At 39.4% G+C, this 69219-nt stretch overlaps 3 protein-coding genes across 3 annotated transcripts; 1 reads left to right on the plus strand and 2 right to left on the minus strand.

Annotated features, from left to right (window-relative positions):
- Nucleotides 1-1079: 1079 nt before the first annotated feature.
- Nucleotides 1080-19769, minus strand: SLCO1A2 (solute carrier organic anion transporter family, member 1A2). Its single transcript, XM_009864580.1, has 14 exons — nucleotides 19710-19769; nucleotides 18458-18599; nucleotides 16498-16630; nucleotides 15476-15582; nucleotides 12144-12290; nucleotides 11087-11185; nucleotides 10388-10621; nucleotides 8110-8274; nucleotides 7074-7269; nucleotides 6068-6233; nucleotides 4822-5006; nucleotides 2775-2839; nucleotides 2105-2222; nucleotides 1080-1239 (listed from the first exon to the last, which is right to left on the minus strand). Exons 1-14 carry the CDS (start codon nucleotides 19767-19769, stop codon nucleotides 1080-1082), a joined length of 1977 nt encoding a protein of 658 aa, XP_009862882.1.
- An 18148-nt stretch (nucleotides 19770-37917) lies between these two features.
- On the plus strand, nucleotides 37918-42002 carry IAPP (islet amyloid polypeptide). Its single transcript, XM_009864579.1, has 4 exons — nucleotides 37918-38231; nucleotides 38608-38699; nucleotides 38846-38983; nucleotides 41690-42002. Exons 2-4 carry the CDS (start codon nucleotides 38620-38622, stop codon nucleotides 41880-41882), a joined length of 411 nt encoding a protein of 136 aa, XP_009862881.1. The 5' UTR covers nucleotides 37918-38231; nucleotides 38608-38619; the 3' UTR covers nucleotides 41883-42002.
- Nucleotides 42003-56467: 14465 nt separating this feature from the next.
- LOC104270271 (kelch-like protein 10) lies at nucleotides 56468-58435 on the minus strand (the record flags this gene model as incomplete). The annotated part of the gene is given in 4 exon segments (XM_009864582.1): nucleotides 56468-56656; nucleotides 57139-57288; nucleotides 57865-58299; nucleotides 58337-58435. Coding segments are annotated over 4 exon segments (873 nt in total), but the record flags the coding sequence as incomplete, so codon positions are not given.
- Nucleotides 58436-69219: the final 10784 nt, after the last annotated feature.

A 69219-nucleotide genomic window follows, 5' to 3' on the forward strand; every position in this document is an offset into this window, starting at 1 on the left:
CCCCGGCCAGCCACAGGCCCTGGCCCTCCCTGCAGCCTGTGACCTGGGCAGCTGCACGTTTCTGTGGGAGCTCTGTCTGGGTTCCCACATCCATTCTGGTAAGTTTCTGGATCACAACCTTCTGCTTAGTTGAGACCATAGCTGAGTTAAGATAAGACCCTCTCCCTCATTCACGCTTCCCTCTGCGAAAGCTGGCCACTTTTAAATTTGCCGCAGCTTCTGGGCTGCCTCCCCGCCGCGTCAGCCTCCTGCTTCCCTCGCAAGAGTTCCTGCCTGGATTCGAGTCTCCCCACTCTCCCTCGGCTTCTCCGTTACTGTGAAGCCTGCAGCCACCTCAGTATCTCTTGGGAAATTCAAAAGGAACAGCTCTTACCGCTGTCGCTGGCCGCGTGGTCTGGGAGAAGCTGCCACTATGACCGCTTTTAAATTTAAAATTTTTATTTTTTAAAAAAAAATTTCCTGAGAACTTTTCCTTGTCCATGCTCTGTGAAAATTTTAAAACATTGTCATAACACTGCTGTATTTTCCTTTCTTTTTAATTTATTATTACCACAGCACCCAGACCAGGTTCCCAATATATTGATCACCTACACTATGCAGAATAACAGTCCCTGCCTGAAAGGACTAACAGCATAATTAAACAAATTTATGCAAGACTCAGGCTCAAAGAAGCTACAAATCCTGTCTACGGTCAATGAGAGAAGCTATAGCACAAGGCACTGGAGATTCCAGAATGAAATCTGGCATCACTGGAGTCAGAAGCAAACCTTCTACTAATTTCAGTGAAAATAGGATGAAAACCATGATGCTTCTGCTTCACAGTCCTTTGCTCAGACAACTCAAACCTGGCATTTCCCAAGTTTTCTTATTTCTAATCCTTATTCTTTTGCATCAAACACATTCTTCCTTTAATTTCAGTTTATGAACTGATACTATTATAATATATTTAGGATACAACTATGTGTAATTCTATTAATCTCTGTCCAGGTGTTCACTAGTTAAAGTATGAAATCTTTCACAAGGATATATCCAAAATTTACATTGCAAGTTGTTTTCATAATATGTCCTGCTTTGAAATGCTATTGCAATAGCTCGCCTTCTTTATTTTGCAATTCTACTGCTGCATTTAATATGACTTGGCTTTCGGATTTAAGTTTCTTCTTTAAAATAAGGAGAATTAGTGCACTTGGGATATAGGACACTCCACGTAATACTGCTGGCAGGCCAAGATAGAGCCACCTGAAATAAAGGATGAGTTTCATTAAATATATGTATTCATGAAAAAAATAGCAAACTATTCAGCAGATATTGTTTTGCTACAATTCCCCGGCTATTCTAAGGCTTGTGCCATGATCATTTTGGACCTCACAGGAGATGAATCAATATAAGAACAGAGAGTGTGTCAGTGTCAGTGAAGTAGTTATTTACATCACCTAACTTCAGGCAACTGATTTAGCCAGCAATGTTAGCCATCTGGTACCCTTATGGCTTTCTCTGTATGGAAAAGAGAGAACTCTGAAAAGGGCATTTACTCAGACCACCTGAGTAAAACTTCTGGCTATTCATAAGCTAGCATTCTTTTTCAGATCAACCTCAACACAATATTAAAAGGAATCATCCTGAGGCCATTAATTCAAGAAGACCTTTCTTCAGAAGTCCCACAGAACTACTTGAAGGACTACAAAAGCATGAATTGTAGTTCCTGGGCCAGTTTCCAACCTGGGTTACCATAACCGCTCTATAAATTTATTTTTATTCAACTACTATTTCAGCCATTTTCTGTTCAAAGATATTGCATAGTCAGCCATTAAATATTTTCCCCACAAGGGCTTACTGCTTTTTTGTCAGAACTTAGTATTTTAAGGTCTGTCCTCATGAAAGGCCATTAGTGAATATAATTATGGTACCCTGTTCAAAGGGTGTTCCAATATCTGTTGCAAAGATTGCACTTGGATAATAAAGACAATTCCAAAGAAAAGTGTTGTGTCAAATGTTTAAGACAAGAGCATTTTGTCTACTACGGAAATATTAAGAATGTAAAATATTATCTCTGTGTGTAATGAAACAGTAAGAAAGTGAAATGAAAATAAAGTGGAAAATACACCTGTATGAGACAACATCGTACATCCTACATGCTCCTTCTCCACCACAAGTCATAGAGCCCCACTTCAAGCAAGTGGTATCTATCAATGCTCCAAAATAAATGGGAGATGGAATTCCAGCTAAAAAGAATATTAACAACAATTTTGTGAATAGCATATTTCTTCTGATTAGCATACATCCTATAGAACCTATGCTGTTTCTCACCTACTACATCTGCTCTATCCTGCAGCATGAATGTTCTCTGCATTTCTTACGTTCTTTGTTCTTCCTTACCCACCCACCCTCAATCCAAATTTTGTTTCCTGTTGCTCATTTAACAATATATAGATGTTACAATACGGACTGTGATTCCTGTTAAAAATTCAACATTTCCTCTCATCATCTGGAGTGAATGTTGTGTTCAATAAACATATAACATGAGCAAAGTAATGTAAAATGGCTTTCAGTTAAGCAACACTTGTAGTCAGCCTATTTAAATAAATGTAAACTGAAAGCTGTTCTAATTTGCCATGCTGTCTAGATCTGTTAAAAAAAAAAATCCAAATTCTTCCTGATCAAAGACATTCCATAGACATAGACTCCTCTGACATGCCCATAGACCTGATGTGATTCTTACCTAACTCTAGATCAGACCTAAACATGCTTCTGAAGTATGTTAGAGCTGTTCTTACCAAATGCTCTTGAAGCGAGTCCATGGATACCCATTCCAAATGACTTTTCTTCAGGCTTTAGAGACCTGTATGGTAGTTACATTGTAGACCAATCAGTAGAGGTGACATTAATGAGAAGTATTTACCTCTGTTTGTTTTTTTTTTAAACAAACTCTTCATTACACTAAGTGCAAACCATTCTAATCAGAGCATTGAAAGAGTTCATTATCCTCATTACGTGACATTTACTGAAGTTGCTTAACTAGGACTGCCAAATCACAAAAGGAAAAGTTACTGTCCTGGTATCACCCACTTGAGCGGAGGCCAGCACAAAGTTCAAGATAGTTGTGCCTTAACTGACATCATGTTGATGTGATCATTAAAAGCATGGGTATCACACACCTCTCAATATCTTAGTGCACTTACTTGGCGGTCCTGCAGGAATTCAGGATACAGATGATAGCCAGAAGCAACAGATTATAAAGCTCACATGACACTAAACCCTAACATAGCACAGAAATCACAGAATCATAAAATCCTTATGCTTGGAAAAGACTTGTAAGATCATCAAGGACAACTACTATCTAATTCTACCAAGCCCACTTCTAAATCATGTCCTTGAGCACCATATCTAGAGAGTTTTTAAATACATCCAAGGATGGCGATTCAACTACTTCCTGGACAGCCTGTTCTAGTCTTTGATAACCCGTTCAGTGTACAAATTTCTCCTAATGTCTAACGTAAACCTGCCCTGGCATAACCTTGACGCCATTTCCTCTTGTCTTATCAGTTGTAACTTGTGAGAAAAGATCAACCTCACTACAACCTCCTTTCAGGTAGCTGTGGAGAGCTGCCTTTTTTCAGACTAAACAAACCCAAGTCCCTCAGCCACTCCTCATAAAACTTATTCTTGAGACCCTTCACCAGCTTCATTGCCCTTCTCTGGACCCACTGCAGCACCTCAATGTTTTTCTTATACTGTGGCACCCAGAACTGTACTCAAGATGTGGCCTCATCACTGCTGAGTACAGTCAGTTAATCACTTCTCTAGGCCTGGTGGCTGCACCATTGCTGATGCAGGCCAGGATGTCACTGGGCTTCTTGGCCACCTGGGCACACTGCTGGCTCATGTTCAGCCGGCTGTCCACCAGCACCTCCAGATCCTTTTCTGCCAGGCAGCTCTCCAGCCACTCTACTCCAAGCCTGTAGTGTTGCCTGGGGTTGATGTGGCCCAAGTGCAAGACTTGGCACCTTGTTGAAGCTCATACAATTAGCCTCTGCCCATCAATCCAGTCTGTGCAGGTCCCGCTGAAAAGCCTCACTACCCTCAAGCAGATGAACTCTGCCACTTAACTTGGTGCTGTCTGAAACTGAGAGTGCTCTCAATCTCCTCATCAAGGTCACTGATAAAGATATTAAACAGCAGTAGCCTCAAGACTAAGCCTTGAGGAACACCACTTGAGACCAGCCACCACCTGGATTTAACTCCATTCACCACCACTCTCTGGGCTCAGCCATCCAGTCAGTGCTTGATCCAGCAGAGTGTATGCCTGTCCAAGCCTTGGGTAGCCAGATTTTTCATGAGAATGCTGTGGAGACCAGTATCGAAGGCTTTACTGAAGTCCAGATAAACAACATCTACACTCGTTCCCTTATTCACCAAGTGGGTCTCTTTGTCATAGAAGGAGATCAGGTGTTTTAAGCAGGACCTGCTCTTCATGAACCCGTGTTGACTGGGCCTGATCACCTGGTTGTCCTGTAAATGGTATGTAATGGCACTCATGGGCATGATTTGCTCCATGACCTTCCCCAGGATCGAGGTCAGACTGACAGGCCAGTAGTTCTCTGGATTCTACTTTCAACCCTTCATGCATATGGGTTTCACATTTCCTAATCTCCAGTGCATTGGGACCTCTCCAGTTAGCCAGGACTGCTGATAAATTATGAAGAGCAGCTTGACATAATATCTTTCTTTTCTTCCACCCTTGTACATAAGCTAACACACTTTTAATTCCTGGGGATATTTGACTGGGCTGTCTATCTGACTAATTAAGAAAGGACATTTTACCTTATTAAGACCATGTATCCAGGCATGGCTGCTAAGGAATAAATGAAGCTGCTGACTAATGTTATTATTAAAAAATAATTAAGCATCTTTTGACAGTGTTCTTCTCTATCACACTGGCCCAGAATTGCAGAGACATTTTGAGATGAAAATCCAGGGGCTGCAGCACAGGTGCAGTTTTCAAATACCTGTCAAAAGAGTATTTTAATCACACAGACTTGTCAAAATTCAAAAACCAAGTAGGAAACATGCACAGTTGGCATCTAGTTCACTCTCTCCTGCACTTGTTTGTGTTACACACGTGCAGCACCACACTGCAGTTCTCTCCCAGCCTGCCAGGCACAGGTCTGACCATCATTTCTACATGGCATAGAGGGTTAGAGAGTGGGAGGGAGCTATGGTCCTCTCATGCAGCTGCGACTACGCTTCCTCAAGGAGTCCATTACCAAGAGTGTCCTCGTATTTCCCAGCACAGCCTGGTTATAGGGTCCTTCCAGTGACAAGAGATATGAACTGCTTTTTCATAACCTAGGGTGTGATCTTTTATATGTCAGAAGAGAAGAAATCAGAGATGTTTGACTGAGGCAGGGTTGCAATACTCTCACTCAAACACTTGCTTCTAGAAATCATTAAGACTATTGACAGAATAAAGGCTCTCAAATATTAGTTAAGGTGAGCAAAACCAACAGTGTCTGGCCCTTACTATCCTCTAATACTTCTCTAAAATATTTGTAAAATACGAAGGCTTTTAAAATCTGTATGATTTAGCTTTTTATTGAACTCAGTATTTTTTATTGTTTTCAGCCTATTTACGATTTCTAATTTTTTATAGCAAACGTATTATTAATTAGGATAACAAGAGTTTTGTAATACCTTGTTACTTGTTTAAATCTACAGAGTATTAAGTCCCTGCTATAGGATTTAATTTTGACTGAAATTTTAATTTTGACTGAGGCAGGTTTCCAATTGGCAACAATCTGAGAATAATTTCTCACTCCATTTTAAGCATTTCAGAATCCTAAAATTACCAGAAGAAAATGGGGATTCTTCACCATATTCTTCAATTTAAACTTAAACTAATTTTCACATTCACTTTCTGTTACCACCCAATGAATTTGCCCAACTGTATTTATTACCTTGATATAACCAATTAAATGTACATGTATGGATATTTCCCACCCTATATTTATACAGATATTTCTCACCTACTATGTTCCATAGTTACAGTACAATAAAATGTATGCTTTACCACACTTTTTCCAGTTCCTCTTGAGATTTTACACCCAGCAAGACAAGGTGACACATAAGAGATTCCATTGTTTGCACAAATAGGGTCCCATGTTTTAAGTGGGCAATCACAATCCCTGTTGCAGTCAGCAAGCAGAGTATCTTCGGCATATGAAACTTGCTTTATTCTGAAATACATTTAGAAGATGAATTAATGTTTCAGTAATGAAATACCTACAGTAACCTTTTGCAATGCTGAAGATCCTATTTTAGCTCAAGTGTTGATCCAGGATACAATCCTACACACTCCTATGTTTCAGTCATGTCTTTCTATCTCTTTTAGAATGGTATAATACAGTATAGTATGGTATGGTATGGTATGGTGTGCTGTGGTATGGTATGGTAAAATATAGCATAGTATAGTATAGTATAGTACAGTGTATTAGTATTATCAGTTCATAGATAGGTATGCATACCCTACAGCATTTTTTTACCTATGGCATGTATGATCCTGATTGTCTATAAATGTTACATATATACATACATGTGCATTTCACAGACATATAACCGTTCCCAACAATTAATGGCAGGCTTCAAATCAAGAAACTGCAGATAAAAATAATCGTCTGATAAATTGATGGTAATCAAATTCCAATAAATTAGGGTAAGATAAAGGGTTTTGTTTCTCTGTAGTTCTGAAAATGCACTCCTGTATGCTTGATTTGATCAACAACTTTTTATTTTTACCTGCAATTATGTGACCTGAATGTATAATTATATTAGGAAAAGAATTAACAGGGACATGCAAATGCATGAGTCTTGATGTGGATATCTTTTTAAATACACTTTATTGTTTAAAACAGGGATAACAGAAGATAACCCTACTGTCTCTTGAAAGCAAAAAGCTTTGATAATTAGATCATGAAACTAAAATGTTTTAAAGCTAGGGACTCCCTGGTCGATTCTTGACAAGAAAATTCATTTTGCTGTCTTAAGATCTAAGTCTTCTTGTGTCTTGAAGAACATACCCTTCATAGGAAACTGTCAGGCCAGCAACTGATGAATTATCACAGACAGTCCAAAAGCAAGAAAAGTAGATAAGGTATTCCAGTAAAGATATCCAAAATGCTATTTTCGCAGCCTGATATGTATTTATCTTCAACTTCTTCATGAATAAGCCTCCAAAAAGATACCCAACGCATATAATTGGTAAGTTGTAAACACCTATTTAAACAAGTGAAATGTCCATGTTAAAATAAAGGAGACCATCAAAGCTACTCATAAGGGTAGAATCTGTTTGGCAAAGACTCATACAGTGCCTGTTACTGAATGATTTAACTACAGTCAGAAATGGGTCTCTGTTAGCTCTCTTGCACTCCCAAAATATTTGCCAAAGTCAACAGCTGTTGGGAACTGCTTGAAGAGTGTATACAGGATATTTGTTTTGTGCTATAATTACTTGCCATTAACCTTTCCCAACACATGAACTCCTTGTCCTCACTCATAAAAAAGACAAGCTAATAAAGAAGAGATAATAAAAGTACAGCTATTTGTTCAATGCTTTCTTTCCATGGAGTTCTGCAAATGAAAGAAGACCTGAGACTTTCAGAAGGCCCAAGATCAACACCTGAGTAGTGGAGATGATGGAAAGTAGTAACTGACAATTTTAGCTCTACATAGGTTCCACACATCTATGTCTTAAGATTGCCAGTGATGTCATTTTCAAGAACATGAAATCTACCCTCTACTTTATAGTATACTGTTAAGTCAAAATTATATAAACATTTGGCACATGCTCTCTTGAAGTCAATTGACCTCTTTGAGATCAATGGTACATGTTTCATATCAACTTATCTTTCAGGGCTATTTCGAAAGACAGAAAGTAGATTATAAAATTCTATGCAGAAAATGCTTTGTAGTGTGGAATCTCTCACAGAATATCTCTTTGCAGAAGCATTTGACCTTAGTATGTATATGTGTACACATGAATATATACATATATAAATAGAATTTGCATAGACATCAATACTTGATAGAAAAAAGCAAAGCAAAATGCAAACCTACCAATTAAAAAGATGGCATCTGATGCAGATTTTCCAAACTGTTGTTCTAGATATTTTGGCAGGAAGGTTATCATGCCAATGAAGGCATTAAACTGTAACACAGTTACGCATATAAACAACATATAAACTGGGTTGCGAAACAGAGCCTTGAGGAATGGGATGAAATCTGGAATGAAATAATGTAGTAAGTTAGTGTGATGCTTTATGAAATGAATCTCCCATTGCTCAGTGTAGCTGAAGGAGGAAGAGGGGAGCAGAAATGGTCCGTAACTGGATCAGGCTAACTCTTGCACTTTGCCAGGTGCCAGAGGCCAAAGATTACTTGCTTAGCCCAGGCTATCCCAACATGTCTTTACATAAAGATAATCTCACCCACACACATGCACACCAAGCATGCTGCTGCTTATAAAAAAGTAACAGTAATGACTTTTAAAAGTTTCCTGAAAGTTTGTAGCTGTACATTGTCAGAACTTTACAACTACAGATTTGCAGCAACTGCCTTCCCACCACTCCTACTCCTTTTTCTGCCATCCCATGCCCTCAGACAATGCACCAAAACACCTTTCCTGTACGTAGCATGCAAAAGGAATACAAAGTGGAAGGGATGCAAGTGCACTAGGTAGCTGTGACAACCTGCCCCCACAGACCTGATCACTCATTTTGGTTATTGCTACTGTCAGTGATAGAGCAGAAGACACCTGAAAAGACACATGACTGGAATTACTCCCACTGTACTCTCAAAGTCTGGATCCACCAGTCCTCAGTCAAGCAAGCATCCCATTTACACAGCTCTTTTCCCTGTGTAACAGCTATTAAGTCAGGATCTGAACTATAGAAAACTCACAATTGCCCTTTATCTAACATTCTCTATTAATTAATATGTTGAGCTATTGTCAAGATATTCTACAAAAAAAACCCATAAGTATCCATAAAACAATGATTACGCATCATTGAAAGCAGGCAGCACTAAGGAGAGATATATATGTTTCAGAGGTGGGCAATCATCTCACTCAAAGAGAATCTCTATGGAAATCTTGCAAAAATGAGAGAGAGAACCAAGACGTTATAAATAGGCTGCATTATTTATATATGCCATCCAGTTTATAACCAGAGCTTTCTGAGGAAGTGATTAATTTTAACTATAAATGCTTCAATTTTTCAACTTGAAATCCTTGGTGATTAAAAAGCTGTCCTGGTCAACTGGCTGTAAGTGGCCCTGTCTGAGTAGGGGATTGGATCAGGTGACATCCAGAGCTCTCTTCCAACCTCAACAATTTTGTGAAACTAAAAGATTCTTAATTCAGGATATTCAGGGACAGTGAACATTCAAACCAATGCAGGGATGAAAGCATAGCTCTGCATGGACTCTGGAGTACTAGGACCCACAAGTCTGAGCTGGAAACCTTTCCTTACCAGAGCAGTACTTTATTCGTGGATTCATTCAAGGCTGCATGATGGCAGAGAAAGATGCCATGTATATAAAAATGAAGTTGTAATATCAGCCAAGAGTACTCACTCTGAGTATGGTGAATTTGCAGGACTCAGCTTGAAATACCATGAAGAGGTAGCTGGCACTTAGCACTTACTTTCTGAAAATGAAAAGCCTGTCAAGGGGCCCTGAGCTGAGTACAGTATTATGAGACTACTCTGAAGATCACAGCCTTTGACATATTTAATTCACTTACATTTCCAACTGGCATCAAAAAGAAGGAAGGACAAAAAATAGCTTCTAATAGATACATAGATCTGAAAGACCATGGATGTGAATGTTGCCAGCAGTAACATGAATAAATTAAGTCAAATGGAACCTTGTTCAACAGCCTTTGAGTGTTTGAGACTCTTAAGCACCTGTCAATCACTTTTTATGTCTTTAAGTTTGACTCAATAAATGCACAAGATTTATGCGAGTTTTCTGCTTTTCTGCACAGTGAAAACAAGCAATTAATATCTGTCACTTGTCCACAATCCACAGAGTTGTAATATTCTTAAACAGATTTCAGTGCATTAATCCTCTACCTGGAAAAAAAGATCCAGATCTACATACACCTGAAATGCAGGATGGGGAAAGGAGTGAATTCAGATCCTGGATCTATGAAATTAGGTTATATTCTCTGCAAGGAGAAATTCTAAATCACTGCACAAATCTCTTGTACCACAGAGAGATGAAAGTAGAGTATACATTTCATATCTTGGACCCATCCTTACTTATAAAAACACCTAGATATCATTCACATCTTAAGGACTAAATAAAGAGTGAAATAAAATACAATATAACTTGCCTTTAGCAGTTTCACGCATGGTCTTTTTGGCTTCGTTTTTGACATTTTCTTGCAATGGTATTACACTTTTTTTATTTGTCTCCTCGGATTCAATGGTTTCTCCTTCCTTCACAAGTGACTTGGGCAAAAACCAAAAAGGTACTCCCACAAGAAAATTAAATGCCGCACAAATCAAAATTCCCAGCCACCATGCTCCAACCCAACGGGCATCATTAGCTGTTATAGTTATGTCCTCTATATAAATAAAACCAAACACACACATCTTATATCAGTTCAGAAACATTCTTTGCTGTGTGTTTTCCTAGTCATCTCTGACATGTGATATATTAAAAGCATTTTAAAGATTCTTAAATTGAGGCTGATGAAAGACAAATGTCTCCAGTCTTATTTCTTTATGTTGCTATTTTTCTAGCAAATTTCAGCTTTTGTATTAGATTAATTCTAGTCTTTTCCTATGTTAAACCAGATGATGCAATTATTTGTCAGATAATTTATACGAAGAATAATTTGTGTATGCATGCATTCAGGCCTTTTATTGAATTGAATATTATACACAGATTATCCATTCTAAAAGAAACATCAGCAAACTCAGATAAAATTAAGACATGTCATATTAGCAAAGAAACATCTTTTAGTGCTGATAAACACACCATCATGCCTACCAATTAATATTTAAGATTTAATGTATTCATGCATTACCTGCATCTACTGATCCCAGATCCACAAACAGTTGTGCACAGAATGATGCCAACAAGAAACCAAGGAAGGGGCCAATTACAGTTGCTGTCTGTAGACATCCTGAAGTATGAAAAGGACAAAACATTCTTAATTAAAACCTGGACATAATTATTTTCTTGGAACTTAGATATGTTTAGGACAGTTCTACCAAATAGATGCTTGTGCCTGAAAATGGCCTCATTTCAACAAGTTAATATCTAGTTAAATTACAAATTCTACAGTATTATAGACCTTGGAGTCCTAGTGGACAGTAAGTTGTCCATGGGACAGCAATGTGTCCTTGCGGCAAAAGAGGGCCAATGGGATCCTGGGGTGCATTAAGAAAAGTGTGTCCAGCAGGTCTAGGGAGGTTCTCCTCTTCCTCTACTCTGCCCTGGTGAGACCACACCTGGAATACTGTGTTCAGTTTTGGGCTCCCCAATTCAAGAGAGACAGGGACCTACTGGAGAGAGTCCAACAGAAAGCTACGAGGATGATTAAGGGACTTGAACATCTCTCCTATGAAGAGAGACTGAGAGAACTGGAGCTGTTTAGCCTTGAAGGGAGACAGCTGAGAGGGGATCTTATTAACATACATACATATCTCCAGGGTGGGTGTCAAGAGGAAGTGGACAATTGCTTCTCAGTGGTGCCCAGCAATAGAACAAGAAATAATGGGTTTAAGTTAGAACATAGGAATTTCCACCTCAACATGAGGAGAAACTTCTTTACTGTGCAGGTAGCACTGGAACAGGCTGCCCAGAGAAGATGTGAAGTCTCCTCTGAAGACTTTCAAAACCTGCCCGGATGTGTTCCTGTGTAGCTGCCCTAGGTGATCCTGCTCTGGCAGGGCAGTTGGACTAGATGATCTCTAGAGGTCCCTTCCAACCCCTAACATCCTAGGATTCTATGATTATTTTGGTAAGGCAATAACGTCTGTCTTCTCCCTCTATTTAACTGAAGGGAGTCATAATTATCCTCTCTTTTGCTTGTATTTTTGTGTCTGTCTGAGGGAGGGCAGTTATCATGATAGGTTTACCTTGGTAGAAAGGTGAATTCTCTGTTTTGGAAAAATCCTCCAAATATGAAATGCCTAAAGGCATGATGGGAGTTTCACCCATTCCTCGTACTATGTTTCCAATCATCACAAATATCCACAGCAAGGACCCTCGCTCTTTTTCACATTCTGTAAATAAAACAAAAAGCTTGAATTAATGTTTTCATTCTAACTATTAAGCTCTGGAGACAAAGAATTGACTAACAACTTGAAATTTGGCAGGTAAGTCTGTCCTGTAAAACAGAGAAATAAATAGTCACAATACTTGAAATGTTCCAGAACTGGAAAAAGCTATTGCACTTGCTGGAGTAGAGCTTATAACTCTTCCCTCTCCTCTCCATATCATACCTTGTCCAACCACCTGGCAGACAAACCACTGTGTAATCCAAGCCCTTCTGTTTACGCATTTCTCTCATCAAACCTACCATATTCATGTCAGTGAAGACAGCACGTGATCATCAGTGATGAAAATCATGCTTGTCTATCACAATCAAGTTCTACAATAAATACTTTCTGCCAAAATGGGGAGGGCTGCGGGTGTTTTTCACTGGGATTTCAGCAAAGCATTTGCCACTGTTTCCCATAGCTTCCTCCTGGACAAACTGGCAAGATATAGGTTGGATGGACAGTCTGCAAGGTGGGTGGGAAAGTGGCTCACAGGCCACTCTGAGAGCATCATGATCAACGGCTTTTACTGAGGCTGGCAGCCTGTCATAAGCAGGGTGCCCCAAGCATCAATATTGGTCGCCACACTATTCAACATCTTCCCAAATGAGCTGGATGATAGGATTAAAAGCACTCTCACCAAGTTTGTTGATGACACTAAACTGAGTGGTGAGGTGGACACACCAGGAGGGAAAGCCATCTTACAGAAAGAGCTGGACAGGCTGGAAGAGTGGGCTAGCAAGAACAGTATGACCACCTCTCTGAAATTCAGGAGTCTTTTCCAAGGATTCAGGTAATAGTTGCATAAAGCCCATACATTGTCATTTGGTTATAAAATCGTCTGAAATAAACTAGAAGACTTTCTGATTTCATAGTGAGGTGCTACCATTTGCTTACAACAAAGCTATGCCACTACAGAAGATGTGATCTTATTCTGCTTTTGCATGGAATGAGGCTTCTGAGCTTTTCAGCTTCTTTATCTTGATTCAGGCTGCTAGATTCTGGTTTACTGCTGTTCATAATCCCCCCAAAAAGCACATTGAGTTAAAACCTGTCTGTGTCTAAATTATCAGCTCTTTGCCGGTAACTTCACCCAGCACTATGTACAACAGTCTTCACCACCTGGAAACCCCAGCTCAGATCTTTATCTCAGAGCTTTGTTCTAGCACTACAGACTTTTCCCTTGCATATCAATGATCCACTTATCCAGAAATTTCATTCTTATTCAATTTCAGATTAGGGACATCTTGAGGACACTGAAAATTCTGATTTGGAAAATAATATATAAATTCTACGACAACTGGCACATGTCACCAAACATTACGGAAAAGTTTTCTACCTTTATCACACCTCTGCAACTCAGAAGGTCAGTGTTTTCCTGAGCAGGCATCCACTGGAATACAGCCCACATTCTGCCTGTGTGGGCATCAATCTGAAGAAGTCTCTGACCCACTGTGACCTTTATACAACTCTCAATCAAAATCAAGATCCATAACAATATATCAGGCCAGGTTGCTGAACCTATCTGGGGATCCAGTTCTCATGTATTTACACCTGTCCTCCTACATAACTGAGCAGTAGAATACTGTGCTGCAGCACAATCCTGTTTGTCCCACATCAGGACAGTTATATCAGCAATTGTATGACCCTCAGTACTATCTTTCTCTCCCTGAACTTGAACTTCTTCATCCCATACAGTCTGCTCCAGATTCCACTGTTCTTTATGGTCCACTTTGTCATACTGAGACTTCTCAGTGTCAATTTGCTAACAAATAAAACCCAGCTCTGTTAGCAGTAACTGATGACTTTCTAAATGAAAGTGCCACTGTCAAGGGATTAAGCCTGGATCTCCTGTATTGATGTCAGATTGCAGTCAGGAAACATGGGTGAAGCAATCTATATGCAGGACTCATGTATGAACATCACAGTTTTGCTTGCCCTTAAACTAACAGGGAAACCATCAACCCACTCAAGTATAGTCATAGGCTTGAGGGCCTATGGTTTGTAATGTGTATATTAAATGGCTGAAGAACTTAGAAGATACTGCTTTACCTATACCTTAATTTGTGCCTGAAGAAAAACAGTATATGAAATCTTCAAATGGAAGGTTAATACCAAGTGCTAGTGTATATCCTTTTCTCAATACTTCCTTGTGAAAATGGGAAAATTAATGCCTTAAGTGGCATGCAGTCTTGGCAAGCATAGAAAACTACAGCACAACACCCCTATGGTTTGATGTCACTGTGTTCATACAACATTACAGCAGTGTGACTCAGCTTTAGCACACATCGGTGGAACACCATCACAAAATACAACAATTACCTGTGGGGCTCATCTCACCTAACTTTTGCCATCCACCAACTATCTGAGGTTTCAACAGTCAGTAGGTGCATCCAGGAGGCAATCTGACTCACCCTAAAGTAAAGAGCATGAATGTCCTTACAGCAAGGGACACACACTATGAGTTCTGTAGTCTCTTTTGACCAACTATCAAAAGAGATGGTTCAGACTAAATACTTTCCTCTGATAAAGGGAAGAGAAAAACTCAGGAGATTAAGCGCATCCTCATGGTGAGGATTTTGTGTGATAGGTGACCCTGAGCCTCTTGACTTCATAGTAGTTACTTTTTATGCATATTGCTAGTGCACATATATGTTTCAGTCTCCCAGGTAAGTTTTACCCTAGTTTAAACTATTTTCTCTTTTCTCTAAAAGGAAGCGGGATCTACATTTTTGCTCTACTCTCTATTTCTCATTCTTGTGTGGTACAATGAAAAAGCATCCTGATGCCTTTTATCCATTGTCCAAATATGTTTCCCACATCCTCACAGTATCATAGTATTTCAAGTCAAAAAGAGGAACATCTTTGAGAACAACTTGGTATTATATTTCCCCAAAATGGACTGACAGGGATGTTAATTGAGCTATTTGGATACTGTGAAAACTGCTTAAAAAGAGCTGCAGCTCTGGAGTCACAGACTAAAGAAACAAGAAGCCTAGGAAATCTCCTGATTCCTAGTTTTTATGCCTGCAAAAAGTACTGATCTAAAGCAGGACCCTGAAATAATTGTTAATAAAAATTAAATCCTATTTACTTCAACACTACAAAAACTGAGGAAAAAGTACTAGTAGCCATAGGAAGAGTCATACCTGCTGGTAGTTCCACTGTAGGTAAAGAGAACGAGCTTTGATTAACAAGGCACAGAGGCATGACTGAAAAATTCTCCTGTTGTGAAATACTGCTTTCAATATGATACCTGTTCAAATCAAAGGAAAATATGTAGGTTAAGAAGAAATACATCAGAACTACCTCATAAATCAGATTCAGTAACGAAGCTACCTGTAAGAAGAGTGCGTAGTTATAGGAAGAAGGAAACCCATATTGAAAGTTAACTGAGCCTCAGTAACAAATCAGACTAGGAACAAAGGAACTATAGCAGGGAATCAACCCAGTGTTTAATCCAGACTTTATCTAGCCTCTAACATAATTCTGTAACAGATGTTTCAGGAAGAGTGGATGGAATACCCTAATGAAATCCCTTGTGTCTTCTCTGCTATTCTTCTTACATTCTAAGCCAATTTACACCCTAGGTAGAGGGTGCCACCAAAGCTATCAGAGCCATACCACATTGATCACAACACGATTATAGCATCTTCTTTTCTCAAAGGATATCTCAGTGACTAAAATATAGGCAACCCTAAATGGTTATTTTGTTAAGCCAAGTGAAAACAGTGCAAAAGCGGTTAAGGAATCATTACGATCTGCAAAGGCTTTGCCAACACAGAGATCAGGCATGACCTGTCATCCAGACTCCAGATGAAAGACATCTTTAAGAATCATCTTGTATTACTCATCCAAGCAGGTAAGAGCTAGTAGTGTAATGTGACAGCATCATAGGCCACTGTTTCCTCAGATAATCCACACAAGAGGTAGCATAAAGATGAAGGCAAGGGCAAGAAAGGCACCCAGTATAGAGGTGACCCTCCTCAGGAAGTGACGATTGACTTTTGAAGCCATTTCAGAAGCAAAACAAAACAAGCTGCTCAACAATTATCACACTGTACCTATGCTCAGCAATGTCTCAATAAGCAATACTATTTCAGTGTGAGAAGTTATGGATTAAGGCAAATAAGGATCACAGAAGCTGCTGCGAGCTAAGCCAAATACTCACCTTCCAAACAGGAAATGAGGAATCGATATCAAAAGACATCCAAATGACATAACTGTGCAGCCCAAAGCAATTACTCTGGGTCTGTGAAGCTTTGCTCCAAAGTAACTCACAAATGCCATCAGCAGCAAGTTGCCTGCAAAAAGAACCTGATTCATATTTACAAACCAAGGCATCCTTATATCTTTTAAAGTGCAACACAAATTTGTGTATAAATTGTTAGCTCAACATGTTACTTCTCTTGTCTTGTAAAAACTGTAACTAGACAGGAAACTGTCTAAATGACACAGTAATTCCTTGCTATCTGTGATCATTTTCTGGAGGAGTTGCACCACATGGCAAGAACATGAGAATAGAAGGCAGAATGGAAAAGAGATCACGGTGAGAGAGATTTTTGACTGCACCTACGTAAAGAAGAAATTTCCCACTACTTAACACAGAGACCAGGCCCTGGGGCTGCAGAATATTAGCTGTTTCAGGAAGTTATTCTCCTAGAATAGTCTAGTTTGCAATGCATAGGAAAACACAGAAGTACGCAGTCAAGTTGTTTGGTACTGAAAATAATAAATACAAAATGGCATACAGAGAAAAAAGGAATAATAAAATAATATTAATTCCAGTAATGGTTTAGAGGACTTATAAAATACATATTTTGTACCTAGTACCATTTAAAAACACAAACGTGCTAAAAATCTTTATTGTCTTCTCCTCCACTTTCACTTTAGAATCAATTGATTTTCTCTACTTTTCATTTATTGCTATGCAACTAAGAAAAGAAATAAGCTTCATGTTATGAATCAGGCCCCATGAAAATAGCAATTTAGTAATTGTACACCTACTAATTTTGCTATCTTTTTGTCAAAAGAACAAAACCATGTCTCTGAGTGATAAGTGTCATGCTTTGAAAGAACATAACATCTTTTTTATGTATGATTGCTAGACAGACTGTATCAAACCCAGAGCTTGAATGACACTTGAAGATGTACATTTCCACAGTCCAAATAAGTAAGCTAGGTCTGCCACAAACACTTACTCTTAATCATTTTAAATATTATTCTGATTATTCACAATTACATTTTACATCCTTAGAAATAAGAATGCCTGAACTTGTTAAAGAAAAGTGCATAAGAGAGGATAATTTATTTTAAATAATTAGCTTTTTAGATATCACTTCATTAATCTTGGCCATTTCATATTTCTTGAAGTCTCCTCCATATCAAAAGCAAGACTGTGTCCTGGGTATTCCTTCTCTATGGTAACTTTGAGCTGCCCCATCAGACTGCTTTGCAGGCAGCAGCACAGTGTTGCCAAGTTTCTTCTTCTTGCACATGCAGTTATAGGAGACCAGGAAAACGGAGAGAAGGAGCCTTGTCTCCCCACCCCATCAGTGTATATGAGTATGTGCAGATCATTCCCTGTCATAATAAAGATCTATATTGTGACTTTAAGTGTACTTAAAACTCATTGAGAGGCAAGGTAAGGGTCACTAAAAGTAAGACTGGAAACCTACTTTACAGTTGTACAGGTACCAAATCTTGAAATACTACTGAGCTTGAGTGAGGAGATAATCCATTTCAATCAGCTTTGAGGTCGCTGATTATAAGAACTGTAAAATGCTAAATATGACCTTAAATTCAAACAATGTTTATTAAAAATCTTTCTCTTTTGTTCAGAAAGACTCAATGCAAGCTCATAAACTAGTTCTATTCTGTTAGTTGCTCTGTCATATCTTATGATAGGGCAGAAATCAGCTGAACCAGCTTTTAGTCCTAAATTCCCTCATTTAAGTAATCCTGCTAGTTGTCAAGACACTAGCTGTATAAGTACCAGCTGAAAATGTAGGATAGAGTTGGTCACTAGAGTCACATACAGTAACTGACAGATTGCTATGGACATGAGAGACATTAATACATGCGCACCCAACACGTTTTCAAAGAATAGGAAATATTAAAATGGTGATTACCAATTTCAAAGCTTCCATTAATGATCCCCACTAAAGAAGATGGAATATTAAACTGTTTCTCTATCTGTGTGGACATGCTGTTCAAGTAAGCACCAGACATTGTTTTACCAAGGAATGCAAGTGATAGTACCAGCAGAAATACCTAGGAAATAAAGAGGAGAATGCATAAAGAATTCAAAATTATCCATTTACGAATATTCCACGGTTATTTTCCCCTCAAAGATGTCCGGCCAGGTAAAACAAGGGAACAATTCTGTTCCACCGATATGCATGCAAATCCCATCGTCTGTCCTCACACACAGAGTTACGGCTTCACTAAACCACAGAATAAATTTCCTCACCAGCTCCCACTGACCAAACCTGTCTTCAGAAACCTTAAGCCCCATTTCCCCAGCCAAGACAGGCGCTGCGCAGCCTCTCCCACCTTGTGCCTGCTGCAAGATTGCCACCTGCAGGACTGAGTCACGTCTGCAGCCAGACCAGCGTGAAAACACCTTCACACCCTTTGCTCATCTGAATGAAAATTACTTCCAGAACTAAGATCGTTTCCTTTGATCGAATTATTTGTTCGAGTATCTGCTCTCCCAGCTCAGTACAGATCACGAGCCCAGAACTAGTAGTTTCAAACAGAAGTACAAGCGTGTCCTTTATTAAAAGAATCAAATAGCATTTGACAGTAAAAAAAATAAATATGAATATATGCAGTAGCATTCAAATCCTTTTAACTATAGGGTTCTTTCTTTATAAACAGTATTTATGAAATGAATTTGATAGTATTTTTAAATACATCTGCTGCAAATGCTAAAAGTGTAAGTAGTGTATTGGGGCTTTAAATTACTATTAAAACCAAGCTATTTTACAACTTTTTACAGTGCTTCTTGATAATTTGAGCCATCTAGGGAACATCAACAGCCTATTTTTACTGCCATGTCACAATTGGTAAAGCTCATTTCACAGGTTTCAGAAGGAATGGTAAGTATGTCAGACTAGGTGGATTGCACAAGTTCAGAGGTGGAGCTTCAAAGGAGCAGTCAAGTACACCTTCAACACATCACAGAGTGTAAAGTTCAGGGATGTAAAAAGCAACATGATTGTTTACAAACTTACTTGGCCTCTGTTAAGGCAGTAACGATAAGGAAAGAAGCAGAGCTTATTCATTAATTTAGCCTAGATTGCAACTTCCACCGAACCACTAAAAGCACAAGCAGTTCACATTTGTGTGTACACACAAAATTGCTAAGTATTTCTGTACCTTCAGCTTGGAAATGCAACAGAATTTCTCTCCTGCACGTGGCTTCTCAGCTTCCTTCATGTTGTTTTTTTTAATTGATCCTGATGTCTCTTTCTGAGTCTGTCCAAGGATCCCACTACAGTGTAGAAAAAGACAGAAGAAAAGAAACATTTTTGTCCCATGTTTTCCTTCTAAGATAGTTGATATTTGAGGGTCTTCCTTAAAAACCTGCAAACTGGATTCCAACAAAACTAGATTCCAACAAAAGCTGCAAGGCTATACACTTTATTCTAGTCAAGAAAATTCAGTATGTGAATGTCAACGATGCAACAGCTATTTCTCGTCAGATACTGAATGCTGTCAGCAGTGTACAACATAACCAGTAAGCAAAGAAAAGAGATGTTCTGACGGCAAGCTAGTTTTCCTGTAATACAGATTTTCAGTCCTCTTCACATGATTTTGGTACTGAACACTGTGGGAGACACATGCGTTTGACTGAGATACCTGTCTCCACGTGTTATTTTGCTATGCCTGTCCTTGGTAGACATAAAATGAACATTTAATTTTGCTTTGCATCTTCTGTTGAGCCATCCCCTCTTCAACTGGCATCAATGTAAATGTGTTAGTTTTAATAGAAACTGTATTGGAGACTCATCTCTCAGCATTAAAACTAGAAGGAGAAAAATAAAACCACAACCACCAGACCAACTTAAGTTCTAAATGGAAACAAACCAGATTCCGTTCTGCTTCCTCTCTCAAGATTTGCAAAAATATTCTTTTTTATTTGCTTATTTACTTTCAGTCTTCTCCATCTCGACTTGATGGTTAGAGCTTCTGGTAGTGCTAAGCCACCTGCTTTCTTGCACATCTTACATATTCCCCAAATATGTGTTCAAAGAAGGAGCAATATATTCCAGGGACTTGTAATATACTTACCTGTAAAAGCTCCTACACATCTGAGGGTTAGCACAATGAGTTAAACAAGGAGAACACCAGTTCAAAGAAGATTAAGGTCTGAAGACTGCCACAAAGGTTTCATTAAATCAAGTTTTTCAATACAGATTCCTCTTGCTTATGAGCTAAGCTGAAGAAAACCAGGGAAGTCAAGGCCCTACCTTATGGTCAGTATGGATATAAGTTAATTTCCTCTTTTTCTTCTCAAATACACTTCCCAAGTGCACTTGATCTTCTCTATGTTTTCCACTTCATGGAGCCACAGGTGGGAAGCAAGATGTGCTTGACAAGCCCAGCAATAGGACTGAGTTGCCTTTCACATTCTTCATCCCAACACCCTCTCAGGCAATCTCTTCAAACACTAATCTACAACAATGTTAATCCTCTCAAATGTGTTTCTTAACTTGATTCCTAGCAAATGCATGGGTATTAACTCCTTCTACCGCTGCCTCCTCATTTTCAGTTTCTAGAAGTTCAATGCATTATTATAGCATTTCTGGAAATACTTTACAGGTAAGTGTAAGTGGTCAGCAACTCGCACAATTAAGTATGATAAGGCATAAATACTTCAAATCCAGGCTGGAACTCTGATCACCATTTCTGTGCCTAAAGATGAAGCAATAGTGTTCCCTCTCTCATATCGCTGCTCTTCATTGTACATTTCTGTTGCTTACTTTGCTTCCACTCTTGGTCTTTCCAGACTATTCTGAAAACCTCTTTAATTTATTAAACAGACTAACATTTAATGCAGGAAAAAGACTGCTTTCCATGTAGTGAGCTGATTTATCCCACAGAATGGTCAGGCTATGCCCTCTCGTCCTGTCACTGGTTGCCCAGGAGAAGAGCCAGACCCCCACCTGACTGCATCCTCCCTTCAGGCAGTTGAAGAGAGTGATGAGGTCCCCCCTGAGTCTCCTCTTTTCCAGGCTAAACACCCCCAGCTCCCTCAGCCTCTCCTCACAGGACTTTCCCTCTGGTCCCTTCCCCAGCCTCGTTGCTCTCCTCTGGACCCGCTCCAGCCCCTCAAGGCCTTTCTTGCAGTGAGGGGCCCAGCCCTGCACCCAGCACTTGAGGGGAGGCCTCGCCAGGGCTGAGTCATGCCCTTTCCCAGGCAGGGTTTCAACGGGAGGAGCAGATGTGCAAGCAGCATTGAATATTAGTACTTAACTGCTTTCTGTGGGCACAGGATAGTGCTTTCATACTACTAATTAATATTCTATGTTGTTGATGTCATCACACAGCTTTGAACATGAGCTACAGTTTGATGAAAATGGAATAAAGAATTGCTTTTCAGCATTTGCTCAGAAAGTGAGGGGAAGGTTTATGACAACACGATTGTCTCAGCAGCAGTGCTCTAGCCAAGCAGAGAATAAAAATGATTTTTATCTTGACCTTATTTCCATTCTATGATTCTATGTTCATCCGGTTGTCAACCAGTACTCCCAGTTCCCTCTCTGCCGGGCCGCTCTCCAGCCACTCCTCCTCCAGTCTGTAGCGCTGCAGGGGGTTATTGTGGCCAAAGTGTAGGACCCTGCACTTGGTGTTACCGAACTTCATCCCGCTGGCCTCAGCCCATCGACCCAGCCTGTCCAGGTCCCTCTGTAAGGCCTTCCTACCCTCTGGCACATCGACACTCCCCCCTCAGCTTGTTGTCATCTGCAAACTTACTAAGGGTGGGCTCAATCCCCTCACCCAGGTCATCAATAAAGATGTTGAATAGGACTGGGCCCAGTACTGATCCTTGGGGGACACCAATGGTAACCAGATGCTAACTGGATGCAGCACCATTCACCACCACTCTCCGGGTCTGGTCATCCAACCAGTTTTTTGCCCAGCAAAGGGTGCATCCATCCAAGACATGGGCTGCCAGTTTTTCTAGGAGGATACTGTGGGAGACTGTGTCAAATGCTTTGCTGAAGTCAAGGTAGACCACATCCACAGCCTTCCCCTCATCCACTAGGTGGGTCACCCATTCATAGAAGGAGAGATTGGTCAGACAAAAGAGTGGGCAAGTGGACTCAAGAACATGAGAAGAAACTGAGGGTGAAAGCAGAGTAGGAAAGGAGTCAAACCTGACCATCTGAGCACCAGTGACATGTTTGTGGTACTGTGGCCTCAAGCCCTAACCTACAGTAGCCTCCCAGGATCTGCACAGCTGTAAGGGAATTATCTCCTTCAATGGACATCAATCAATTTCTCTTTAGGCAACAGCAAGAGGAGAAGCACCTTATGCTACTAGGATAACCACACTGTGACCAAGTTTTGTAACAAATCACCTGAGGAATTGGCACTGGCCAGATGAGACTACTATTTATGAAAAAGTTTTCCCTCAGGTTCTTATTAACCTACCGGCTATCATGTAAACACCTACATTTAAATCCTGTTCCTAAGCCTGCAATGTCCACGGAAATCTCAGTGAAGAGATCAGTAAAATTCCTCCTTACAGGATCTTATTCCTTCCACTTCTGCACTGAGTTGTGAACATATTTACAGCAGGATAAGTTATCAGTAACACACAACTGTCTCCTCCATCCATCTCTCTTACTAGACTAAATTTCCACAGGTAACTATAAAGACAGATAAGTAATGAGAAGACTTGTCTCTACTTACATAATGAGCAAAAAAGTGCACAATGTGGACAGTCTTAGTACAAGCTGCAGCTATAAAGCATGAAGTATGGCATCTGGCGTAACTTGGACTGAGCACGGTTGGCATAATACCAAAGCAGATACATCCCGTGTGGATCAGAGTGGGATTATTCAGCATAGCTGAAAACAGCAGGCAGCTAGCATTGAGAGACATGAGTTTGGACCCATTTGTCCCACACAAATTTGTAAACACATTTTATAGTTTTAAACCACATTTCACCTTAGCTAAACAACAAAAAGGAGAACAGAAGTACACAAAAATTTAAATGGATTAAAATGTCTACAAAGCAATATGCTGCAGTTGCCTTGCCCAAGTCCCAAGGGGACATCCTATTTTCAATGTCAAATGCATCTTCCATTTGTCTCAGCTTACTCAGATGGATAAACTGATAAATACTTGTTTGGTTTAAAAACAATATTAAAAATCACATGAGGTAACCAAGCAGAGGGCAATTACAGTGTCAGAATTTTTAACTCATCTATTCTGGTTGCAAGAAGAATTTTGAAATCTTATTCCACTAGGCACAGTTCAAACTGTTACTCAAATACAGTTACACTAATGTTAGACTAAGGGAAATATTCTAATGGCAAAGCAATTAGGTACTTACAGTTTTGAAAGGGTTTAAAGAAGAAATGACCAATGCTGTATGCTTGAACTTTGACTTTTATTCAAAATTGTTGAACATTAACCCAATTGTGTATATTTGCAGGTTAGAGGGTGTCCTAAAAAATAGTGGCACAAGGTCAGATTGGAAGAGAGGAATGAGTTTGTGTTTTGCACACCCTGAGGGAGGAGCTTTTAAGCCCAGAGTTAGTATATGGAAAGCAGTACAGGCATAATCATTGGTCTTTTCTTGCTGTCTTGGAATGACTTGTAAGAAAGTGTAGCCCTTCTCAGTTGGTGCAAAGCATTTGGAGGCTCGGCTGCAGGGCAGAACTGAGTCTGAACAAAAAGTGGAGAAAACTACTTCAGCCCCTGCAGCACAGAGGCCTAATATCACTCTTCTCACCATTCCCAGCTGCTGGTCTTCAGTGTTTCTTCTCAGTGTAATGCTCTTTCTGGATCTATTTTCAACGTATCCAAGATTAACTACCTACTGTATAACCAGGGTTTTGTTAATTCTAGAAGCAGGAAAAGTTCTTAATAAGTAGGCACTGCAGCATTCACTAGTAACACCCTTTCCTTTGGGTCTTTTGTTGAATGATGATGGTTCACCACATGAAAATGAAAGATAAAAAAGCGACCCATAGTCATATAAGCCACTATGTTTATCCTACAAGCTGGATGATGCTGGTTACTGATTACTGGATGTTACAAAAAGAGAGAGTTTGACCAAGCATAAACAGTTCTATTTAATGTGACCAGAGGTTATGTGACTTCGATCCAATAAGGTAGATGTCACAGCTCAGAATCAGTAAACACAGTTTCAAGTACTGGTGCTGAAGCAGGTTTCACCTTAAGTCTCTTGTTGACACTTGTGTTTCTCCCTCAGAGAAATAACTTCTACTGCACATGAAAAGTCTAAATGTAAGGTCTAAAAAGTGAGGTGAGAGTGGGATTAGCATTACTGAAAGCCTCGCTTTGAGAACAGCCTCTAAGACAGTGTCCCTCATCTTTCTGAGGAAGCACACAGCCTCTCTGAAAAACCTCCCTGGTCTATCATATATCCTGTGTGGTTATGCCACTGGGAGGTGGAAATAACACACCCAAAAAATACTTTGCATTTTTGTTATATAGATTGTTTGTGTCGCACAATCTTACAGCTCTATTGCTTCTACTGAAAGGCATTTTGTAGACTCTGTCAGACCACTGGTGGCTGAGCAGTGCATTGGCCTGACCAGTGCTGCATCAGAGCATAAGGTAGGGCATTTCCCCCTGTTATTTCTTTTAATAAATGTTCATAATTGTGAATTTCTGACAGCCTATATTCTCAGTTCTCTCATACTAGAAAACTTCTCAAGTAAAAAATCTACTAACATATTTCCAATATGTGCAAAGCCTCATTCTCCATCAGAAAATATACATTTTGTAAGAACTGTAGTGCTGCTTTCTCTTCTCTCTTCATGATGGTCTCCAAACCACACCTGATATCTGTCTGTACTGGGATTTTGCTTATATAGTTTAACCAGAAATAGAAATTCTGTTTTCACCTTTGATTTCCTTTAACTAAAATCTGAGGTAAAGTACTATTTCCCACTAAGGTGTTTTGAAGGTTTTCTTGCATTTCATATTTTCTCCACTCACTCATTGCCACTCTTGGAAAATTAAAAAAATCCTACTTATTTAAGAAGGAAATATAAGAAGAGTTCTCTAATTTCCACCATATACCGCTTTTTGTCCACAGAAGACTCTATAATGAAAAAGCAATAGCGAAAAGAGGTAGAAAATGGATGAGGATAGAGCTGCCTTAACTCCACATGTCCATCCTTGCTTCTTTTAAAAAAACAGCTAAAAGTGGTGAGGGAAGAAGATACTGCCCATCAAAATGGCAGTTGTTCAACAGTGTATATCAACAGCAAAGTAGTGTTCATTCAGGTGGAAAGTGACTTCTCTCCTGTATCTACATCACACGCAACAGCTCTCTGTATATGACTAAGCCTTGTTCTATGTAGGAGAGAAGCTTCTGTGTAATTAAAGCATTACCCTTGCTTTTGCATTAAAAATATCTTAACTTCGGTACTCTAAATGTAATAGCTGTCGAAAACAGACTGCAAGCACCTAATCAAGAGATTTATTTAGGGCGATGAACAGGGAATTTGATACATTATATTTATCTTGATTTATTAGAAATTAGAGCATAGATCTCAGTTTGGTTTTTTACTGTATGTTTAGCTATTACAAGAAGTCCTTTCTTCTTTGTCTCTCATCTGATCCATTTTTTAAATACTTCATCTCATAAGTATTTGCAGAATATGCTCTGCATATATTTTATATTTTAATCCATGCTTATCTGGGGGGAGGAGACACCATGATTTTTGCCTACAGAGATCCCTATTTTCAAATCTCCTTATCCATCATAATTAATTAAAAGTAAGATTCTGAGATGCATGCAAGTACCTTCCTTATCTACAGAAAATTAGCAAACCACTGAAATAAAAGCCATTGTCTGGGGGTTTAATTAATTAATAAATAACCACTAAATAATTAAGAGATAGAAAATCAGGGTAACATCACATACAAGACTGTGTAGTTCTGCAATCTCAGTTGGAATATTTTGTTCAACAGCAATTTCTGCTTGGGGTGAGTAAGGTTAAAGATTCAGACCCAGCAAAGGAAATTAAAAAATGGAAAGCAAAAAATTGCAGTCAAATAAACACCTCCTGACAGCAGGCACTTAACATTTTCTTTAAATACTTATCTCTACATCAGGAAACAAAATATACCAGATGGCAGTCTAAGTGATTTATAGTTTGTACCCACTATCACGTCTTTCTAGTTCCACATTAGAGAACTTTGCTTTTTAACTTTTGCCTAGAATTCATCATCAATAACAAGCATTTTAGAAACTGAAGACAAATAAGTACCTGCTTTCTTCTAGGAAGTAAAAAAAGTAATAAAGGGTGAGAAGAAGAAAAAAAGAAAACTGGTATATTTTAAAAAGCTGGAATACCTCTTCAGGATGATGGGGTTTATTACTGCATGAATCAGTTTATCTCAACAGACTTTTGAGGTTTAAATGCCTTTTTCCAAAGATTCACATTGCCCATTATAAAATATTTACCTTTATACACGATACTAAATTTTGGTCAATTCGCAGTAGGATACCTGCAAAGTGCCTTAAAGTAGGAACCTATGTGCTGAATATTCACAGAAGTCAAAAGAATTTCACTTACTGATGCACTTAAGGATGAAATGAGTTTATCTTTAAAAGCAAAATGAATAAACAGATGTTTCAGGGGCATGTTCCTTCAGACTCATGCATGCACACACAGACGCACACAAACAAGACTTTTCCCAAGGACTGTCTAGATTCAGACCTTCTCTGTGGAGTTCTATTTTTCTGTAGCACCATGAGAAAGGAAAAACTATTGGAATAATATCAATCTCTTCTTCATGGACAAAGTGTCTTAGAGATTTCTCGTTACAAACAAACAAAGGCATGTATCCATACATCCAGCTTCACACTCCTAGATGAAGGAAAAAGGCCTTTTACAGGAATAACAAAAGAAATCAGTCCTAAGAAAGTAGTGTTTTCCCAGAAAAAAATACTAGACTGGAAATATATTTACATTAAATGTTAGCTGACTGACAGTGCTGGAGAGTTTCTATAATTTTTTTTAGGCTTTTCGGAAGCTGAAGGATGTCGGAGGAACATTTTTAGGGTAAGTGTGTGTTCTCAGTCTTAAAGCAGGTAATCACAGCCTACTCGTGTAGTCTGTGTGCATAAAACTCTCTCTGTAGGAACATACTCACAAGGCCCATACCCGAACGCTTTTGTTACTTCCGTGAATTTTCAGTGTTTGTATGTGCTTTGGTGACACTTGGAAGCATCTACTGTGCAGATCTTGACCTTTATAACCTGCTTTTTTTTCAGCACACAGCCTTCAGCAGTGGCACTGGGGCACCGAACGAAAGCGAGGAGTCACTCCCAGCCATTTGCCAGTGATCAGCAACATGTGCAAATTAAATACCTCTCAAAAAAAAATAGGAGTAGAGATATGAAATTAACATACATTCACAAATGCACAGTTTAATATTCAGTAAGTTTAGGTAAAATTCAGTGTCCACGGAATTCAGTATTTTTCTCTGCTGTGATTAATTCACAGATAATACAGCATTATAGAGAGTCCATGATGTCTTAGCATACTGAATTCCCATCTAATACATACGATTTCTCCTACAGGCCATATTTGCACAAAGGTCACTTCTTTCTGCATTATTAGGCCACTGCTTGAGAAACTAAGACTACAAGTATTTTCTTTCTGTCTGGACAGACTGTCTGGATAGTCTGAGGGGGCACTCTAATGATTCTCATGCTTCAGTATAAGGAAAACACCTTGAGAAAGTCAAGTATTTGTGTAGAATCAGGTATAACCTATTCTCAGCATGTAGCTTTGTTGAAGATCCTACCTAGAGTCTTCCAAGAGGCATTAGAGAGAGTCAGATATTTCCAGAGAGTAATTTATCCCATCTTAAGCAGCTGTCTAAAATAAGTGGGAGGAAACGGTCTCTGGAGGTGTTTTTCTTCCCCTTGATTTGAAAGTCTAGAGAGCTAGTTTAGTCTAGATAACTAACTTTTAGACAGAAAAAAATCAGGGCAGATGATGCCCATCCTGGTTGTCTTTGCCTATGTATTCTCAGTCTAGTTGTCTTGGCCAAGGAACAAAAAAGCCTATCAGCTAGTAGCTCTCAGCCTAAGGTCAGAATATCCTTACAACTGCTATGGAAGCTCACAGGAAATTCAAATGGATAAATCACAGAAGCACAGTGTTCATATGAAATCGTGTTCTTACGGAAATCAGTTGAAGTTCTCAGTAAAAAATGTGGAGTTGATGAACAATTACTGGTCCTAGTCTAAATGTTATTTGCAATGACGAGTTACCTACCAAAACCACAGAAGTGACTTCTGACTTCACTTTAAATACAATTCATGATTTTGGAAGCACTGAGGACTAAGTATCTCTTTCCCAGCCCTGCAGTTGTAAACAACCACTAATGTAACTAACTCAGGAAAAACTGGAAATACAAGCTATGTCTCCACAGAACTGAGCAAACATGGGATGCACATCCCATAGGACATAGCATGGAAACCCAGATAAGGATGTCATGACACAGATTATGTTCACTGTCATTTCCCCCATCAGTTCAGAGCTGGGCCACAACCAAGCAATGCTCAAAACCATATTTTTTCACTTGAATCACCTGAAATCTGTTTCTGCTGGCTTATCAGGAGACACAGGGGAGCTTAAAATTTCACCCCTCACCAGTACTGATCGGGACAGTGGAGTGCAGAGCTGTGATAGTTGAAAGCCACACAGCTCCCAGTCAAATAGAGGCTATTGGAGAGAATTTCTAACAAAGACAACACCAAATTTGCTTCTCAGGGTTTACCCAGCTCTGGGTACACATGCCAGAAGCTCCACTGAAAATTTAAACTTTTGAACAGACCAGCAAAACTGAGTCTGGAATCCTCACAAGACAGGCTCTTTCACAACATCTCTTCTCCTTTCAGCTGCTCATAGAGGTCACAAAATCCGCACAAATCAAAAAACCCTTCTCAAGATATTTCAGGAACCTAGTCCCTCAGCAGACAGAAAGGAATGATTCTAAATAAAGATGTAATAATTTAACTGATCCTCCTTTAATCAAAAACCTACTTGTTCTGGCATTGGTTATATATTAGACTGAGGTAAATCGTGGGGAGCCACAAGGTGTCGTTGTACTGGCCAGTGAACAGACTAATAGGCAAGAAGAGCTCGACCTACTCCAGACAGGTAGGGAAGCACTTATCTGCATTTAACAAAGGAAGTGGGGTGGTGCTTATCTCTGTATACACAGAAGCACAGAGAGACACAAGATCTTCTGCCCGTTTTGAGCCTGAATTCAGATTTAGTTTGACTATGAATGTCAAAATTAATAGCAGGCATAGTATGCACGTTTATGTTAAAATATGTTAAAGTATGTTAAGGATCCTGACTTTGCACAAAAAGTGTATAAATAAGCTAAATTTTGGTGATGTATTCGAAGCATTGGGTGATTTCCAAGCTTCCCAGCGCTGCAATAAAGAAGTGCCTGCTTATCTACATGTAGATAAGTTCTGTTGTTTTTGCAACCTTCCCTTTGAAAATCGCAACACAGGAAGACTTCCTTTCCTCTCACCTCAACAGAGTATATGTCAGCTATAGACTCAATAAAAATTCAGATCTGTCTTCCCACCTCAACTCTGCTATCAGCTCTGTGCATCCCCCTTAACTCTTCATCAACTCATTTTTTTTCCCTGTAATAAAAGTCATTTATAGCAAGCATTCAGATCCATACATTGGGGATAATATTATCTACGTACAAAATATTAATTGCTGTCTGTTTTCGTAACTATTTATTTATTTAAACTAGTGAGACTGTCATAACAGTTTCTCACTTAAGAAAGCAGTTCAGCACATCAATTTCCACTTGCATGTGTTTGAGGATTTTGCTTTTGTTTTAGCAAAACAGGTTCATGTCTTCCAGCCTTGTGGAAAACTTGATGAAGACATAAAATTCTTTATACTTCATAAAATTTGCCACAAGACTAGAAGACATTCTGTTACACAAACTTCTGGTTTTAAATGTTAGAAAACATAAATGTTTCAATTGTCAAAACGGCTTTTCAGAATAAATTACCTATGCAAAAACATGACTGAAATCCCAATGATATATTTTGGGGCAGTACATTCTTTTTAAAGTACAAAGGGATTTGTTGTGTGCTTAGGTCATCAACTTGCCACTAACGAGGCATATTGTCTCATGAACACACTTTAAGAAAAGTTAAAGGAATAAATTTAGTGTAGGTTGACTGTCAGTTCAAAGGCTTTAAAGTCTCTCTGGAGTCTTTTCCTCTGAAAAAAATGACATTAACTATGATTCATCAATCAGTAGTTTATGTAACCTGATAGCACTTCACTTTCACTATCCATCAAGTTCCCAAGTTTTTTGGTGTGTGATAATATACTTTACGTGCAGAGATATCATCCGGCTAGATACTGGTTACTAGAAAATGCTTAAAGGTGATACTCCTGGCCTTTCTAGGTACACTTTCCTCTTCTAAGACAACTTAATCATAAAAGGTGTGAAATATATAAGTGGAAGCTCCAGGAACATGAGTGAACTTTTGGGAGTCAGGCAAGTAGCTACGTATCTACCTGTGAGTGTGTCTTTCTAGCTACATATCTTTCATTTTTTAAAACATGGGAAATTTTCATAGGATTCCCCAAAACGGGTAGAAAGGTTTAAATTGCCTGAAATATATGCCCTCTTTTGACAACAGAAATTAAAGAACTGAATTCAAATAAGAGTGCACATTTGAGACTTTCTAATAAAAATCACCTTACTTCTATGTTGACAATTTTTGCTCTTTTAACAGTTGATTACTCAACTGCTACAGACTATCATGAGAATTATAAAAGACAACAAGATAATACATGACCTAGAGCAATGGGTCCTGGTGATTCCTAATGTTGTGGAGAAGATTATGACTGTTTATGATAACTGCTCATAAAATACTTTAAGAACATGTTAACCCTTTGTTGACATAAAATTATACAAAATATTCTGTTGATGCAAAAGTATATATAACATTGCCAATGTGATAGTTCTCTGGAATGAAAGTAGCCATTTACAGTACTCGGGAATGCATCAGGAAGGGGTACAGGGTCCCGGTGAAGAGTAACAAAATCAAGACTACAGTCCCTAGAATCATAGTTATTAGCTGGAAGTCTAGGAATTCTGTAAATCAACAAAATAAAGAAACAAAAAACCTACCAATCTAGACAATAGTTTATGCAATAGAAAAGACTCTGAACTTAAAAGCAGAGCTTAAGATACACATTCTAAATAAACAGTACATACTCAAAACTGATGGATTTTAGAGACACTTGTCCTGAAGTATGTGCTTCCCTGCTGCTCTACACAACGTTCTTTTCTTAATCAAAAGCTATGATGACTTTTCAGCTTTGTCCCATTGAAGCTATAAGCATTGGCACAATATGCATTAATATTAACTTATTTCAATATGTTAATGATTGAATGTTTCCAGAGCTCATGGAGTTTTTCTGCCTCGCAATAATACAGTGCATTCAATTTTCCACTGGGTATTTGGTTCAGTTGCAGTTCATTGCAAAAACTATCACCTTTCGAATCAGCCATGCTACTTGTGGCTCCTAAAGTATTTGCAAGAGCTCATATTTAAATACGGACTTTTCAATACCATTCACCTTTCCTGTTATCTGGACAATCTCAGCTAAAGGTGGAGAAGTTGCTAAAATGTGGAAACTTATATTGGTGTAAAAGACACTACCATAACAAGCAAAAATCCACTATTTTTTTCCAGTTACATATGCTGAGGTCCTAATGAATTTTTAATGATTTCTTACATTGGAGAGACAATTTCATGTACTGATTCATGTTCCCTGCACTTTTCGAAATCTTTTCTCATCTCCACGCACAATGAAAAGGTCAGATCTCGCACTCACACATACAATAATCCAGGTATACAGAAATGCAGCCCTACTGCACTTCTTTTTGAAGAAAGACTATCTTATTCCGTAGCCACATGTGACGACATACCATAAATAAGTTAATCTATGTTTCATGATATTGTCAGCGTAAATCCTCCTACGTAAACCAGCACACTGCATTTGCCCCTAGTGAAAAATTATTACTAACATATCATGACTGATTCTCCGTTCAGCACAACTCCCCATTTTAAACAGCAGAGAAAATGCCACTATTAATAGCAGAGCTGTCAAGACAGCATCATCTAAAAGACTTAGAGTGTTTCAAGACAAAGCCAGATTGTCACTCTCATACTGCAGTTTGCAGAGGGGGGGAAAAAAAAAAAAAATAGAAGTCTGATTATTGAAAGTGAGATAGTTTGAAAGAAAACTTAGTTAAAACTTATGCACTGGATGAGATAAGAAGGGCTGACATGGTTATGTGTAGATTTATTTTGAAACCCAGCAGTTTCTCTTACTGGTGAATGGTTTCATTCGCTCTGTACTTACTAGCAATTCACCTCCAATGATATAAGTCTGGGGAGCATGGAGGGTGGTTCCTCATTGTATCTTCAACAGATGTCTATGCTCTTTATAAGATGCTGGGGTGGGGAAGAGGGGGTGGAGAGTTCTCACAGTTACACTCAGTAAATCAGAAACAGCTTTTCTAGACATATCTAATTCCTTATTCTCTTTTTTCCTTTACAGGAGCATTCAGGGAGATCTCATTCTGCACATTCAGCAGCAATATAGTCACTCCGGCCTCTTCGGTAAAGAGAGACCAATGCAGTGAGCCAGGATGCAAATTCACACAGTACTGACTCTGTAAGAAGATATTCCAAAAAAGGGTCAGAGCCTTCCTTTTAGCAAAATTACTCATTCCACTTTGAGGTATACATATGCGTACACATGCTGTAGGACTCCATATACTATTGTAGTACTGTTGCAGTAGTGGCATGCATACATTACAGCAATATATTTGAAAGCTGCATACCTTTTTATAGATGAATTCTTATTGACACTGACTTTAGAGAACAATCATAGCAGGAAGCAATGAATGGCTTGCCTTACCAGAAAGGAAGAATAGTAGTAGTATTTCACAGTACTTATCTACTACTCTGTCCAGAGCCCTTGTAAGTGACATTGATACCAAAGGAGAGTTCTGCTTTTGCTCATACTTCTGGAAGCAGGTTGCAGAAAAGACATAGGAAAAGAAAATCAAGAATTTAAAACTTCTGTAGTATTCAAAGGTAAATTGTTGGATGCAAGCCAGTAGAAACCATGCAATTGACACTCTACAAACTTTAAGTAGGAATGGCATTAGGAACTCATCAATCACTGTGCTGTCAATTCTGACTCCTCTGATCTAGCCATGGGATTTACTTCTCTTGCTTGGAGATTCCCAGCAGTAAGAACAGATTCAGCACAAACTCTGCTCATTCTCAGAGTGATCACTAGCACTAGCCATTTGAGGCCACATCATTGTTCTCTCAACAGTGTGAGCTGAGTAGCATAACATGTTATAAAAATCAGATTTAAGATACTGTTAACTACCCAAATTACTTCTTTCCATTTGATAGTCAGGTCCATGGATGGACACCCATCATTTCTGAATCACCTGTTTTTTTCCAGTGGGAAAGAAGTTATTAACTTCGCTCCTATTACCTCTTCCACTGCGTCTTCCACACTTCTTCCACAGGTTTAACATCAGTTTTGAGATCAACAAGAAGAGCTTTTTGAATCTTTATCAGCACTGAAGCAGCCCACACCAAATCGGAGTAACAATGCAAGTTGTGCTAGCAAAAGCATGTATGATAAAACAGTATTTGAACAAAGCAGATACACATAGCTTAAGTGCTAACAGTAACAAATTACAACTCCATACACCAGAAAATGCAAACATTGTAGTATTCATCAGCATAGTATCAAGCAAGAAATACTGGGAAGAGAGTATTATCACCAAAATTATCTGACTGACATCAAAATGTAGAAATTCAGGGAACAATCCAGGTTTCTAACCATAGGTATCTAGTGTAATTTTAGACCCCTTTCATGTTTCACCTAGTCTGCAGTTGCTACAGCAGTGTCTTACTAGCTGGGTTCATGCATGTCAGCCCGGATATCCTAACACATCTAAAATCTTGGTACAAAAACTATGTTTAGGCACCTGAATAACTTTTCTAATTTGAGATTTGTCCATTTGAACACAAAGCACTTCGACTTTTTCAGAGGTGCTGAGACTACCACTGAAACTTTTTTCATACCTTATTTTTGTTTTGAAGTCTGATCCAGACTTATTTAACAGGAATCAAAAGCTAATAAGAGTGTTACAATTTTGTAACAGGTACGAGCGGTGACACCTGCACCATTCTGTTTCATTACCCACAGCACTTACACTGATGCATATCAACGCTGCTGTTACTATGATTTCTGGATTATTCAAAAAATTGAAATATGCTCATTTCAGGTCAATGCCTAAAGCTTTTCCTTTCCTGTTTTGATACAAGAAGAAAACTAAACCATGAGTTATTCTCACACTTACAGGTCCTGGTAACTGAGCAACAATGTAATTTACTGGAGACATTTACCTTACACAGCAGAACAGCATCTGGTAAAGTGCATGCAACAGCTCATAGGGCTTTTTGTCACTCTCACAAATGGGAAAAAGACATCCATTATCAAAAATCTTAATGTGTGTTATTAATGTTATTAAGCAAATACACAACTCAGAAATTGAAAAGCACCCATTAAAAGTGGGAAACAGCTGTCCAGCAGGTGTTAAGAATAACCAAAGAAAAAAGTAAATATATGAGAGGGAGACAACCTTAAATATTAGGAACTGAGCATGTAAGAGACTTAAATCACCCTGATGGAATTCATTTCACATACATTTAGAAACCTGCAGTGTAAACATCTACATCTGAGCAAATCACCCGAGGCTGTTTTTGTAGTCAAAAAGGAGAAACAGGCAAAGTCATTGAAGCTATTTTGAACTTTCGCATTTGAAACAGGCACTAGAATGGTCTGTCTATTCATCTCCTACTTAGTCAGATAAATCCTACTCCCCAGCGTATAAAAGCAGTAGACACTTGAGAAAGGCTGGTTCCCTGCTCCTCTGCTGCCACTACATTACAGAGCAGAGCATGTTCATCATCTTGCAACTCATGACATTTACGTAGGTAGTTTCCAGAAGGAACTGGGGCATTGGCGTACCATATCTTCCGGATTCTTTGTAAATCTCAGCTATGGCAGCCTCTAACCCTCACATAGACACAATATTTTAGACAAATCTTTTCATCAGACTTGATCTCCAGCATAAATATGTAAAATTACCATGTAACTACTCAGGATAGAATTGGTTGCGGGTTTCTTGAACGAGAATACTTGCTTTTTCCTTAGACTGATAACAATTAGTTATACACAGTAACAAAGTTTTTTTCTAAGATCAAGGTTAAGGAATTTTTTCAGGATAAACATAGTTTTCTAACCACTTAATTGAAAGGTACTAACTGCACAGTACCTAGTGCCAGGTTCTGACATTTGAGTTACGAATAATTCTGCTGTCAAAGAGAAAATATGAAATTGTCTACAATTTCATATTCCACTCGTTTGTGTTGGAAAACACTACTTCTTCTTAAGAGAACTTGTAACAGAAGCTCTAATAGCTTAATTTTGTTAACATTGTATCTGACAAATATCTGGATAGAATTCTTGCTGACTTTGCCAAAATGCTATGTGGCCCAGGAAGCAGGCAATAGTCCTGAATCATCAGGAGACCAGTTTCATTTCTACAATGCACTCAAGAATCAGCTTTTCTCTTCTTCCCTCAAAGCATTAGAAGCTTCCCAAAGAATTAGGATTTGGGATCAATGCTTCTTTGAAAAGATCACTTACATCAACCCAGAAGTTGCTTTTCAGGAGCTGAAACATGCGTTGGCCTTTTCACAAGGGCTGAGCACACACACGACTGCTGAGTGTCAGTGGGACTCACATCTCTCTCCACTCTGAAAGAAGTGCATCAAGGTATTTTCAAGTTCAATATTTAAGCAGTGAATATCGGCTGGTGTCAATCACCAGCTAAATTATTTGCATAATTGGCTTCTTAGAGCAATTCTATCTCTGTAAAATGAGTCTAATCATGCCTTCACTTCGGAAAAGTGAAATTGCTACAGTGAAAATAACAGCAGACTATTATTTCATTGTAGGTAAATGCTACAGTGAAAATAACAACAGAAGACTTTTTGGAGAGGTAAACTTGTTTCAAACATCGCACAGAATGTATTGTCATGGGGAAGATAAACCAACTCTCTTCCACTGGCACTGCCCATCCAGGGGAGGATGACAGGAACCTGGAGGGGGGAAGGGAGAGCAAAATATCCAGAAGCAGCATCCTTTTAAAAACAAAACAAACCCAAACATTTTGTCATCTGCTAGAATCTTACTTGCAGACTAGCTGTCCTCTCAGGTTAAGAGGCTGCTATCCCAGCTAAGCATTCCTTCTGTATTCAACTCAAGTAGCACAGGTGTCTGAAGAGAACCAGCACTGGAACTTCAGCCGTTTGAGGGAAAATCTGGCGTTACACACTAAACCAGCAAAGGTGGTATTCTCTGGGGATACGGAAGATGCATATAACCTCTCATCACAGAAAACTTTGACTGAGCTTTTGTGCCAGCATCTTAACCTCCATAAATAATTTGAAGACCTGTTTTCTAAAGGCATTTGGGCACCTAAAGGCAACTAACCAGACAGATTTTTTTTTTAAAAAAAGTAATTTGCCTAAATCCCACTGAAATTAGGAAAAAAATCGTTCTAATCTGTATCTGTGGAAATCTGCAATCAGATTATTTATTAATATTGGGTTTAGCTTGTTAAAATCTGCATATTTTGCCCTGAACCATACTCTACACACACTAAAGAAATAAATTTGCACTGGCAATCTTTATTCTGGCATTTCCTAGTTTCTCAATCCTAGTCACGGCTTTCTTTAGAGTATTAATTGACACAACTTTCATGCATGACATAAAAATCTATCAGTGTTAGTAAAACATCAGATTTTACATGAATGATAGACTTTTCATTCATATTTATACTTTACTGAAAAATGTACATGATTTCTACCTTGTTATCCTGAATGATCACTCTGTCAATTTAAATAATTTTGGATCTTATTCCACATACAGCTTTTATCCCTTCAAACGTTTTTTTCTGTTTTGATTATCATGTATTTTAACAACAAACCTCCACAACTTTAACTATTCTATCTTTTCTAAGATACTTCAATTACTCTTGATCTGGCATTTCATTTACTCTGGCTCTCTTTAAAACTTTTGTTACCTTATTTAGCCCTTGAAAACACCCACAGGGAATATTACCTCAGCATCTTATCAGAACCGTAAAATTGAGGCTAGAGTTCTGATGTGCGATATGCTGTTACAGCATCTTCACGAGGGCATCCTGCAAATACCAGCTTAATATTTACTGATGTGTGAATGTAATAATGACCTATCATCTGCCTCTGCTCCTCTCCGAGGTGCTTTCTATCTATAGGGATGGGAATTAATGACAGTCTCTCTGTGCTGCCTGATGTCAGAGCTGAGAAAGGTGCGAGGGGTATATAAGAGCCGTATTACTTGTCAGCAAGGAAGAGGGAAAAGGAATACTCCAGACCTGGATGCAAGTGTGGAAGTGTTGCGTGCACCCTTCTTGCTAACACAGGCGTGCTTCTTCTGTTAGCCCCCTGAACGCTAAAAGGTAATCAATTTCTTTTTTTTTCCTCACCTAAGATGCAGTGCAACAGATGTGCTTTCTGGAAAGCACAGTCTTCTTTCATTACTGATCAATAGCATTTTTCAGGAAAATGCTAAGATAACTTCCAGGTAAATTGCTCCTGGGGACAGAATTTGAGACTGGGACAAGAAAACCAGAGATAAGGGAAAGGATTGAAACTACCAGATGGAAAATGAACATTTACTTTAAGAGTTACTTGTCTGAAACTGCATTGTGTCACTAAACTAAGGCTGTGAAAAAGACTAGTTGCTGTAGATTTAGAACAGAATGGGCATCAGTAATAGGATATGCTGAAGAGTATTTGGGTTTGATCTCAGATTTGCATCATTATTCTTTTCAGAAAGTTTGGAAGATGTGCAACCTAAAGCTGTCAGTTTTCTTCATTGCACTTTCTGTCACTCTGAGCTGTTTGGAAGCTACACCTATTGAGAAGTGAGTAATAAATAATAATATTTATTTCTTTCTAGGGGAAAAAGTGTTCAAATTATTGCATGAATGTTGTATTTGCTTTCATGTCACAAAATATGAGCAAAAATAGAGTTATTCAATTTCACAGGGTATTTTATTGTTGTTTAAAGATTACTATCTGTGACCGATAATGATCCATCTGATGGTACTTCCAAGAGACAAGGATGGATATTGCCAATAATGTCACGGAATACACTCTCAGGACTTAATGAGGAAATGCCAGAACAACCAGCAGCAAAGACAAAAAGGTATTGATTTTCCTTGTTTCTTCTAGTCCTATCAGTTAGGATTAAATTATAAAGTAAACTTTGTGCCAGTAATATTCTGTTACTTGAGACTCTTTATGTCTGTTGTTTATCCTCACAAAGAACCTAAAATACACTTCTTCTTGTAAACAGAGCCATTCTGTAAGCATAAAGATCAAAGCATTCAGGGTAGAAAGTGAAATCCAGAGACAGACATTGCAGATTATTTAAGCACTTTACAATTATAATGTTTTCATAAATTAAAAAAGTTGCAAATACAACATTACCTTGAGAAAAAAAAGGTGTATATTGACAAGGCTTTCTTATTTAAGTTTGTCACATTTCCAAGTCTGAATGGGAAAAAAAAAGAAATATAGTCTTCTTAGTAATACTAGTGTTTAGAATTGAATTATTTTAAAATAAAATTATTTCCTGTAAGTAACATTTCATTACAGAGTTAAATATCAATTCATCATGAGAAGAAGAAAAGAAGCAATTAGTTCCGATAGAATTTAACTAGCCTGAAATGCATGTGAGTTTATAAAACCATAAATCAAACTTCAAGTAACATTTTTTGTGAATAAAATAACTTTTCAAAAAGTATTTGCAATTTGTACTGAAAGATATATAATATTGAGCTATTCTAATTGTTCATCAGGCTTTTCAGTGAATATCTTATAATGACAATTCAGTTACAGACAGATGCAGTAAATACACGTGTCACTATAGATACCCATTCTTTCGTCTCATTATTATATGACAATTTGGTTATCTTAAAAATATTTTGATAATGGAGGCTAAGTTCCCTCATGTTTACAGCTAGTACTATAATAATAATAAGAAGAAGAAAAATAAAGATAAGGATAAGGATAAGGATAAGGATAAGGATAAGGATAAGGATAAGGATAAGGATAAGGATAAGGATAAGGATAAGGATAAGGATAAGGATAAGAATAAGAATAAGAATAAGAATAAGAATAAGAATAAGAATAAGAATAAGAATAAGAATAAGAATAAGAATAAGAATAAGAATAAGAATAAACACAAGGCATCATCTTTATGAATGTGGTATGCCTTATCTGCTTTTCTGGGGCCTTTGTTTGCAATCTCTTACTGGATGAACTGTCTCATTGAAGAACATATTCAATTAAGGGCTACAGATCAAAGACCTAACAGGTATAACGGGTTCAGTCAGGCTAGACATCAGTTATAAATCTAGTAGCTTCCTGTAAGGACTGGAGTTTTAAACTCAGAGTATTAGGGCCTAATTTTGCAATTTTTGCCTAATTTTTAACGAAAAAGAGAATTATACCTTCACAAAGAAATCAGGATTTCCATAAGACCCAATTGCTGTTTGAACCTCGTATTTTAGAGCTTGATTAAACTCTTTTTAAATCAATAGAAATACCCATGTAAACCTAAGAGAAGCTGTATCAAGATGTATCCAACTGTTTCCTCTAAATAAAATTACAAATTTAAAATATTGATTGCTTAAAAATTGCTGCTTATTTGCCAGTGAAGAACCAGCATAATACAGATATTTCCCTCACAATTTCTATTCTGTTTGGACTCTTACATTAATACAAACAACTGTAAAAGAATAGATGACATTTTAGATAATGTATTTAGGGAATCAATAGGAAACTGTACCCAATGGTAGTTGCTTAGATTTTGAAACTGGAATATTGTCACTCTTCACAGTAATTTTTTGCTGCAAACTGTTGTCTACCTCATGCCACATCAACTCGAAGAAATCCAAGAAAATTAACAATAACTTAATAAGCAATCTCAGCAAGCATTTGTTTCAATCTGAAGGAACAACACAGCAGTCAAAGAAACAAGTCTGAAAACCCAAGCTCTCTCAAGCTAACTGTTGTATTGTGATTAAGAAAATAAATAAATCTCTTGCTCCATAAGCTTTACATGAAGTTCTGTAAGCAGTCTGTTGGTTCAGACCATAAAATGTTCTTTTTAGGCATGGGTTCTTCCATGGACACTCTTTAAAATCTCATCCAGCAAATTATTAACTCCTACCACAACAGCACTTTCAAGTTGCTGGTCTTTCAACAAAGATGTGGCCGCTTTTCAGAAGTGAAGAAATCTCTGTTTAGACAGAGCAAAATCTTTAGCGGTACTGAAGTTAGTAGAAGTTGGATACACCTGACACCTCTCATGAACTGTGGCCCAGCTGTGAGAATCTCCGGGCTCAGTCCATCTGATGTGGACTGGAAGATTACTGTTCACGTCAGTGAGAGCAGAGTATGGTTCTGTGGAAACAAGAGAACTAAATAAATGATAGTGACTGTCATTATGTTAGTAATCCTTATGATAATCAGCAAGAGCTCTAAATAGATTTAGAAGTTCAGCTTAAAGCTAAACATTCAGTCATTGTTTTCACTTACTGTCTTAACTATGCTATCATTACAGGTTTTCTAGATGTCATAAACTGCTAAGTGGAATATCAATAAAAATGACATATGACTGTTAAAGTCTTTGCATTTAAATAACCTCCATCATTAAAACTGATAATAGCATACAGCGCAAGACTTTTTTTCAGGCACAAAGTAGGTGGTAGGAAGATTGTAATGTTCCTGTATTTGTGCACATATTAAAAGAACTCCCACATTAGCACAGCTCAAATCTGTTAGAAGTGGCACACTTGATTGCTCATCATTTCACTCAATCTTGGCTCTTTTTGTTTTACTTTAGTAGTCACCACCTGGAGAAACGGAAATGCAACACTGCTACCTGTGTGACACAACGCTTGGCCGACTTTTTAGTTCGTTCCAGCAACAACATCGGAGCAATTTATTCACCTACCAACGTGGGGTCCAACACATACGGAAAGAGGGACACAGTTGGCCTTTTAAGCAGAGAACCCCAAAACAATGCACAGCTTTAGGGTGTTAAAATGATACAGTTTTCATTAGGAGCTCAGTTTTTAATGTATGAATAACCTGTTGGTCATTTATTAACTGTATAGTCTTAACAGTGCCTTGTTTTCTGTGTGTGCGCGTGTGTAGGTACGTGACTTATGTTCATCATTTCACTATGCGTGTACAAAGGCATGCATAGGCTATTGTTTCAACTCCATTAAGAACTCCAGAAATCTGCTTGTCAAATTTCTTTGTAAAAAAATAAATATATATATCAGAATAATAAATGCAAAATTGTGACAAGATTTTTTATTATTATTACTATTAAAAGGATGAAAAAAATAACCATGATGTGTGTCTTTATAGTCACAGCCTGGTAAGAAAAAGAAATCATCTTAACTGAGCCCAACAAAAACCAGAATGCTAGCAGAACTTAGGGCCTAATGAAAGAAAAACAGCAGAATCTTCTGGGTTTGAAACATCTGTAGCTTCCTGTTTTGCACAACCGAAAGAACCACTAGGTGAGCCGAGACAGCTGCATTGTGCATGTGATTATACCAGTTAACTGACTGGTCTCTTTCCACCTTAGTGTGCAGTGAGCAAGCAGAACTGCTCTTGCACACAGATTTCCAAACACAATGAGCATGGAATTTTAAGAATTTACAATTCTTACTTTAAGGAGGTATTAGTAAAATGCAAGCAAAATGAGCATAACTGCCTTTAAATATGAATAAAAGAAAACTCAGTTAGCAAGCTAACAGAAACACCTGTCCTTGGGTATTCCTCTCCTTGAATTAGAGTAACAAAGGGAAGAGATAAAACCAATGAGCAGTTCAGACATCAAAATTTACCAAAGAAACAGGGTAAATTTGCCTGCTGGCATACTTAGATTACTACCAAAATTCAAGAAAACTAGTTTAGAGATGGGCAGACCATCTGTTGTCTACCTCATGCCCCATCAACATGAAGAAATCCAGGAAATTTAACAATAACTTAAAAAGCAATCTCAACAAGCAAGTATTTCAGTCTGAAGGAACAACACAGCAGTCAAAGAAACAAGTTTGAGAACAACTGAAAATTGACAGTTTATTTTCTCCTACCTCAGCCCTGCATCAGTGCAGACTTAATAAACATGTTTGTTCCTTTTAACTGTTCAGCAAACATTCATAGAGGTGGCATCCTATATCACAGCTACGGTTTGTTTGTCCATCATTTTCTCAGTGAAGCGGTCACTATTATCTGAAAAACATGACTGTCCAATTATGAAAAACATTCAGCAGAAACTTAGTGCTGGAAAAACAAATTAAATCCTAATAATTGCCTTTGGTTATTTTCTTTCTGTTATAAAGATTGCCTCAAAATAGAAATGTTTTTCCTAAATTTAATGTTAAGTGGTGCATTCGTTTCACAAATTATACATGGGAATGAAAATTAATGCACAGTTTTTGCTGTTGAAGTGTTACTGATTACTCTTTTTGTTGAGAAAAATTTCAGTCTTCACTGATGTTCTAATGGATATCTATTCTTAAAGTTACTGAGAAAAACATTCAGATGGTATTAAACCTGTCTGCCAGTGGGAAATGCTTTCCATTCAAGCTACTTTTGAGATGTATTACACACCCATTGTAGTATTCATTTGTTTCCCAGCTAGAATAATTACTTTTTGGAAGAGAAATAAGAAGGTGACAGGATAGCTCTGAAGTATCACCGTGACATCGTTTGTACAGAGGAGTAATCAGGAGTAACAGTCTTAACTGTGGGTAGATGCTGAACCCAGCTTGAAATATGTAGAAGGCTTTATGTATCAGCTTTTGCTCTTTGACAAATCGAAACAAAGCACAGACCGTCTGTGCATGGTTTCAGTGGAACTGTGTACATTATTTTCTGACTTAAGTACTCTTGAATTTGGTGGATTTGATACTAAGATCTGTTTAACATATTTGCCCTATTTGGCAAATACTGAAAAATGCTACTATTACCCAAATTAGTGGAGGGATTAAAGAGGGATAAAAGATACATCAGTAGCTCAGGGGGGTACCATCTCACCCATCTTCAACTGCTTTTTGCCTAAAGCACTCATCAGTGCTGTCCCCCTGTTTGGTGGAGAAAGAGGGCTACTTGCAATTTATCCCAGCTTGACTTCTATTTTAGGATAGGATGAATCACGCTTTTGAAGTGCCTCCATTTCTTCATTGACGATAGAGAGTGTCTAGACAATTAGCTGAAAATGAGCACTTAACTTTAAGATAACTAGAGTTCACTGACACGAATCCCACCTGCAGTTGGTATGAGCTGTTCAACTTAAAAAAAAAAATTCTGGTATAAAATAAAAATTAAAAAAAACACCTAAGGATCTAAATCATCAGAGTGATCAACTCTCATACTCTGAATTACATTAGTTAGTTCATCAGTTAGAGCAACTTGAGAAACTGCCTACACTGAGACTTGTTTCCCTGTATTTACCACCGACTGCACTTGGACCTATTAGAGAAGAAGAATCTAGTCATGGCAAGCCTAGATACAAACACACTTCTAAGAGTATGAGCCAGGAAAAGAGTGGATTTTAAAAGAAAAAGAAAAAAAGGAAAAAAAACCCACAAGAATTTAAACATTCATTTATCAGAACCCCAAACAGCACAACTTCAGACATTTTAGAATATGAAGATTGCCAGATAAGCCTTGTTAAATAACTTAAAATTAAGAGCATCTATCCATTTTTAAAAATCCCAATATGTTTTTATCTTGATCTTTAGGGGCTTAAATATTTTTTGAGAATCAGGTGTTATGTAGCTTTAGTTCTTTTTCAATTCATCTGGACGCCTTACATCTTTAAGAAAATACACAAGAAAATAAAAAAAAAGATAATCAAGAATGTAGACAATGTGATAAACATGACTATTCCCTTTAAAATAAAAATACTAAAACTGCTTTTAAGTGTCTTAAATTGTCTTGAAAAGGAACAAAATAGGGACATAATATTGAATTTCACTAAGTGAGAGGAGGAAGAAAAAAGTCATCAAACAAGCAAAAGGAATGTTAAAAAAAAAGGCGATATGAACATGAAGAATGTTTTAAATGGAGTAGTGGGCCCTAGGGTCTAATATTTCTCAGGAACTATGACAGCTTCATAGAACACAGAATTTATATTTTTCCATGATGAACAGAGTTGAGGTAAGAAATTGATTTCATTGTTAAAAACTTGGGCTAAACTAAGAAAGAACAAAATATTCATGGAACATAAAATGCACTTCTACTGAATAGTAAATCTTGAACTAATAGTTTTGTTTTCTGTTAAGAAAATATGTTTTTCAAATAAATAAGATTCTTGGTGATGGCTTTAAACACTAAGTTGTCAAGCCTTCCATTCACTTCAACAGGATAATGTTATTAGCATATCTGGATTTTACTGAATGGCTTCTTAAATCTATCTGAAAGTTAGTATGCTGATACTATGAAAAAATCCTTTCCTGTATTGCAGTACTGAGTATCTTCAGTAGCTGCCACCTTCACTTTTTAGAATCATGCTGGGTTTGAGTCAATGAGCTCACTTACAAATATAGTTTGACAGGTATGGTAGACTCTTTCTGTTCAGAGTTACAAGGTTAAGTAATTTTGTTGTCTAGGTTCATTATCATATAGAAAACAGGCTGCTCTCTATTGCTTTTGCAAGGCAACTGGCAGAAAGCTGTGGTTAGGTATGACACATCTCCTTGCTCTCTACAGAATATGAAAATAATGGTTGAAGTAACATGAAATAGAATCTTTCTATGGGATGTGACAGCTTCCGTTTCAGTCATCTTACTGTTATCTCTATTTTTCCACACTCAGAAAAGAAACCTGCATTGAAAAATAAAATATTTTTGTGGAGTTGTGTAAGGTTTGATAACCAGACTCAAACTTAGACCTGAAACCCACCATTTAAACTAAGCTTCAATTTAAGAATAAAGCCCCTCAAAATCTGCATTCTCTACTGACCAATTTTTCTGAAAACTTTAGACAAACTGACTTCCAGCTTTAGTTGCTATGAAAATTATATGTCCTTAATCACATCCAGTTAAGAAGTGTTTCTCTAATCAAAACCTGTCTTTGTATCAAAATGTTAAAAAATCTCAAACTAGGAATCATCAAAAGTTGAAATTCATGACGTCAGAAGAATGAAACAATGGTGTTAAGACAATAGTTAAAACTGCTGTTCATTATGCAACAAATTTTCTCCTTGAAAGCTAAAACATCTGCACAAAAAGAACATTCATATGCATTTTAATCCTAACAATAGGGCTGATCTGAGTAACAATCATGCCATAAAGTCACTATTTCCTAGAAATGCTTTGATAAATACAAAATAAGTTTAATTATTTGAATTAAGAATCTTACACCTGCCTCTACTTTAAATAATTTTTTCCTCTATTTTAAAAAACTCTTTTTGATCCTATGCTAGAGACAGTTGAACTGATTCTTGTAGGCTGTTCTACCATACCCCTAATATAAATGATTACTGCACAGGTAGCCTGAAATCTGCTGCAGAGCAAACGGTAACATCAAGGGTGATAAAAACTGATTGAATTGAATTTCTTCAAAAACTGATTTAAATTAGAAAACCTTTTCCCAAGTTTTGATTAGTACATCATCTGTGTGGTGGGCTGTTGGGTTTGGTTTGTTTTTCAAAAGGAATTAAAATACTGGGATGTATTAAAATAATTGGAGTTGTATTCAATAGATCATTATGTGTGTGAATTGAAATAGTTGGAATTATTTTGGAACAAAATGCTATGCAATACGATTAAAAGTAGAACTTGCTCATAATTTACACTATCAACAAAAGCAGATCGCTTTATTCAAACAGAATCAGTCCTTATTCATTAGCAGTCCCTTTGAAAGGGGTCAAAGTGGGACTTGCCTTTACTAAGGGAATTGTGTAAAAATTTAATCAGCCTGTGATTGTCAGGCCTGCACTAAAAACGTCGAGCTATTGAACTCTCAGAATATGGGTCATTTTAAAACATCATTCCTGGACAAGCTCAACTTGTGTTGCATATGGAACTAGCCACATAATAGAGAAAATGTTTACTTAAGAATTTAAAAAGAATTTTTAAAGAATTTAAAGATTATTTTTTTTACAAAGAGAAGGAAGAAAGGAATCATAAAAACAGGAGAAGACAAATAACTTGAAAGCTGCAAAATCCTTCAACCCTTTTTCCAAGATTAGTAAGCAACTGGTAGCCACTTCTTATTTCTAAACTGTTTGCTGTGTTACGATACAGGAAGGAGACAGGAAGACTGTGGGACAGTATATTCTTTCTTTCAGAGAAAATACAGATTTGAAGCAGACCAAGAGAGTGGGAGATGACTGAGTAGCTCTTAGGGGTAAAGATCGTGTCACTGCTCCAAGAACCACTTCAGATTTCAGGATGACCACTTGGTGGTATTAGAGAGATCAGAAGTTGCTGCCTCCAAGGTGACAAATATTTTCACATCCAGACCAAGTTAGCAGGACCAGCAGGTCCTGTTCTGGATGCAGGGCCTTGAAGGATGCTGCAGGAGCAAGGGGCTGTCTCCAGTACTTCTTAGGAGCTGCTGGCTTCTGAATCAATCTCAAAAATCAGGCTGGCTCCCCAGCAGTTGGCACTTCAGGCATCTGCACTTCATCTCACTCCAATTTTGTTAAGCTAACACCCTGCACGTTTCCAGGAGGCCACATTAAGAGCGCACAACAGGACTAGTGGAGCTTCTCTACAACCAGGGGAAGCAACAGCAGAAATCATCAGTACTTTTCCTAGCTTCTCTTTTAATTTTCTGAGGTTATCCCTGCATACCCTTCGTTCTTGAGGAAGACTTATCAAGCAAGGACTTTCTAAAACCATTATTCTTGAGTCCATAGTTACCCCCTGCTAACCTTTTTTTTTTTTTTTTTAAATTAGAAAACCTTTTCCCAAATCAAAAAGCAAATGCTGTCACTAATATTTCCTACACTTGTTTCCTAGTATTACAGTAGGACTTTCCCAAGGCTCCACCTGCTAACATGCAGCCTACACACTGAGGACAAAGCCAGACCACATATATCAGCATGTTTGGAAAAGACGTAATAAAACTCTCATTAGATGAACTCAGAGAATGTAAACAGCAAAAAAAAAACTTAGCACGGTGATCAATTTATTTCTGGAAGAGAAAAAGGTTGTGTTTTTCTCATTACTCATTCCCTGTTTTCCCGGCTCCAATCCAAGCAAATGAGGCACAGCACTGACAGCATCAATACCAGTTCTGTAAGTAAGAACACTGTGAGTGAGCCTAATGTAACATGAAGCTACTAGACCATGATATCTGGAATTGAATGGCTGTGGAAGAAGCCTGCTTCATCCTCGAATTCTTCCTCTTCATTCCACACCTTAGCAATATTATTTCTGTGAATCACCACTCAGAGCTGTGAACAACAGTAATTAAAAAGCCAACTCTTTCCACGTTTTTGACATTAAACAATTGGCACTGGGGATGAATGACGGCAGAATGATTTCCATCACCCTCAGTATTGTTTTCAGCTGGATTAGCCTTAATGTCTGAAAGGACGCTATCCACACAACTAGCCATTGCCCAGCTCAAGAGTAGTCTAGAGAACCGTCAAGACTGCTTTTTCCACAACATCATGCTGCAAAACCGATTCCATGGTATCAAGCAGGAAATCACCCTGTCACTACAAGGGTATACACATGTTCAGGACTCATTCCGGCACACACAGTAATTTTCCTATCCCTTATGGGATGCTGAACTAAATGCAGGGGCCCAGCTGTCATCGTCTTGCACTTCCCTACTTTCACGAGTTTTTTGCACCCCAGAATCCTCAATGAAGACACTGCCTCACAGATCATCATAACTAGGGTTTGTGCAACAGAAGTTCCCAACAGTTTTATTCAGTAAGATCACTCCCACCAGCAGGGATGCTTCCGCTCTCACCCTGGAGCATAACACAGGAAAACCCAGACTGCAAATGTCTTCCTCCGTCTTGTTGGAGCTTACAGGCTGAGACTCTAGGAACTGCTGCTTAGACTGACAGTCCTGTTGCAGGCAAACATCTTTCTTTTTTAGGCACTGCTGCTTTACAGCCTGTCTTACATTCTTTTTTGTTGTTGTTTTTTTTTTCTTCTTCTTTCTTGTCTTGGGAAAGTTTGAAGGGAGGAAGGAAGGAGAAAGAAAACAAACAAAAAAAAATCAGTGAAAAACTAACAATCATTTTGAAAACAGTACAGCACAGTCAGGATAACCAGCCAGAGGAAAAGATACCTGAATGTTTTTCAAGGCTGCAGACAGACACAGCTTCAAAAAGAGAACAGTGTCTCAGTGACAAGGAGAGGCTCAATGTAAGACCCAAGCAGATGTGCAGAAACAACATGGATTCATCTAATTGCCACAAAAGGCAACATGGGACAGGTGAAGAATTTTCCAACACTAAGGTAAAAAAACACTGAAACAAAATGGTGGGTACCTTTCTACTGCCTAAAAAATAAAACTAAAAAAGACTCAAAGTCACAGAGACTTTCAGAGACCTGTCTCCAAGTCTTCAACCTTAACACATCTGTGTTCCTTCAGAAACATTCCATCACATATTCAGGTAGTTATCCTCGTAACACATTGCTTACATTACGAATAAGAGCAAAACTGATACTTTTTGAAAGTTCTGCAGCAAAGCAACAGCAATGAGCCTTGGCATACAAGAACTTTAATTGCACACATATGTGCAAACTAAGCACAGGGCAAAATTCTGCAGCTTTAGGTAAACAGAAACTTCCTCTTTGGTTTTCATCTGGGGGATAATACGCTGAAGCTCCGTTTCTGCTGAGTTTCAGTTAATTACTTCAACAATTTATTATTTACAGTAGTATTGCCAGAACTAATACCAATATTAATTTTTATCTGTTTGACAAATTCTTTTTCTCAAAATTCTTTCTGATTAATGCCAAGAACATAAGAACATCAGAAGAGTTTGAAATCAGCACGTGTGTTATTACATGGTATGGGAAATGGGGAGGAATTAGTTAAGAAGCATAACTTATTGAGTTTGTTGGCCTTTCAGGTAGAGCAGCAAAACATTAAGGATAGCAGGATGAAACTCAGGGGGCACCTAATCAGAAGCCTGGGGAGAAAAAAAGTCTCAGACACACAGGTGAAAACAGAGAGCAGCTAAGGTAAACGGGACACTGTGGGTGGTAGAGCTAACTTAGGCATCTTTTGAGACTAAAATGCATCCCAGGGATTCACACCAGCACAAGAACAACACAAGACAATTTTGTCTGACTCTCAGGACTCAAAGAAGATTGTAAGCTTTGGTTAAGTCTGTGGAAAGAATCAAGACCGTGCATGTGTTTTTTTCTGTACTCACTACTCAGGAAACCAAACAAGAGACCCCAGTGAGATTAATCACTGGTCATAAATGTTATTGCTCACATGTTACACTATATTTATTTATATATCCTGAAAGGACTGGAGATTGGGTATGTGACTAATGCTAAGGTTATAAATTGCCCCATGAAGAAATCTAAACATAACTGTGAACTTCCTCCTCATCCAAACACATCCATCATGTTCTAATAATATAAAGTGCAGTTCTAATCAAAAATGATCCGAACCTTTTCAATCCAGGTATCTGCATCCAATGCATGTTCACTGACAAAAATGAGACTCTTGAATTTGTTGGGTTGTATTAGTAGAGAATCAAAGAATTAGGGAAGTAGCACAAATCCCTGTGACAGTGGCTTTTCCTGTGTTTCCTATATCCTACATTATCTTTTTTTCCCCTTCAAAGTTTTCATAATATCTTGTAGCTAAAAATTAAAATATCCATCAAATGAGCTGGCATAGACTGTGACCTTGTTATTTACATGCTGGGTGCCACTCTGTGTCTCAGAATCTCTCCCTGAAATATCGCTTCGAAAAATGCCTGATGTTTCGAAGTTACAAGCTGGAGACAAGACCTAAAGAAACTGTGTGCCTGCCTCATTGTTTTCCCTTGTGCTTCACTCTCGAATCTAATAAACACTGGTCATAAATGAACACTGTTAACTATTTCACCGTGGCTGTAAGCAGACAGACATAGACATAAAAAATGACAGCAGTGATCTGCCGTTCTGTTGATAAAAGTCTTTTCCTTTGGGCAACATGTTTTGCCATCACTAGCAGCTTCAATTGTCAAGTAGTGTGGAATTCTCCTTTAAAAAATATTGATACTCAAATCCATGTACATCTTCAGAGATGCTATTTCACCAGATCAACTTTTCAGAGCAAAACTGATTAACAAAGTCACATACATCACATACCAGGTGAAGTTTAAATAAAAAGCAAGCCCCAGTAAAGCCCAAGTGCACAAGCATAAGATAAAGCATTAATATTTTTCTAAGGATGTACTAGTATCATTTTCTCTTTAACCCTTCATTGCATCTACTTGTATCAGTAACTTTTATATACATATATATATACACGCTTTAATCCTGTGTACTTTTCGCCCACTTTCTATGTAAAGCTTTTACATTCCTTATGCAATGCTTTTACTTTTCAGTGTACTAAAGGGTATTGCTGTAGCCACAGAACACTCCTACTGCACTTAATCTTTCCCCAGTATGCAACAAATAGTATTAAGACAGTCTTCTCCTGCCCACCTGCAAAAAATTCCCATAAACATTGCTTCCAGGAGATTTGATCTCCACATCCTGAGTTTGCTGCAATCTGTCTTTCACTGCTCAGCTGCTTTTAGCCAGTACTCTTGACTCCTTTGTCTTCTTAGAAAAGACAGACTAAGAGGGTAGTCTCAGCAACATCCCTGCACATAGATAGGACATCTTATATTGTATAACCTGACACATCCTAGTACCAAAGGTACTAAAAGGACTAGAAAGGGAAGGACTTCTATTAGAAGCAACAAAGACAAGTTCTATCCCAATATATTTTATATTTTTTTTCTGAGCAGTGTCATTCTTAATGAAAACATACAGGAGAAAGCTGAGAACAGGGAAATACACATAGTGGGTAGGATGCTGGCATGCTTGACACGAGACACACAGCAGGAGCTTTCCTCCCTCTGAGCTCCCCTTTTTTGCCCACAAGTGTTACAGAGCAGAGGAAGGTAGTTCGCAGTGAACAGTAGGGCTAGTCAGGCTCCACTACACATACTGTTTCCAGATCTGAGTGCCACCAGAAAGGATATGGCTGTAAGTTGTAAGGCAATGAAGGGGGCAGAAGCCAAAAGGAGCAGCACAAATCCTACTGCAGCGGAGGTTTCCCATCAAGAGGACACCAGTCAGTGGTGTCAGTGTGGTGACTTGTAGCACAGAAGAGGAACTCAGTGAGGGACAGGAAGAGGCAGTGGCAAATGAATCATAGAATCATAAAGGTTGGAAAGGACCTTTAAAATCATCAAGTCCAACCTACAGCCCTACACCACCCTAAAACTAAACCAACTCCTGAACTGCCACATCCAGCCATTTTTTAAACACACCCAGGGATGGTGACTCCACCACTTCCCTTGGCAACCCCTTCCAATGCTCCACTACCCTTTCGGTGAAGTTTTTCCTAATATCCAATATCCTAATATCCTAATATCCAATCTAAACTTCCCCTGGTGCAACTTGAACCCGTCCCCAAATTCTTCCAGATCTTTGGTTCCAGTACTGGTACGGCCTCTGCTCTCCTGTTGCTTCAGCCACTTTGCCCCTGTGCAGTGTCAGAGGGTGATGGCAGCTATCCTGCTATGCTGTAGCTCAGCACCAATATGGTTCTTGAAATATATAAATCAGTGCCACATGGAATAGGATTCTGCTGCAATCAGTTGCTACTGCCCAAGGAATCAAAAGAAAACAGAAGTGGCCAAACTGTCAGAACACTTGAATACAATTACACATTTGAAGCCATACACAAATAAAACTGGTATACCCCAAAGGAAAAAAAAAATTACTAACTTTCTAGTGAAGCACAGAACAGGACCGATTTACACAAACAAGACTTAGTCATAATCAGACAGGGAGTCTATGCTATGACAAGAATGTGAAAGTCACTTCCGATGGCAAGGCAGAAAGGACCCAGTGCCCTCACCCCATCCCCACTAAAAGAACCGATCCCTTCTACCTGCACATCATCAGCACACATCTAGTCCCTCACTGGCAAGCCACAGGGTATTGATTGCCACCCACACTCACCCTTTTCCAGGCTGCACCTGCTAGATGAGGTAGAGCTGCCCGTCCTAGAGCTGCAGCCCCGCACTGGTTACAGACAGCCCCAGCACTGCCCAGAGAGTACTTTACCCCTCCCACACCCAAGTCCACTCTCTCCAGCACAGCAGCAACGTCCAAGTTCAGGGATCAAACTGTTCTTCTCTCTTTCAAAGAGAAGTTAGACAGAAAAGCAGCTGTGAGCCAGGAAGACAGCCAAGTTTGTTTGCCCTTGAAAGGAGGTGAAAGACAAAAAAAGAGAACTCCGAAGAAATATATTCACCCTAGTATTTTCTCTAGGCATTAGTCAAAAACTCCAAAAGCTGGCCAGCAACACTTTCACAACCCCAAGGTAAAAAATTTGTGCTTTTTCAACACAAATTGAGGAATCCCTAATATAAGAGCATACACATTGTCGAGGAGGAAACACCTTATGGATGAGTTGAGGTTCCCTCTCATTAATCTAATGTATAAGAGTCAAGTAGTTCTTTACTTTATGCCAAAAATGCCCTAAGAATTCACCTAGTGACAGCATCTATAAGCAATAGGGCCAGCAAAGAAGACAAATGTCCGTGATTAAAATAAGTAAGTTTCAGAGATAGATACTGAGATCACGAATGAGATAATACATACATACATATATGCATACATGTGGTCTAACTGCACTAACACCAATAGGTGACCCTTGCAAATCAGCAGAATGGCATTTCCACAGAATGAAACCTTTGGAAAATGGAGAAGGGCAAAATACTTGGAGAGCAGGAAAAAAAAAAGTTAGACTGGCACAGACATTCAGAGGATATAAAAAAAGCACTAATCAGAAAGCTCATGAGCAACTAAGGCAAAGAAATGCACTCGTGTAGACCACGTTAAGCTGTACAAACCATAAAAAAAACAAGACAAGTAGTGCTCCCGCCAGCCAGTGTTCTGAAATAATTTCTGCCATACCACAGAGCACATACTTCTCTACAAACCTAAATAGTAGTGATGGGAGTTAAAGATCTCTATGCTAGCAGGAATACAGTTGTAAATATGATGGCTACTGCATTGGAGAAAATAACAAAAGAAACAAGCCAACAGCGTAAGTAAAGGCAAAAAAGTTACTCTGCAAAAGTGTCCAAGGTAACTGGAAGGGAACACGCCTGCTCCTCAAATTTAAAATGCTCATGTCCCACGTGTTGAGGTATATACATCTACAAAATGAGATTTATGTTATGAGTATGTCAGCACAGTTTTATCTTATGACTCAAGCCATTTGAGTGAAAATTTAGTCAATTATTTGAGATAGAAATAGCTTCATCCTTTTTTTTATTGCAGGGACTTATTTGCTTCACCATGAAAATTTAATGAGCAACACTAACTTCCAGAGGAAATACAAAATTAAAAGTGTGCAGTCTCCTTCCTAGTTCATTATGGTATCTGTTAAATTCATTGTCCTAAGAGATTAATTCTCTTTTTCAAACTGAGGTGTTTACAAAGTGATAAAAACTTCAGGGTTTCCTCCCAACCTCTAGCGCTGAGGTCTTTTGCAGGACTTAAGTTAGCTCAGCAAGTCTGTTAGCAAAACTTATATCGATTTTATTCATGTTTGGGTATCTGTAATTAATGCTATGAACTTTCATTAAAAGGCTATAGTCACCATTAACTTGGGAATCAGTTTACTTTAGAATCTTAACAGTAAAATTCAATAATATATGGGAGTAAGCTGCTGTTGTTACATCTTTGTAGCATGGAAATGACACTTCCACAATAATGCTGTGCTCTTAGGATGCAGATGGAAGCAAAAACTAGTGGCCATTTCCATCACAACTAAAAAAAAATTGTAAAAGTTAATAGTGATGTTAAGACATTGTAATACCATTCTCTCTTTACTTCACGCTGACATTACTAGAACCAGCTCTTTCACAAAGCAAAGGCCTCTGTGAAAATAAAACTAATTGCATTGGACACATAACTTGTGAATTAACTTTTGATATAATTTAAACCATGGCCAAGTAATAAACTTCCTCAGAACTGATTATTTCAATGCTTAATGGACCTTTCCAGTTGCATGTGAACTTCACACATTCATAGTACATGTTGAACTTCTTTCTCAATGGAAAATGTTCTTCATCTTGCCATAAAACACAATAATGGACCACGGTCACTGTGACCGATAATTTAAAATTAAATTTTCCTGTCCCCAAAACTTAGACTCTGAAACTGCACATTTTACTACTTGGCAGTAATAGTAACTACCTACGTTTGAAGTGTCAATGCTCACAACAGCTTTACTGAGGCACTCAATGAAAGTGTGAGCAATGACAAAGCCTAATTGGCTTTGCTTCCTGCTAGAAGGACAAACAGCTGAAAAATTTTGGATACCACAGAAGTCAGAACTGAAATTCACAGGAGGATGCTTAGCATGTCTCAAAAATGGGTCACTTGTTAAAGCTTTCCTATCACATTAGAAATAATAACTCCACCCCCTTTGAAACAGGACATAAGAACTTGTTTATCTTCAAAGCCCCTCAAACAAACAAAAAAAAAATCATAGAATTCAAAGTCATCATAGAGAGATCTGCTGAACAGATCTCCACTGTCCACATACCCAAATCAACATGTGATTACGTGCTTTGCTGACGAGAAGCCTGTACTTCTCCCTCATTCATTCTGCATTCAGTTCTGCCTCAGCTACCACCCTACTCTTTCTCACTTGATGCTCCTTGTCCTTCCTCTACCCTAACATTTCTTCACATTGTGCACACTTTCCCCCATGCTTACCGAATTCTGAATGTGATTCCATCTTTCTCTTTTTAGCCAGGTAAGAGACAAAGCATACAGAGCAACTGCTAATTTTTATCTTCCATGCCCTTTCTAGAGTGAAGCCTTGTTAGAGGGAGGTAGGAATTACGGCACAATCCTGCATCATGTTGAAATCCTGTAGGCTCCTCTCTACTCCAGGAGAGAAGAGTGTGGGGCAAATACTGAAGGGTTTCCTTTAGAGCAGCCTACAATTTATTAGTGAGGAGCCTAGGGAAGTGGTGGAGTCACCATCCTGGGAGGTATTTAAAAGATGTGTAGATGTGGTGCTTAGGGGCATGGTTTAGTGGTGGACTTGGCAGTGATGAGCTAACCATTGGACTCAATGGTCTTAAAGTTTTTTTCCCAATCTAAATGATTCTGATTCTATCAAAGCGAATCTTTTTAACAGTCAGATTTATACTCACGTTTCTCCAGTAATCTCCAATTATGTGTAACATTCACATAAATACATTACTCCCATCAACCATACTTAAACATCAGCAGATCGAGATGAATTTCGCCCCTGCTATGGGTTTCTCTTAACATGATTGTTATCAGCATAAACCTTAGAGGGCTTCTTTAAAACATAGGGCTGAGGGCTTTTTTTGGTCCAAAAGAACATAACAGGAGAGTGCTCCCAGTCAGCACTCCACATCAAAAATCATCATGGAACTGTTGGAACCCCCAATCACAAACAGAAGTTTCTCCACCATGGCGATGCTGAAATTGCTGCAAGGTGTGAACATGGTGGGGAGCGGGCGCCAGGTGTCATCCTGCAGGCTGTACGCCTCCACGCTGTGCAGCTGACTGAACCCATTGCACCCTCCCACCTGTGAACACCAAAGGGGCAGAGCTGAAACGGGCTGTTCCCAGGCAGCCAGGTCGCTTTGTGCACAAGGAAGATGGTAACGGAGAGCAGAGGGTGTCTGACACCGCTGGTCATGGACCTCTGGCTGCTCCCCTGTCCTTTCTGGGGCTTCCCCAGGGGTTTTGTGCAGCTGTGGGATTTCGCACGCTGCAGGGTTTAAATGCAGCGTGTGGGTGGGGCACATGGGAATGTTCTGTGCTGCTGTGAGCAGCAGCGAAAAGTAAGGTCTGCGCTGGAGCTGCTTAAAACTCGTCCATGCATTTCTCACAACACAAAGTGCAGGGGTGATGATGGTCTCGGGAGGTGTGTCTGTCGCTTTGGGTGTTTCTACCCTAGATCTGACTTAAGAAGCACATAGTCAGCCTGAAAATCTGGGAGCTGCCCATCAGTGAAAGCAAGTGACAAGGGGGTGTCCCAGCGAAGGTGTTGCCCCCCTCCCCTTACTGCATAGACTTCGCTGCTGCACATGATCATGCCCACGCCGCTCCGCCGGCTGCCCATCGGGGAGATGAAGATCCACTGCTTCGTCACAGGGTTGTACACCTTGGCTGTGAGCAAGTACTCAGTTCCATTGAACCCGCCACATATGTACACCTGTTTGGGGGAGAGAAAAAGTGGGAGTGGGCCAGTCAGGTGGCAGAAAACTTTGAGGAGACAAGGGATGTGCAGCTGGGCTCGGGGAGGGTGTTTTGTTTCGCTTTAAGGGGAATGGTCCTGTCATCCTGGGTTTGGAGTACTAAAAGAGCAGCAAGGTACTCGGGCTGGTGCTGAGCAGCTCTGGAGTTGCTGTGACACTCCTGCCTGCGCCTCCGCCGTGCCGGGCAGCTGCTGCCTCTGCGTGAGCTTCATATCTGTAGCTCCAGGATTTAATGAGCAACATTTATGTGAACTTTCTTCCTCTCTGTTTCAAATGATTCATCACGTTAAAGGGAGCATCTGTGGCTTTCCTGCCTGCCCAGCTCCCCTTCTCTGCCTCGATGGTGACCTCGGGGTGGCAGTGGCGTTTATCAGGTCGGTGGCACGGGAGGAGGCCAAGCTCTGCAGAAGCCCCAACCTCGATGCTGCGTGAGAGGACGGGCACTTGCCCACTGGGTCATGCCACACACTAGTGGTCGGTTAGTTCCTTGTCGTGCCCACCAGGCTTCAACCTTAACCTCTGGGGCCGTTTACCTTCTTGTGCAGCATGGTTGCGCTGGCATTGCTCCTCTGCTTGTGCATGGGGGCAGTCAGTGTCCACCGGTTCATCTCGGGCTCATACCACTGGGCACGTGTGGCCGTTGTGCCCCCCACATGGCATAGATGTGGCCGTGGAGGATGGCTGTGCTGATGTAGCAGAACTGCCACCTCCTGCCACGTCTTCTGTAGCAGGTCGAACCTCTTGACCCTGCTCAAGTACTTCCTGCCGTCAAAGCCTCGGACAACATACACAACGCCCTCCAAATAAACAGTGCCACAGTAGGCAACGGGACCTTCCTGCTCGTGTGCTACATTCACCCACCGGTCCACATGGATGTCGTATGTCTTGATGGCGTTGGTTGAGCTCCTTCTGCTCCAGCCTCTGACAGCAAACAGGATGGCGAAGGGCAGGCACAGCCGGCTGAGTGGGTTGGAGATCTCTGATGTGAGCCATCTCCAGCGGTGCCTCTGTGATGAGTTCTCTGCCTTCCTCATTGTCCCACACATAATCGTGTGTTTTGATGTTGTTCAGGAAGTATTCTGATGGCATTAGTGCCAGTCACACCTTAAAAATGCAAAAGAGGAGGTTGGAATATTAATGCAGGTGGTTCACACCTCAGTCCCCTTCGTGAGTGGCTCCCACGTGGGATGGCTTTGCTTTTGGGCCACAGCTCTAAAGCGTGTTAGAGAACCAGAGAATTAAATGTGTTGTTTTTAGCTAGTCCAGAAAGGGGTGCAAGGGTAAATCCATCTGATTTCAGGGCAGGGAGTTGCCTGCTGCCTTGGCATGGTGCTCATCTGCAAGCTGCTGTGGTTGACTTTGTGTAGGGAGAGATAACATCCAACATCTAATATGACCCTTCCTGGATGTGAGGAACAGTCAAACTTAAGTTTGACTTAACTTTAAGTTTAGTTAACTGAACGTGAGGAAATGGGCACTGAAAATATCTGCCCCAGTCCCAGGGCCAGATCCTCGGCCCGTGCTGCGGCATGGCAGCGGTCTGGCACTCTCAGAGCTCCCATTTTTGGGAGCAGTGTGAGGAGGCTGCGATTTTCTCTAGTCTCACAAGAAGAGGAGCATGGCCATGGCTTAGCTGCCCCTGCCCAGCTCAGCAGAGCCACCCGCACCAGGACAGAGAAGAGGATACTGAGAGGAGATATCATCGCTCGCTACAGCTACCTGAAGGGAGGTTGTAGAGAGGCGAGGGTTGGTCTGTTCTCCCTCGTGGAGAGTGATAGGATGAGGGGAAATGGATTTATATTGTGCCAGAGGAGGTTCAGGTTGGATATTAGGAAGAATTTCTATACTGAACAGGCTGCCCAGGGAGGTCACTGAGTCACTGTCCCTGGAGGTGTTTAAGAGACGGGTGGATGTTGTGTTGGGCAGAATCGTTTAGTACGTTGATAGGGCTGGGACAAAGGCTGGACTCGATGATCTTCTAGATCTCTTCCAGCTGATACGATTCTATGATTCTATGAGGAAAACTTAAAAGCAACAAAAAATAAAAGACATTTTGCTTTGACCCTTCCTGCCAATCACCAAAAAATAGCTGTAAATACTCCTTCTTGACTAAGATTTTGAGCAGGATTCATGCAGCCAAACAGGCTGCAGGACAGTGAAAAACACATTTGCATCTCTGAATTTGTTCTACCTCTTGTTAGATCACCAGTTATCTTTGAGTAGCCTTTCTTCTTTTATTTCTTGTAATCCTCAAGTCTACACAGGCTAGTATCAACTAATATCAGTAGCTTTCATTTGTTCATTTATCAGCAGTATTATCTGGCTGTATGGCTTATTTTCTAAGACAAATTACTTAAAAAACATTTCTAGAATGTATGCTGCAGTAAGTCACATTTCTAAATTGACCTAGATCAAAGATATTTGTATAATGTGATTTGTCTTTTACAAAATGAGATTAATTCCTCCTTAGAAAAATCTGTTTGTTAGCAAAGGCCTTAGGGTGCCCAATAAAGTCAACGAGTCTTTCTTTCAATTTAAGGCACACAATTCTCTTATTCTCTACACTAAAAAGGACACTGCTTGCTGTATCAACACAGCAAATGTCCAACAGGAAATACTAGAGCATATGAAGTAGCATATTTACTTGTAAAAATATCCTTAAGGAAAAAGATTTGTTTATGGATAAGAAGAGAAAAGATCAAGGGACACTTTCCATCTTCTCACCACTTCATCTGTGGTAATTTTAAAAGGTATCGTACCTAAATAAGTACACAAGTTCAAGACACAAGTTCACAAGTTCAAAAGATGTGTTACCTAGTGTTCTAGCATTTTTTAAAATCATATATTTTAAAAAAAATATATGATTTTTTTAAAATATATGATCATTTTAAAGAAGAAATGTGCTCCTTTGTAAACTAAGATGGCTTGCAGCCAAAAGAACTGCGCTGATTTACACTCCTGGCTCCGTCATTTTTTCACCAGTAAATTCACAGGGATTCCATATTTACTTAAGAATATTTTCCAAGACCCTTAAAAACAAATGCAAAAAATAGCTGTAACTTGAAAGATGTTTTTGAAAAGTGAATTTTCAAAGCTAATGTCCTTATTATTCATATTTACATAAGGCCACATTTTCTGATCCCACTAAGGTGATTGTTCAGGTCATAGTTATTCCATCAAACAACGTTTTGATTTTAAACCTTGACCAAGAAGACAAGGCCAGGCTGACCTTTTCAGAGAAATTATATGACAAAGGAGAAAACAATTGTGATAGTTTCCTGGTATTAGAAAAAAATTCATGTTCCAAAAACTTGCGATCAAGTTGAGCATCTGATGCACCAGCAAAGTGAAATGACAGCATCTGTGTTAAAATGAATCATCCAAAGGGAGTAATGATGGGGAGGGGAGGGGAGGGGAGGGGAGGAGAACACATGAAGTATGCTTTTGAGTATCACCGTTAATGTTTTGATAGGTAGTTATGTACTGGCTATGCCATCCCGGGAAACAAAATATCGCTTACTATGGTGATTATTGCAGAGCTTTATGATAAATTCATTTAACAGGCACTATTTTTTCCTCCCCTTCAACACTATTCAGTGATCAGTCTATGCAGAACTCATCTAAGATGCCAGACCTCTAACACAGTCTTCCTACAAACAAATACCGAAGAAACATGTGCCATTTTCCTTTATATCAGACTGGCCAGAGACTTAAGACAAGCAATACTCAGTCCTCATCATGTCAGAATTACGATCACCATTCCTCTGCCATTATTCATAACAGAATTAATAAGCCACTCCTACAATAACACAATAACTAGCAAGAGCAAGGGAAGCAGAATCTGGCCATTAAGGTCTAACCTATAATAAATCTCACAGCTTAGAGCAGGACATGCAAACTAGTAGAAAGAGGACATAGTTGACTTGCTGACTGAAATACACACTAGTCTCAGATATCACTAGGATATAGAATTCTAAACCTGACTCATTTTAGTAAATCAATGGAACATGTTATTTCTAAAGAGTTTTATGAAGTTGCTAAGTCTAACTTTCCTTCCAGCCTCAGTCTTGTGCTGTTGGAATTATGACCCGTCAGACTTACCAAAGTATTTGAAAAAATAATAGCCTTAAAATGTTGTGTGGTCTTGCTGTTTGTTTTTTCACTTTGTGTGTGAGAGTACACAATTTGTCTATTGGGATCTCTACACTAAAGACAAAGATGCCACAGGTAATTTATAGCCCATCCAAAACCACATAAGTAAAGCCACAAGGTATTTCCTATAACTGATAGTTAAATCACTAGATTTTCTAAGCCCACTGTTCTGAAGAAGTAATGGCTGCAGCAGAATTTATTTCTAGCTGCAAAGCTTTCTTGATCAGTATGTCTACTGAGTAATCTCTGGGTCTGCATGTGTAAAAAAACCCAAAAACCTCAGTAATTATACACATTACTAAATTTATTTCCTTGAGGGTTTACTTCTGGAGTTACTCTTTTGGATATTTAAATATGTATCTGCTTAGGAGTATAACAGCACTTCCCTCTTCCTAGCAACATTCATTCAGCCTGATTTGAATTCCACATCAGCCAGCGCTGTTTTTTCAGGTGCAAGCTTTGTATTTACGTAGAGACACATGTTGGCAAACAGATATGTTTGATAAAGACATGCAAAGCTATCAGACCATGCAAAACTTGATAATATTCCAGTAACTATTTGGGCTTTTAGGTACAAGGGATGACCCCAAAAAATAAAGAAGAATGCAGCCTATAACAGTTCTGTGAGAAAACTACAGATTATTTCTATCATCTCTGCAAACAGCCGGAAGCATGTGGTACAAATTTCATTAAGTTCTCAGTTACAATAAGGTGAAATAGGCTTACCACTTCTGTATGGACAAAAAGAAAGTGACACACAAAAATAACCAGATATTGTCTTTGTTCCATTCCTTAGTCTGAATGATCAAGAACTACAAGTCATAGTATGATTTCTTGCCATCACTGTGAAACATGTAAAGCATTTTGAGATCTGAAATGAAAGTGGCCTCAACATACCATAGAAATAACTGACACAAAACACTCTAAAAAATGTAAGGTCAATCTATTTTAGAGATATGATGATATTAAATACCCTGGTTTAGACTGCAACCTCAGTCTTGAATTTTCTTAATCAGACTGTAAAAGCCAGGAAGAATATTCCAGAGGAAGGTCACTCCATGTCCTTTCTCTAGGTTGATGTAATCATCAGAGACTAAATAACAGTCCTGAAGATCCTTTAGTCCAACCTTGTGTGACTGTTCTTACACACACATAGAACAAGTATACTATATTTCATTTCTGTTGCACTATATCTTTTTAGACTTCCAGAAGAACTACAGTCAGAGTTTTATAAGTACCCATACATAGAATTATATCTCAGTTTATCATACATTGCATATAACGTCACAGAGCATGGTGTTCTATGTTGTGCTGAGAAGACATGTAATGTTACCAGACTTAAGATTTTAGAGTTTTAAAATACTCCATAGAAAGCATGCACTGAATGAAATTCTTAATGGCAAGCCATCCGTGACAACAAAACAGAAAATAAATCTAATGTATAATATGCACTACAGTTGTTCATCATAAGACCCTGAAGAAATAACAGAAATATAAAGCAGTTCACAAAAGAACTTTCTATCTCCGTTCTGATGGCTTCATTTATCAACAAACAACTTTAGCTCATGACAAGACTACATTAAGGGAACTATTAAGGTAAATGTGACCAGATGTTATTTGTTTTACCTATCAAAACTTATTACTATCAGAACCACTGCCAACATCACAGGCTTGCAAAGAGAGACTCAAAAACTGGTTGTTTTAAACTATTATTTTAAAAACACAGTTAACACACAGCACGGATAAAGTTTTTTTTCCTTAACTTATGCTACCATGACAAGCCAGAAAATAGAACAAAACCTAAAAAAATTTAAAGGTTAAATCTTTATTGTAGATGAAAATCACCCTGAGGAAGATTATATGTACACCACTAAACCACCAGTGTATATCTTATATATATATATATATGGATACCTGAGCTGTCAGGCCACATCAACACAGGGCCATTGCTAGGACCAGCTGGGGAGATTGTTTCTACAAGGGACAGCTAAAACTGATTTACATGCATAAGACGTTTGAAACACCTGGTTTAGTACTATCCACAAAAATAACTTACATGTTATTTATCACTTCTTCCAGACTGCAGAAGATAAAAATCTTAGCCTATGAGCAGAGGGACGAGAGGCATCTCTGACTGCATTTAAATTACCAGTTGCCTCCTGCATTGATACTAGTAGACTTTGCAGGAAGAAAGCAGCAAAACCATTTGGAAGCTGGCTTGTTAACATCTTTTAGTAGCAGTGCCTGCAACAAACTACCCCCAGTACTGCATCTGGGCTTGACCTGAGCAGAAATTTGTTGTCTAACTCCAGGAGGCTGCTCAGAAGCAAACTAAATTCTACACAATGAGGAGGAACAGAGGACCAAGAGATGGATAAGAGGTGGGAATAACAAAAACATGCAGATAAAAACATTTCTATCAGGTACTAATAGGCCTTGATTCTCCTGACTGGCCTCACCTGGGACCCACCATGCCCTCTGACTGGGCTTTGGTATACATGTACCTGTCTCTGGATAGGTTTTGGGCTTCTCCTGTAGTTGCTTCTCCTGATGGGATTCCCTGTATGGACCTGGCTCACCACATGCTGTACTTGGGGCTGCAGATAACTCCCCAGCCAGGCCCTGCCCCCTATGCCTAGCCCCATGGGGCTGTGCCAGTGGGTGAGGGATGCAGCCTGTGTGTGTCACCCCAACTTCAGGCTTGTTCCCCTTCGGGGGGCAGCTCGGCTCCTGCAGCACCTTCACAGGTTGCTCCAGGTGGTGGAGCTGAGCACCTGGTTCTCAGGCTGTGGTGGATCCACCCCAGAACCCAAGGGACCCTGGGCTCCTTGGTCCGCTTTTCTGCCTGCCATACCCCTCTGGGGCTCCTCAGGGGAGGTTTCCTCCCTGTGCCAAGCTCCATGGCTCTGATCTGGCACACCCTGAGGGCTGAGGAGGCTGCAGAGAGCTTCATCAGTCCTTAATGGCCCAAAGGTCCAGATGCCCTATTCCACCTCAGGCTGGAGCCTCCAGCCATGCCCGTGTGGTGCTGTAGGTGTGCCTGTGCCCAGCCTAACCTTTGTCCTGCTTCCTGGCCAGACCCATCTGCAGAACCATCATTCTGCCTCCTGCTGCTCCCCAGCAGCCTCCCTGGGTGGATCCATCCCTTGCTCAGGGCTGTCCCACGGGGCCTTCTGTGCCAGGGCAGCTTTCTGCCCACCAGGTTACACCTGTGGGGGATGTACTGGGTTCAGCTAGGATAGGGTTAATTTTTGCTGGGGGCTGGGCTAGCTGGGGTAGCTGAACCAAACTAGCCACTAGCCAAGGGGGGATTCAATACCGTCCATGCTCGGGGTATATAGAGGGAACTGGCCAAACTGTTTTTGACTTATCTGACCCTTAAGGGCTTTTGCAATGTGAGCTCAGCCCAAGCTCATGGTCAGACACAAGGGCAGGTTTACTTAGGAAAAGATAAGCTGCAGCTAATTCTCCTGTTAGTTTTGTGGAAAGCAGCCACAACATTCAGTAAAACACCTTTTAAATGGTATCTGTAAATTCTGAAGTGTTTGGAGGAAAAAGAAATCCCTCTGTCAGTAATTTAGCTCAAGTACCTCCACACCATGGGCTGCCATAGGGACAAGTCCCGGCAAGTGCCATGTGTCCTCTGCTGCCCGACAAGTGAGACTGCTCACAAGGTATCATTCAATGCTTCGCTCCTTCCATGCCAACAAAGTATTTCTATCAGCTTTGAAAGATTAGAGTTTTTTTAATAGTTCAGAGAAAGTAATGTTCTGGGAACATCATTTCTAAGTGTTCATGACACCAGGAAACAACCAGACAAAGCGACGCCTGCCACCTAGATGATGGTAGAGAGCAAGAGAGGCAAGAGAGGGAGGGACAAACACATATATAAAAATAAAGCTATGGGGGAAAATGAATTTTATATCCTGAAAGCAAATCACTTCCCAAACCTGAAATGTGAGCTACTTTGCTGAGGTGGCTCTGTGCTTGACCTAGCAAGAGACAGGCTTCTCCTCATTGATGGCACTCTGTCCAGGGGCAGTACAGGTGACAGAGAGAAGTGGCTGGCTGGCAAGGGAGCAGTGTCATGGGCCCTGATACTGCAAATTTCCCTGGCAGAACTAATCCAGGCTGACACAGGCAAGCACAATTAATGGCAAGTGACACAACGGTGATCTGATAATGAGGTAACAGAATAGAACTGTCAGGGTGCTTCCCGAGGCAATGATAAATGATGTCATCTCTATTTCACGATGTTTCAGGTGGAAAGCAAGCTCTAACCACACAAATTACAGAAGGAGAATGAAAAGGTGTTATACACAAGAATCATAATTAAAAAATATTAGGTTACTGTTATATTGCATAGGTTTGGGCTTGCATTCTTGCTATAAGCCACCTCATCATGCACTGTATACCACCTCATGTGCACTCTTCCCTGGTTGGATACCGGCTGAGCCCACAGGCTTTGCTCAGTACCCAGGTACATATCTATGCCAGATATTATTTTGGTCTACACACAGTTGTTTCACAATGGGTGGATTACAGAGTGTTGAGGAGTTATGAGACTCAGGTAATCTTTAAATGTTATTCATGGGATTCCCCATTTCTGGGTTTTATTCAGGTCTCTAGCACACACTTTGCTGTCTGCTTTCTGTTTCCCAGGGAAGAATGGTAATTTATATATTCATTTCATAGCTCAGCAGATCAATCCAGACTACCAGCAAAGCCTCCAGCTCATCCCTGCTCTGTCAAGACAAGAATGTTTCTGTTGTGCAGCTGGCTGGACAGACAAATGCATGAATCGCTGGTGACAACTATAAAGCATGTGTTAGGCCTCACAATTTAAAGGTAAATTCCAGGTCTATCAGGCCTTATGTTCTATTAAAGAGTTTCAATTGCTCCCTGGGGAGACGGTCCAAGCCACTGTAGACTAAACCAAGGACTGGTAAAGGTGCCCACATATGGGCAGACAGAAGTTCAGACACCACTTGCAACTCTTCTTGATTCTCTTTAAGCAATGACAGAAGTTTGGGCATCGCAGCTTCCACTGTCAGAGTACACACACTGCCCAAGACTGCCTGAATTCCCTTGAATGAGACCACACAGAAATTGGGGGAGACAAACATATAAGCATTGTGTCACACAACAAGAAAAGGCAACAAGGGGGAAAGATGACAAATGATACAGCAGCAAGAATAGTATATTTTCATCATACAGGCTGCAAATTTCTAGAATGTCTGACAGGTTGTAAGAAACTATTTTGACTTCTTTTAGCCATCAGTAGGTCCAATTATGCTGTTCAAATGTCTTTTCTCACATGTTTATAAATTATGAGTTTGCCTAGGTATTTGCTGTTGTCCAGTCAATCTTAAAAGAAATTGGGAGCTGCCAAAATTTCATTTTTAAAAGCTAGCACTTACACAAGCCAATGAAATAATAACACAGTCACACATAGGGTGTTACATTAATATTTTATTTGGCAAATACATCAATTCCAGAACAAATCATACTATTCATGAAGTAAAATATTCCCCATGCAGATTAGCCTCTCTTTCACACCAGGAGATTAAAAATAAGTACACTATGCCCTTGCAAGAAAAAGTATTGCAAAATCGTAAAACAACTTGCATGGTGTTTCTCCAAATTAGCTACTCACATGGAAATGCCTTACAAATAAACAATTCATTAAAAGGACTTTGTATGACGTGCATAGAAGTATACAGGGCATTACTAATTTTCCTCCTCTATGAACCCTACTGTATTATGGATAATTTAAGCATTTTCTGACTGTGAATTAACTAAAGAGACTGTCAGAAACACATGTCCTCTCAGCAACGTCAAGACTCATGAAAAGTGAGAGACTTAGGCTCCTGTTCTTCCATCCCATGCCCCCTCACTACAATGCCAACCCCTTGCAGTCACTGTAATTTCCACTATTTTCTTTGTCCCATGGGCACTTCTGAGTGTAGCAAGCTGTTCAATGCATTTCCAACTCACCAGCTAGGTCTAACTTATGCCTCAAGCCAAGCAGAGTCGATGAAACAGTGCTGTAGCCTACTACTCACATAATACATAATTTAGGGCAGAGGAGTGGCTCTGCCATGTGAGTTAACGATGAGCTAGCCATTTGCCCCTTGACTGCCATCTGTGCCGAGCCTGCAGCTTGACAGAATCCCACCCCACCAGATTTGCCTTTAGCTCTTCACACACTGCAGAAGAGTGGCAAGCTATAATCACACACACACATGCCACGTACTTGGCACTGGTGAAGCTGCAACTCAAATACTGTGTTCAGTTCTAAGCCCCTCACTACAAGAAAGACACTGAGGTGCTGGAGCAGGTCCAAAGAAGGGCAATGAAGATGGTGTGAAGGGTCTAGAGAATGAGGAGCAGCTGAGGGAACTGGGATTGTTTAGCCTGGAGAAAAGGAGGCTGAAGGGAGACTGTATTGCTTTCCACAGCTACCAGAAAGGAGGTTGTAGGGTGCTCAGTCTCTTCTCCCATGTAACAAGCAACAGAAAAGGATGAAATGGTCTCAAGTTGTGTGAAGGGAGGTTTGGACTGGATACTAGGAAACACCTTCTTCACTGAAAGGGCTGTCAAGCACTGGAACAGGCTGCCCAGGGAAGTGGTGGAGTCACTATCCCTGGGGGTACTTAAAAGATGTGTAGCTGTGGTGCTTAGGGACATGGTTTAGTGCTGGACCTGGCATTACGAGGTTAACGGTTGGACTCAGTGATCTTAAGGATTTTTTCCAACATAAATGATTCTATGATTCTATGTGCAGTAGTTGCCCCTGAGCACCTGTGCACGTTTCCCCACCACGTTGTCACTGCTGCCAGTGACACAGTCCCTGTTTTTCTAAGGGCCTATTAGCCTGTATGGAACTATTCTTGAAAGAAGCCCTTTTTAGATGCCCACAGCTTTTCTGCTTTCATCTAACAAAAGATAACATAAAGATTAATGTTCCAGTAACAGCCATACCAAAATAAATTTCTCAGAGACCCTTGGTAGTAATGTTTACCCATTCTCACAGAAACGAAAGCAGAGCCCAGTCAACATGTTTTCACTTGCATTTTCCTGAATGTTTTTGCTAGTGGCTGTACTTCCAACTAATAGAAGTACAAGGCAAAACATTCATTTAGCTAGTATTTAATTATCTGTTGATTTATTTTCAAGTCTCATGTGTCAAAATTACAATGTGTGGCACAAAGAAAATCCTAGTGGTAACCATCTCATAAATAAAGAAAACACTCATGCCTGGGTATCTTGTTAGAGAGCACTTCACAGCCAGCTAAACAGTGTCTGAATGCACTGAAATGACAACAGAATGCATAATCGTACTACAAAAGCATTTCCAAAGAGCCTGGCGATGCTGAGCTGAAGAGCAGTGTACGTGGAGGAGGCAGTGATCCGCACAGCAGCTGAGCTGGCATAGCCTGGCCTCGCTTCAGGTCGCTCACGTCCCTGGCCATGGGCCGAACTTATGGAGCTCATCAAAGAGCCCGTCCTCAGCTCCCACTCGGGGTCGGTGATTACACCACCTGCGTGGCCTTGCCCCTATCTAAGTGCAGCCGCGAGTTCTCATGTGAACATCCTTTTTGTTTGGCAGTAGGAGCGATAAACAGATGAGTTTTCCCTGTCGCAGAAATCCTATAAGAGCGCCAAAGGCCACAGTGCTGGGTAACCTTGCTATCGACAGGACCTGCCCGACGCGCTGCGACCTGCCTGATGCT

This window comes from Apaloderma vittatum, unplaced genomic scaffold (assembly GCF_000703405.1).
Source record: "Apaloderma vittatum isolate BGI_N311 unplaced genomic scaffold, ASM70340v1 scaffold16422, whole genome shotgun sequence".
NCBI classification, from domain to species: Eukaryota; Metazoa; Chordata; class Aves; order Trogoniformes; family Trogonidae; genus Apaloderma; species Apaloderma vittatum.

Excerpts from the sequence above, each read along its gene's own strand:
- SLCO1A2 (XM_009864580.1), bottom strand. The coding sequence starts at position 19,769 with ATGAAGGAAGCTGAGAAGCCACGTGCAGGAGAGAAATTCTGTTGCATT. Across the intron at positions 18,600-19,709 it reads GTTGCATTTCCAAGCTGAAG|GTATTTCTGCTGGTACTATC; the intron begins GTACAGAAATAC and ends TTTATTTCCTAG. Across the intron at positions 11,186-12,143 it reads GAATTCACCTTTCTACCAAG|GATGTCTACAGACAGCAACT; the intron begins GTAAACCTATCA and ends TTCATACTTCAG.
- IAPP (XM_009864579.1), top strand. The coding sequence starts at position 38,620 with ATGTGCAACCTAAAGCTGTCAGTTTTCTTCATTGCACTTTCTGTCACT. Across the intron at positions 38,700-38,845 it reads GAAGCTACACCTATTGAGAA|ATTACTATCTGTGACCGATA; the intron begins GTGAGTAATAAA and ends TGTTGTTTAAAG. Across the intron at positions 38,984-41,689 it reads CCAGCAGCAAAGACAAAAAG|TAGTCACCACCTGGAGAAAC; the intron begins GTATTGATTTTC and ends GTTTTACTTTAG.